Source organism: Syzygium oleosum, unplaced genomic scaffold, assembly GCF_021117445.2.
Source record: "Syzygium oleosum isolate NSW1041296 unplaced genomic scaffold, Sole_v2.1 Sole_v2.50, whole genome shotgun sequence".
NCBI classification, from domain to species: Eukaryota; Viridiplantae; Streptophyta; class Magnoliopsida; order Myrtales; family Myrtaceae; genus Syzygium; species Syzygium oleosum.
The window spans coordinates 574665-645744 of record NW_026607534.1 but is presented as its reverse complement, the minus strand read 5'-3'; the positions used below and the strand labels follow the sequence as shown (position 1 = coordinate 645744).

Genomic DNA, 71080 nt, shown 5'->3' with positions numbered 1-71080 from the left:
ATTACACTTTTTCGGACATGAAGGGTTGTGTCCGAATGGCGGTTTTCACATGCGAAGGGTTTTGTCCGAATTGCAATTTTTCGGATATGAATGGGTGTGTCCGTATTGGCAGTAGAAATCAGTATCGTCTGTTACTTTTTAGAGGTTGAATTATGTTCTTAATGAAGTATAATACATTAATGTATCACGTTCATTAGTAATAGAAACACGTGCTAGATACTTTATATATATGAGCTTAGAAGTTGTGCCGCTTCTTACGAAAGTTAGGATGCTTTCTAGAGAGCTGATGAAAAGGTACAAGCACAAAACCATAACAGTGCTAAGTAAATTATAAACTTCTCGTTAAAATAAGAGGTTAGTATATGTGCAGTAGGTCCAGTTCTATTACTAAAATTACCAAGTTGAAAGCCAACAGGTACTTATGACTTTGATAGAGCTTTGATATACTTGCACTAAATGAGGGTTTAACTAAAAAAAAACCTCCATGTATGTTGCACGTGGAGAGAAAGATGCGAGACAGTTTGAGAGAGTGAGTCCAATTACACATCCCTCGATGAGGAGGAAGGAGAAGAAGATGAAGATGAGTAAGTCAAAATCTAGCATGACAAAATTGGAATCCATTCACCTAGCGACACGTGTCACCCGGGCCCAAGCCAGCTAAATTTCAAATGATTTAAAAGCTAGACTCTCTCTCTCCACTTCCCCGATCTCTCTCTCTTCACTCTTCCTTCGCGCTCTCCTCTCTCGTCACTCTTCCCTCTCCCATTTCCTCTCCAAGTCTGAAGTTGTGTCCGATAACCAACCATACTCGGGGGTCATTATCAAGTTCCTCCTATGCTTCATTCGCTCCACTTTTGACATCTCGTTTTGGCCGCAGTGCTTCAACAACATGCCATCTCTTCGTTCTTCACCAATTTCTATATTGATCTCATTGAAATTTGGCTATATCTTATTTTAAATTTTTTTAAATTTATTTGTTTTACAAACAAAGTGGGGGATTGTTGGTGTTTGTTTGTAAACAAACAAATAAGGCATTTTTCTTGTCCCACATAGGAAAGAAAGGAAAGTTTTGGCCTCTTTATAAGTTAAAGTGTTATCTACTATTGTAAATGGAAAAAATGAGTGAATGGGCTAGACTCCATAATACTCCCATGCGGGTGCGCAATTTTGATGCGCACTTACCACTTTGCCCGCCGTGGACCAAAATAAGCCTTAATCAACAATTTATTTATTTATTTATTTATTTATTTATTTTACTTTTGACTGCTTGGGCGAAACTGTCCGTTTTTTGGACATGAAGGGTTGTGTCCGAATGGTGGTTTTCACAGACGAAGGGTTATGTATGAATTGCAATTTTTTGGACATGAAAAATTGTGTCCAAATGGCGGTTTTCACGCACGAAAGGTTATGTCCGAATTTGAGAAATCAGCATCGTCTCTTACGTTTTAGAGGTTGAATTATAGTCTTAATGAAGTATAGTACATTAATGTATTACGTTCATTAGTAATAGAAACACGTGCAAGATGCTTCGTATATATGAGCTTAGAAGTTGTACGGCTTCTTACGAAAGTTAGAATGCTTTCTAGAGAGCTGATGAAAAGCTAAGAGCACAATCCAGTTCTATTACTAAAATTACCAAGTTTAAAGTCAGCAGGTACTTATGACTTTGATAGAGCTTTGATATACTTGCACTAAATGAGGGTTTAACTCGAAAAAGACTTCATGTATGTTACACGTGGAGAGAAAGATGTGAGACAGATTGAGAGAACGAGTCCAGTGGCACGTCCCTCGATGAGGAGGAAGGAGAAGAAGATGAAGGTGAGTAAGTCAAAATCCAGCATAGCAAAATTGGAGTCCATTCACCGGGCGACACGTGTCACCCGGGCCCAAGCCAGCTAAATTTCAAATGTTTTAAAAGCTAGACTCTCTCTCTCTCTCCACTTCCCCGATCTCTCTCTCTTCACTCTTCCTTCGCGCTCTCCTCTCTCATCACTCTTCCTTCGTCCGTTTTCTCTCCAAGTCTGAAGTTGTGTCCGATAACCAGCCATACTCGGGGGTCATTATCGAGTTCCTGCGCTTCATTCCCTTCTCTTTTGACATCTCGTTTTGGCCGCAATGCTTCAACAACACGCCTTCTCTTCGTTCTTCACCAATTTCTATATTGAACTCATGGAAATGTGGTTATATCTTATTTTAAACTTTTTTAAAATTATTTGTTTTACAAACAAAGTGGGGGATTGTTGGTATTTGTTTGTAAACAAACAAATAAGGCATTTTCCTTATCACACATAGGAAAAAAATGAAAGTTTTGGTCACTTTATAAGTTAAAGTGTTATCTACTATTGTAAATGGAAAAAATGGGTGAATGGGCTAGACCCCACAATACCTCCATGCGGGTGCGTAATTTTGATGCGCACTTACCACTTTACCCGCCGCGGACCAAAATAAGCCTTAATCAATAATTTATTTATTTATTTATTTACTTTTGATTGCTCGGACGAAACTGTCTATTTTTCGGACATGATGGGTTGTGTCCGAATGGCGGTTTTCACAGACGAAGAGTTATGTATGAATTGCAATTTTTTGGACATGAAGGAATATGTCCAAATGGCGGTTTTCACGCACAAAGAGTTATGTCCGAATTTGAGAAATCAGTATTGTCTGTTACGTTTTAGAGGTTGAATTATATTCTTAATGAAGTATAATATATTAATGTATCACGTTCATTAGTAATAGAAACACGTGACAGATACTTTATATATATGAGCTTAGAAGTTTTGCCGCTTCTTACAAAAGTTAGGATGCTTTCTAGAGAGGTGATGAAAAGGTACAAGCACAAGAATATAACAGTGCTAAGTAAATTATTAGCCTCTCATTAAAACAAGAGGTTAGTATATGTGCAATACTTCCGGTTCTTTTACTAAAATTTCCAAGTTTAAAGCCAGCAGATACTTATGACTTTGATAGAGCTTTGATATACTTGCACTAAATGAGGATTTAACACGGAAAAAGACCTTCATGTATGTTCCATGTGGAGAGAAAGATACGAGACAGTTTGAGAGAGCGAGTCCAGCAACACGTCCCTCGACGAGGAGAAAGGAGAAGAAGATGAAGATGAGTAAGTCAAAACCCAGCATGGCAAAATTGGAGTCCATTCACCTGGCGACACGTGTCACCCAAGCTCAAGCCAGCTAAATTTCAGACGTTTTAAAAGCTAGACTCTCTCTCTCTCCACTTCCCCGATCTCTCTCTCTTCACTCTTCCTTCGCACTCTCCTCTATCATCACTCTTCCTTCGCCCGTTTCCTCTCCAAGTTTGAAGTTGTGTCCGATAACCAGCCATACTCGGGGGTCATTATTGAGTTCCTACGCTTCATTCCCTCCACTTTTGACAACTCGTTTTGGCCGCAGTGCTTCAACAACATGCCATCTCTTCGTTCTTCACCAATTTCTATATTGATCTCATGGAAATTTGGCTATATCTTATTTTAATTTTTTTTTAATTTATTTATTTTACAAACAAAGTGGGGGATAGTTGGTGTTTGTTTATAAACAAACAAATAAGGCATTTTCCTTGTCCCACATAGGAAAGAAAGGAAAGTTTTTGTCTCTTTAGAAGTTAAAGTGTTATCTACTATTGTAAATAGAAAAAAATGAGTGAATGGGCTAGACTCACAATACCTCCATGTGGGTGCACAATTTTGATGCGCACTTACCACTTTGCCCACCGTGGACCAAAATAATCCTTAATCAACAATTTATTTATTTATTTATTTTACTTTTGACTGCTCAGACAAAACTGTCCGTTTTTCGGACATGATGGGTTGTGTCCGAATGGCAATTTTCACAGACAAAGGGTTATGTATGAATTGCAATTTTTTGGACATGAAGAATTGTTTCCAAATGGCGGTTTTCACTCACGAAAGGTTATGTCTGAATTTGAGAAATCAGTATCGTCTGTGACGTTTTAGAGGTTGAATTATATTCTTAATGAAGTATAATACATTAATGTATCACGTTCATTAGTAATAGAAACACGTGCTAGATACTTTATATATATGAGCTTAGAAGTTGTGTCGCTTCTTACAAAAGTTAGGATGCTTTCTAGAGAGCTGATGAAAAGGTACAAGCACAAGGATATAACAGTGCTAAGTAAATTATTAGCTACTCATTAAAATAAGAGGTTAGTATATGTGCAGTACGTCCAGTTCTATTACTAAAATTACCAAGTTTAAAGCCAGGAGGTACTTGTGACTTTGATAGAGCTTTGATATACTTGCACTAAATGAGGGTTTAACACGAAAAAAGACCTTCATGTATGTTGCACGTGGAGAGAAAGATGCGAGACAATTTGAGAGAGCGAGTCCAGCGACACGTCCCTCGATGAGGAGGAAAGAGAAGAAGATGAAGATGAGTAAGTCAAAATCCAGCATGGCAAAATTGGAGTCTATTCACCTGGCGACACGTGTCACCCTGTCCCAAGCCAGCTAAATTTCAAACGTTTTAAAAGCTAGACTCTCTCTCTCTCCACTTCCCCGATCTCTCTCTCTTCACTCTTCCTTCACGCTATCCTCTCTCGTCACTCTTCCTTCGCCCATTTCCTCTCCAAGTCTGAAGTTATGTCCGATAACCAGGCATACTCGGGGGTCGTTATCGAGTTCCTACGCTTCATTCCCTTCACTTTAGACATCTTGTTTTGGCTGCAGTGCTTCGACAACATGCCATCTCTTCGTTCTTCACCAATTTCTATATTGATCTCATGGAAATTTGGCTATATCTTATTTTAAATTTTTTAAAAATTATTTGTTTTACAAACAAAGTTGAGGATTTTTGGTGTTTGTTTGTAAACAAACAAATAAGGCATTTTCCTTGTCCCACATAGGTAAGAAAGAAAAGTTTTGGTCTCTTTATAAGTTAAAGTGCTATCTACTATATTTCTAGCAAAAAAAAAAGTGTTATCTACTATTGTAAATGGAAAAAATGAGTGAATGGGCTAGACCCCACAATACTCCCATGTGGGTGCATAATTTTGGTGCGCACTTATCACTTTGCGCGTCGTGGACCAAAATAAGCCTTAATCAACAATTTATTTATTTTTTATTTTTTTTTACTTTTGACTGCTCGGACGAAACTGTCTGTTTTTCGGACATGATGGGTTGTGTCCGAATGGCGGTTTTCACAGACGAAGGATTATGTATAAATTGCAATTTTTTGGACATAAAAGATTGTGTCCAAATGGCGGTTTTCACGCACGAAGGGTTATGTCCGAATTTGAGAAATCAATATCGTCTATTACTTTTTAGAGGTTGAATTATGTTCTTAATGAAGTATAATACATTAATGTATCACGTTCATTAGCAATATAAACACGTGCTAGATACTTTATATATTTGAGCTTAGATGTTGTGCCACTTCTTACGAAAGTTAGGATGCTTTCTAGAGAGATGATGAAAAGGTACAAGCACAAGGCCATAACAGTGCTAAGTAAATTATAAACTTCTCATTAAAAATAGAAGTTAGTTTTTGTGCAGTATGTCCATTTCTATTACTAAAATTACCAAGTTGAAAGCCAGCAGGTACTTATGATTTTGATAGAGCTTTGATATACTTGCACTAAATAAGGGTTTAACTTGAAAAAAGACCTTCATGTATGTTGCACATGGAGAGAAAGATGCGAGACAGTTTGAGAGAGCGAGTCTAGCTACACGTCCCTCGATGAGGAGGAAGGAGAAGAAGATGAAGATGAGTAAGTCAAAATTCAGCATGGCAAAATTGGAGTCCATTCACCTGGCGACACGTGTCACCCGGGCCCAAGCCAGCTAAATTTCAAACGTTTTAAAAGCTAGACTCTCTCTCTCTCCACTTCCCCGATGTCTCTCTCTTCACTCTTCCTTCACGCTCTCCTCTCTTGTCACTCTTCCTTCGCCCGTTTTCTCTCCAAGTCTGAAGTTGTGTCCGATAACTAGCCATACTCGGGGGTCATTATCGAGTTCCTACGCTTCATTCTCTCCACTTTTGACATCTCGTTTTGGCCGCAATGCTTCAACAACATGCCATCTCTTCGTTCTTCACCAATTTCTATACTGATCTCATGGAAATTTGGCTATATCTTATTTTAATTTTTTTTAATTTATTTTTTTTACAAACAAAGTGGGAGATTGTTGGTGTTTGTTTGTAAACAAACAAATAAGGCATTTTCCTTGTCCCACGTAGGAAAGAAAGGAAAGTTTTGGCCGCTTTATAAGTTAAAGTGTTATCTACTATTGTAAATGAAAAAAATGAGTGAATGGGCTAGACTCCACAATACCCCCATGCGGTGCGCAATTTTGATGCGCACTTACCACTTTGCCCGCCACGGACCAAAACAAGCCTTAATCAATAATTTATTTATTTATTTATTTATTTTACTTTTGATTGCTCGGACGAAACTTTCCGTTTTTCGGACATGATGGGTTGTGTCCGAATGGTGGTTTTCACAGGCGAAGGGTTATGTAAGAATTGCAATTTTTTGGACATGAAGGATTGTGTTCAAATGACGGTTTTCACGCACGAAAGGTTATGTCCGAATTTGAGAAATCAGTATCGTCTATTACGTTTTAGAGGTTGAATTATATTCTTAATGAAGTATAATACATTAATGTATCACGTTCATTAGTAATAGAAACACGTGCAAGATACTTCATATATATGATCTTAGAAGTTGTACGGCTTCTTACGAAAGTTAGAATGCTTTCTAGAGAGTTGATGAAAAGCTATAAGCACGATCCAGTTCTATTACTAAAATTACCAAGTTTAAAGCCAGCAGGTACTTATGACTTTGATAGAGCTTTGATATACTTGCACTAAATGAGGGTTTAACTCGAAAAAGACCTTCATGTATGTTGCACGTAGAGAGAAAGATGCGAGACAGTTTGAAAGAGCGAGTCCACCGGCTCGTCCCTCAATGAGGAGGAAGGAGAAGAAGATGAAGATGAGTAATTCAAAATCTAGCATGGCAAAATTGGAGTCCATTCACCGGGTGACACGTGTCACCCGGGCCCAAACCAGCTAAATTTCAAACGTTTTAAAAGCTAGACTCTCTCTCTCTCTCCACTTTCCCGATCTCTCTCTCCTCTCTTCCTTCGCGCTCTCCTCTCTCGTCACTCTTCCTTCGCCCGTTTTCTCTCCAAATTCTGAAGTTGTGTCCGATAACCAGCCATACTCGGGGGTCATTATCGAGTTCCTACACTTCATTCCCTTCTCTTTTGACATCTCGTTTTGACCGCAGTGCTTCAACAACATGCCTTCTCTTCGTTCTTCACCAATTTCTATATTGAACTCATGGAAATTTGGTTATATCTTATTTTAAAATTTTTTAAAATTATTTGTTTTACAAACAAAATGGGGGATTGTTGGTGTTTGTTTGTAAACAAACAAATAAGGCATTTTCCTTGTCACGCATAGGAAAGAAATAAAAGTTTTGGTCTCTTTATAAGTAAAAGTGTTATCTATTATTGTAAATGGAAAAAATGGGTGAATGGGCTAGACCCCACGATACCCCCATGCGGGTGCGCAATTTTGATGCGCACTTACCACTTTGCCCGTCGCGGACCAAAATAAGTCTTAATCAATAATTTATTATTTTTTTTTTTTACTTTTGACTGCTCGGACGAAACTGTCCATTTTTCGGACATGATGGGTTGTGCCCGAATGGCGGTTTTCACAGATGAAGGTTATGTATGAATTGCAATTTTTTGGACATGAAGGATTATGTCCAATTGGTGGTTTTCACGCACGAAGGGTTATGTTCGAATTTGAGAAATCAGTATTGTCTGTTACGTTTTAGAGGTTGAATTATATTCTTAATGAAGTGTAGTACGTTAATGTATCACCTTCATTAGTAATAGAAACACGTACTAGGTACTTCGTATATATGAGCTTAGAAGTTGTGCCGCTTCTTACGAAAGTTAGGATGCTTTCTAGAGAGCTAATGAAAAGGTACAAGCACAAGGCCATAACAGTGCTAAGGAAATTATAAACTTCCCGTTAAAACAAGAGGTTAGTATATGTGCAGTATGTCCAGTTCTATTACTAAAATTACCAAGTTTAAAGCCAGGAGGTACTTGTGACTTTGATAGAGCTTTGATATACTTGTACTAAATGAGGGTTTAACTCGAAAGAAGACATTCATGTATGTTGCACGTAGAGAGAAAGATGCAAGACAGTTTGAGAGAGCAAGTCCAGCGGCACGTCTCTCGATAAGGAGGAAGGAGATGAAGATGAAGATGAGTAAGTCAAAATTGGAGTCCATTCACCGGGCGACACGTGTCACCCGGGCCCAAGCCAGCTAAATTTCAAACGTTTTAAAAGGTAGACTCTCTCCCTCTCTGCTTCCCCGATCTCTCTCTCTCTTCACTCTTCCTTCGCGCTCTCCTCTCTCGTTACTCTTCCTTCGCCCGGTTCCTCTCCAAGTCTGAAGTTGTGTCCGATAACCAACCATACTCGGGGGTCATTATCGAGTTCCTGCGCTTCATTCCCTCCTCTTTTAACATCTTGTTTTGGCCGTAGTGCTTCAACAACATGCCATTTCTTCGTTCTTCACCAATTTCTATATTGATCTCATGGAAATTTAGCTATATCTCATTTTAAATTTTTTAATAATTATTTGTTTTACAAACGAAGCGGGGAATTGTTGGTGTTTATTTGTAAACAAACAAATAAGGCATTTTCCTCATTAGATAAGTGGAGCCGAGAACTCTCTCAGTTATCATCGGAACACAATGTGTAGCTTCAATGGAAAATCGAAGCTCTGTGTAGAGATTTCTCTCCGAGACAGTTGCTTAAAAGATTTAGATTGGCCTGTGGAAGTTTAATTTGAAAGTGCCGATCTATTGTACGATGAGAGAATTATTGAGCACCAAGTTTTTCGAAAAGCAATTGAAAAACAATCCTCAATTTGTTTCTTTTAATGAAAATTTTAACAATCTACATATAATTGAAAGAAAGAGTTCTGTACTTATTTCCTTTATACAAAGAAATCTGAAAACATTTTACACTAGTACACAAACTATCGATATTGCACATGGAGTTTTCATGAGAGAGTCAAAAGAAATAGGTTTTATTAATATTTAAGTTACATGAGATCGATTTACCTTATATATATGAAAGATAAGTTAAATATAAGATAAGCATCAGATTAATAATATGGACTAGGATCTAGGCAAGCGCTATGTGTATGTGTAAAATTAAGTGATTAAGTATGACTGCAAAATAATATTAATAATAATAACAATAATAATAGAATGTATTTGTAAATGCATATGAATAGTTGACAACCACAGTAAAACCTCCCCACACTTAACGGTTGAGTCAATATAATTTCATTAGTCTAATAAACGAACCAACAAAAGAAAAAAGATAAGTTTGGCTCTTCCTCTCAAATGTGTGACTTTCCAAATTTCCAAACAAAAGATAGATGAAGGGATAAGAGAGCACAAAAACTTACTTCACGTCCAAACTTTCCCGGAAAATCTAACCCTTCATTTTCCATCGCCATATCTTATCTTTCACATATGACTTAAGAACTAAAAGTGATCATTCCATGAAAGTCAATTTCACACAAAACCTTATACACAGAGAGAACCGATCAACGAGTGCCTAACAAAACCCTAAACCCAGAAAAGCTCAAGAAGACACAAAGGAGGAGATCACGTCACGGAAGCCAGAGTGAGAGAAACCCTAAACTTCTAGGAATCCCTCTCATAAAGCGCGAGGATTAGATTCTCCACTTATTGGTTTTGTGTGAAATTGAATTTCATGGAACTATCGCTTTTTATGTCGTGAGTCATCTCGGCAAAGAACCAAACGAGTGAGGATGAATCTTCTTCTAAAATAAAATATGGCGATGGAAAATCAAGGGATACACTTTCTGGGAAAGTTTGGAGGTGGAGCTAGAGCTAGTCTTTGTGCTCTCTCATCCTTTCTATTATCTTTCATTTGAAATTTGGATCGTCACATATTTGAAAGGAAAAGCCAACTTAGTATTTTTTTTTTTTTGTAAGTGTAATGAAATTCAATTGACTCAAACGTTATATGAGGGAAGGTTTTACAGTTGTTGTTGTTATACATGTGCATATACACAAATACACAAAATAATATTATTAATATGGAAAAAGCCACTAAAAATCTTAAACTATTCCTACCGTGACACATTTACCCCAATTGAAATTTGGATCATCACATATTTAAAAGTTTGCTTTCTTGAGTAGTATAGATAGTATCGGTCTTCAATTCTTTCTTTGGAATAATTTGTTCTAACTCATGTATTTGAGATACAGTATATTTCATAACATTATTATAAAATGTATTTGGAATAATTTCCATAATTAGTACTACTAATTGGGATATTGGAAGAGTCAATTTATATTTTATAAAATGTATTAAGACCAAGTGTCATTATATTAAGTCAATTGAGAATAGAAAAGATTATTGGTTGCACACTATGTAAAATAAGTCGGTTACATCACATCATATTCTTATACAATATACATATATAATATTGGTCAAGGTTGGCAAAACTTATCCTAAAGTTGGTAAGAAAAGGGGGAGCATTAGGTCAAGATTGGTCAAGATTACAACTTAAATGGACATACGAACAAAAACAGTTCTTTACTTGTTTCCTTTTATCAAGAAAACCGAATACACTTTACACAAATTCATCCATAAAACTGTATATCTTGATGCCCTCAGAACTTTTGCGACATGTGGTGTGCCCCATAAGCAACAGTGAAACCCCCAGCCACCATCGTTCCCATACCAGGACTATGCCCTATAAACACGCAGGGAACCAGATCAAGAAACATAGATAGCCGTCATAGAGAAGCTGAATAACCAGAGTAACATCGTTTGCATGTCTATCTGATCTACGTTGATGGACTCATACATGAATGACACTAGCAAGAAGAAAGAAGGTTTTGTGAAACTGACATCACGAGGGTGAACAGGTCCTACCCAACGAAAACACCAGAGAGAGAAAACCAGAGACCGTCAGTGCCTCAGCGAAATCCCTTCAACCTCGGGAGTAAAAACCAATTACAGGAGTAAATTCAGCTTTGCGCAGTAAGATAAAGACGACAGTCACAATACACTTTTTAAGTTCAACAACATCAATAGCTCCCAACTCCAATAAAAAAAAGCGCGGGGCAAAACATGAAACATCAACTACAAGTTTCAGCTAAGATGTTCATAAGACAATTACTAGTCTGACAATCGCAGTTACGATCAATACCTGATTAATATGGACCTGGAGGACAGGGATAAGGACCTGGTGTATGTCCCCCAGGTGGTGGATAAGCTGCAGGTGAAGGAGGATAACCGGCAGGATGGTATACGCCCGGCGGAGGATACCCAGCTGGTAAATACCCCTGCGGAGGACATCCATGTGGAGGATATGACCCGCGTTGCATGCATTGCGCCGCAGTGTACCCAGCAAGGCTCCAGAATCCACCCAGCGGAGGATTCCCAGCTGGTGGATACCCCTGCGGAGGATATCCATGTGGAGGATATGACCAGCGTTGCATGCATTGCCCCGCAGTGTGCCCAACAAGGCTCGAGAATCCACCCCGCGGAGGATTCCCAGTTGGTGGATACCCCTGCGGGGGATATCCTTGTGGAGGATATGACCCGCGTTGCATGCATTGCTCCGCAGTGTACCCAACAAGGCTCGAGAATCCACCCGGCGGAGGATACCCAGCTGGTAGATACCCCTGCGGAGGATATCCATGTGGAGGATATGACCCGCGCTGCATGCATTGCTCCATAGTGTACCCAGCAAGGTTCGAGATTCCACCCGACGGAGGGTACCCAGCTGGTGGATAACCCTGCGGAGGATATCCCTGTGAAGTACATTCATGTGAAGCATATGACCCGTGGTGCATGTATTGCACCGGAGCGTTCCCAGCAACGCTCATGAAAACGCTTTTGTCAGCGGAGTCCACGTCATGTTGATCCATGTTTATTCAATGACAAATGATGCTATAGGATGCCGAGAGAGTGACAAGTACGCCTGCCCAACACAAGCAATATTGAGTCAAGAGTGACACCGCAGTCTGTCAAATAAGCTTGACATTAGACCTGTTTGCTTGACAAGGATTATCTAGTAACTTAGCAAAGGCTTGACCTCTTATTTCAACATAAGGACTACAAATACAAAATTATTTCTTGGGCAACAAAAAGCACAGACTAAATAATAGGGGTGAGCGGTTCCAAGTTCTAGATAAAACCTGTAATGAGTACAAATTTAATACAAGATATCCTTACAAGTTTCACCTGCAATCTATAATCTACCCATTCCCAAGTTCTAGGGTCGGTTCTAGCATCTACTAGGTTTCCTTTTTTATTTTGCTTTTCGGCCCAATGCATTGATGTTATTTCCTAATCGAAAAAAAAAATGTGGTTAGAACTTACGGACAAATACATTTGCATGTGTATATGTGAATAATGGGTATGAATTTAATTTATTCTTGTTTACATTCAATCATCTCATTTGGTAGGTGACTTGCTCTCCTTATGGTTTCTAATACATATTCCGAGTATGGTGATGAATATAATGTCTAATGGCTAATACACATCACCTTAGAAACAATGTCATTGTTGATGACATGATAAATAATGGGTCAAAAGTAAAGCTACATGATCTATATATTGACTCAATTTTCTTCGTAAGAAACACAAATATGTATAATTACTTGTTCTATTTTTGGTAGTAGTAATTCTATAATTTCTTATTTAGGTAACTGAACGACACACGTGTAAAGAAAACTCAAGTTAAATACCTAATATATAAATTTAATTGCTTTTTTCTAAATACTAAATATTTTTTTATTGGTTTATCAATCAAATTCACTTTCGGTTGAACAGAAAGAGGTGGGGAGTTCGAGAACCTTAAAATTAACTTGAGGATTGAGAAAAACAAATCACACAAAGATCATAGAACTATTTTCTTCTTCTTTTTTTAATATTTTTAAAATAAAATTCCCTAATTTTCCTTAGTACATATTCCTCTTCTAAATATAAAACATGGATTATTTTCACCCGACACAGCTGGTGGAGGAAAAATTCAAATACAAGCAACTTTGATCTTGGCACGAGTAACCTTATAAATAGTTATTAAGGATCAAGACTATTCACAGAAATTAATAAGAAAAAAATAAAGAACCACAAATATTTTTTTTTGGTCGAATGGAACCACAATTTAATTTTCAAATAATATGACAAAATTTAGTCAAGAAAAAATCTGATGATATAATACAAAAGAAAAAATAAAATTTTGACCAAAAAAAAAGAAATAAAAGGAAATCTTTCGGACAACATATTGTCGTTATAAAAAGAAATAACATCAAATGCATACCCTAATTTTTTCTCTGTCCAAATTTGTTTCCCGGCTCCGGTTCCTTAAAAAAATGAAACTAGAACCATACCGGAGCGTATTGAAACCTGGAATCGGACCGGCGGAAATCATTTTACAGTTCTCGGTTTTACCCTGCAATCATGCTTATCCTTACTGAATAGAGGAACTCGTTCCTCGTTTAAGATACCATGATATGAATATGCTAGACAAACGAACAAAGATCCTACAACTTACGTGGGAGAATGTCAAAAACTCCCATGGCAGGCAGGGTACTACGAAACGGCAACCTCGCAAATGACTCACATCATACCGATCGGTTGCCAATCAAGTTCTTGGGTGACATACCATCCAGAATGTTGCAAGCGAAGCGAAATCAAACGCGTCCCCATTACTCCCCACCGTCTCACCGCCGCGAAAATGCAACACCCATTTGTCAGAAGCGACATGCAATGGTCGAACCATTCAAATTCAGGACAAAAAGAGAAGGAAAAAACACGACAGAGGAAGACGCAAGTACAATATCAGAAGAGACGAACCATGTCGATATCAATGGCACAGAGAGACAGAGAGATCGTACGTAGTGGTCGGGGAGATGAGAATCGCGCGTTGCTGTTGCTGCTCTGATCGGATGAATAGATCGCGGGAGAAGAGGAGAGAAGAAAACACAAGCCAAGGCAAACACTGAAAAACTGAGATCACCAAAATGATATAAACATAAAATAATTGAAGAATCGATGCGATAGATGATGACTGGGACGTACATATCTGCTTTAAGCGTTAGTTGGACGCGTCCCCATTCCTCCTTTTCCCCGAATTAAATATGGGATTAACGTGTCCAAGGTCTAGAAAACTTTCATAGATATCTAACCATCTTTTTTCTATATATGAATATGAAAACTTGATTCGATATATTTCAAATTATCCCGTATTTATAACTCGTTAATAAAAAAATGATTGAAAAAAAGGCACGGCCCTATAATATATATATGTGCATCAGAAAATTGCTCCCACGGTTTTCATCGTGAGAGCTGACTAAGGTATGAAAAGGTTCATTTCAAAGCAATTTACAAAGTTTGAGGGGCATGTGCGTGGCATGGGCTCCTTCTTTGCTTTTGAGAGATTCTTTGGTACATCATTTTTGCAACAGCTTCAATTACGCAGAAATTCTCTCAAAATTTTAAAATTTTACTAGTACCTTCATGACGCGTAATAATTCACGGCTATTTCAAACGACTGCAACATTTCTGATCTTTTCTCTGAACTCATTGCTATTAACAATCATATTTTGTGAATCTGGCTCATTCCATTAGATCATAAAGAGAGAGAATTTTCCAACTCTCTACTCTATCTCTCATCCGATGGGACGAACCATAGATTCACAAAGCCTGGTCAAATTCTACCTAAGACACTTGGTATTAAGATTTAGCTTACTTACGGTGGTTTATCTTGTAGGTGCCCATCTGTTTTATGAAGAATCAATGCTTGAGGGCCAAGTGTTTTGAAAAGCAGTTACTAATAATAAACAAAATTGAAAAAATTAATATTCTACAATTTAAGTAAAAGAGTAGTTCTTTACTTATTTCCTTCATATCAAGTAGACCTCCTAAATGGGTAGGTCGGGTCGGGTCGGGTCGGGTCGGGTTATAAATGGTCCCGACCCGACCCAACTTGACCCATTTAACCCGTTTATGACCCAATTATCGCAAGGCAAAATCTTGACCCATACCCGACCCGATCCATTTAACTAAATCTAGGAAAGCTTATTTCTGATAATTATTTTGAAAAATTGTATTGCTAAAACATCTTCAAGCAATACAAATCTTTTAAAAAAAATTGAGACTTCGTTTGTTTCGCGGAAAATATAACATTTCTGGAAAATATTTTCAAAAAAATGACAATATTTTCCAATATTTGGCTGAAACCTGGAAATGAACTAGAAAATATTTTTCGACGTTTGGTATGAAAAATCGTATTTTCCTTCATGCATTCATTTTAATATTTTAATATGTTTTATTTTATTTTTAAAAAATCATATTTTCATTATTTTTCTTTTTCTTTTTCTTTTCTTTTTCTTTTTCTTTTTTTTATTTTCCATTTTCTTTTTTTCTTTTCCTTTTTCCTTTTCTATTTTTATTTTTTCTTCTTCCCCCACCAGTGGCCACCAGCGAGGGATGAGCTCGCCAATCTGGCAAGGACAAGGCCCCACTAGCCACTGGCGAGCCTTGAGCCTCGCCAATCTAACGAGGCCGGCGAGCTCAAGTCTCGCTGGATCGATGAGGCTCGAGGCTCGCCAGTGGCAGACGAGGCCTCGGCCTCGCCAGATCGACGAGCTTGAGTCTCGCCAAATCGGCGAGCCTGAGCTTCGCTAGCCTCTAGCGAGCTCGTCCCTCGTCTGTGGCCGGCCGCCGGCCGTCGCCGAGACCGGCCATCGGCAGGGAAAAAAGAAAAAAAGAAAAAGAATATAAAAATCAAAAAATTAAAAAACATTGAAATTTTCACTTAGGCTTATTGGGTAACCCATTTAATACCCATTAAGTTAATAAGTAACCCATTAATGACCCATTTAAGTATATTTTTAAAACTAAACCCAACCCACTTATAACCTACAATCATTAGATATGGACTAATATATGGGTTCTTGACCCGTATACCACCTCTAATATCAAGAGAACCGAAAGCATATTACTTTAGTACATAAACAAACGTTTTATTTGCATCAATGAAAAAGAAAACAAATATCTGTTGAAGAAAGAAAGTAGATAAGTTACATCTGATGTTCTCGTTTTCTTTTTTCACACAATTATGTCGAACTCGAATGTCGACAACCTTATTGTTCATAAGAGATTGCTCAACGGCCAAGTCAACAAGTCAAAAGTAAATATGCCGTCAAATCCTGAGCATCTGCAACGGATTTGAAGCAAAAATGGTGCAGCTGGTCAAGGAAGGAGGATGTGCGAGAGGTTGTGATGATATGGTGATCATCCACGGTGGGAAACCGCCTGTGTAGTGTCGGTGGTGGGTTTTACATTGACGGCAAAAGAGGAATTGCCAAATTTGGAGGGAACACTTGCATTATTATTATTATTATATATATTTACTACTAAATTAAAAAGATATCAATTTAATTTATTGAAAGTTGTATTATGGTCATTTTCTTAAACGTTCGCTTTGTAGGGTAGTATAGTACAATTGTTTCTTTAAAACAACTTATTCGAGATATAGTATATTTCATAATGAACCGCATTGACCAGTTCCATAATTAGTACAACTGATTGATACACAGGAATAGTTATTTTATTTCTTATAAGGGATAACTACACTGAAAGTCCTAAAACGTACAATCAAATGAAGGACTTGATTAGACCAATTTGACAAGTTTTAAAACTTAATTGTACTTTTTGAAAGTTTTAGAAATACATTGCACTTTCTTGATAAGTTTTAAGACTTAATTGTACTTTCGTGACAAATTTTAGGATTTACAATGTACTTATCCCTTTTTATAATATATATTAAGAGCACATGTTGTTTATATATTAGGTCTATTGAGAATGGAAAAGGTTATTGGTTGCACACTAATGCTAGAAAAGTAAGTTGCATCGAAGTATATATTAGTCAAGGATTAAGTCCAAAATTTATACCAGCGACAATTACGTAAGAAAAGGGGCACGTACATCAATTATTTAACTATTAAAAGGTAATAACATGGAACAAACTATACTAAAGCAAATACTCATTATTGCTTGAGGTTAATACGATAAAATCTTCCCTCACTTAATGGTTTTTTTTTTTTTGGACACCCCCTCACTTAATGTTTGAGTCGATAGAATCCTGCCAAACTAATAAAAAACCAAAAAATAAAGATATAAGATGAGTTGATCTTCCACTCAAAGATAAGAGAGCAGAAGAATTATCTCCACGTCCAAACGTTCCAGGAAAATCTACGACTATTATTATGGGAGGAACAACACTAGAAGTGTCAAAACTTGTGTACGGCGCTCATTTTAGTGCCAAAAGTTTCCGCCGGATCACTTAAGTGCCAAACTTTTTGAAAAACGATTATTTAAGTGCCAACTCCGGTCAATTTGACCGGAAATCCAACGTGGCATTTTTTTATTAAATTTTGAAGCCAATGTGGTTCGCCGGAGGTTTAGTCAGCATGTACAGTCAGTATGTACACTTCAAAACGACATAGTTTAGCAAGTACACTTCGATTTTTTAAATTTTTTTCTGATTTTTTTTTCTTTTCTTTATTCTTCTTCTACCTTTGACCGGTGACCGGACACCGGCCACCGACCATGGCCGGCCGCCTGGCCTCGCTCGAACGAGACCGCCGTCGCCCGCGACAGGCGAGGCTCGGCCGACCCTCGCCTAGGCGAGGGCGGGCGAGCCCCGGCAATGACTCCCCTCGCTAGATCCGGCGAGACCGGCCCTCGCCCAGGTCACGGCAGCCTTGCCGGGCGTCGCCTTCCCCCCACCGAAACAAACTCAAGTCAGTCAAATCAACATGGAGGATACGTTTTTGGCTTCCCTTTGGTTGGTATTTTTCACACGGATTGGCCTTCCGATGCTTAAATCAAAAATTGGAGAATGAGAGAAATTGTATGTAATTCATATCAGAGTCGAATGTTCCAAACCTGATTCTCAACTCTTAAACAGCTATTTATAGAGTTTTCTACTTTCAACTGGCGGGTTGGATCTGATAGATGGTCACTTCATTATGGTGGCTGACAAACCATTCGCACGACCGATGGGTTGACCCAAATTGACTCAGGCAACTGAATCGCTAGTTTTTTTCAGTCACCCCATCAAGTTGAAATACGATGACGCTTGTCAAATGCCCAGTAATTTTACAAAACCCGTCATCATCAGTAGGAATCTTAACATTCAGCTTGTTGAGATTGAGATGCATTTCCTGGTGGTACTTCAATTCTTCCAACAACAAAAAATCACTGTTATAGACACACGACTCCTTTAATTCTTGATTGTGAGACGCTGTCGGAACAATATGCTCGGCGGCAGATGAGACCCGCCTTAAAGGAAGCGATCCAAGTCAATGATCACCTGGGCAAAGAAAGGAAGGAGTCATCGGGATTTTGCTGTCAAAATCTGGCACCTGCCGCTTCCTAATATGCAGGCCATTTCGGATGCTGATTTGAGAACTTGATCGGTCAATCAAGGGTTGTAGACTACAGTTAGCTTTTACTTTTATTACAATTTTTTCTTACCCCAAAAAACGAAGTACTTACCTCGCTTTCCAAACATGTCAAACCGCTTGTCCGTGCACGCATGTTCGTGTTTTCAGCTTCAATTGGCAGACGTAGACATATCTCAAAGGATTTTTCGTTAAGTGGGTATCCGAGGATATTTGTTAAATACCTAAATAATGAAAGATTGACATTATTAATACGATGTCTCTTTATGTTATGTGTAACTAGTGTATTGAAAATGACAACCACTCTCTAATAGGTATGATCTCGGCACCACCAGCTAGGTTATATATAGTCGAACGAGTCTACTTTTCAACTCGATTGCATGTGTCACAGGCTGGCAGTTTCTTGGCCACGGAGTAGCTCGTGCGGCGCCTAGTAGGTCATTCACACCAAGCCAGCCCCCGTACTCTAGTTATTCCATAGAATAATACGGCGAATAGCTTCCTAATATTGGATCGCGCCACGCTCAGCTAAACTTGAGCGTCTAGTTCATCAAACGATTCATGCGAAATACTTTAGGCACCACAACTGGTTTCGTCCTGCCATGTCCTTATCTGGAGAGTAGCATTAGCTCCCGACTAGTTTATGCACAGGAAACCAACCCCACCTTCAAAGCTCCTCAGGGTATATTCATTCCATCCTTGAATTCCTAGCACCAACTGTCTTGACACCACTCCTACGACCCAGTTGTATTCATCCTTTTTGCATCACTTACTCTTCACCCGATAACCTCGAGCACCACTCACAAGGGTATCGGAGTACAAGAGAATCAAGATCCGTGACATTCTCCCCCGCTCAATCTCGCAATGCCCTCGTTGTAGCTGTTCTATCGCTTCCCTGCGTCGCTTCTTGACCATCAATGCCCCTTTTTTGGGACTTACATGAGTGGACGCTCACCCAACAAAACAACTTCTCTCCACTAATGGCTTTTTCCGATCAGAGCCGTTCAACACCCTCGGTCACTTGTGCTTCCCCCGACAAGTGCGGCATTTTTTGCCAACTGCACCATTTTGACAACACCATTTTTTGCCTACTTCCGGATTCTTATGAATTCAACAGACCAATAGAGGTTTTTCCCCTTGTTGATAACATGGCAGGAGACCTATCTTGAGATTCGCCAAATTGATCCAGAAACGTTTTCCCTATTCAGTGAGGAATCAGTTCTTTGTTGTGCCCCCATTGTCATCCTCGAAGCTAGTCAAGAGCCGCTTTTTGTCCGAATATCTTTTGGCCCTAGCGATTCATTCTCCGCCCTCATAAAACTCGGTAGACCATAGGTTTTCTTCAACTCACTCACCTACTGAAGGGATCTTGCTCTGATATCATCTATAACGGGCCAGCAGTTCCTTAGCCACAGAATAGCCCAATGCCTGGTGGGTCGTTCACACCAGGCCAGCTTTTGTTCACTAGTTGTTCCAAAGAACAATATGATGAATAGCTTCATCGTATTGGATCGCACCACGCCCAACTAAGCTCGGGCGTCTAGTCCATCGAGTGATACACGCAAAATACTTTAAGCACCATGACTGGTTTGGGCTTGTCATGACCTCATCAGGAGAGCAGTATCAGCTCACAATCAGTTTGTGCATGGGAGGCCAATTTCGCTTTAAGAGCTCCTAAAAGTATATTCATTCCATCTTAGAACTCCTAGCAACAAAGATCCTGACACCATTCCATGACCCAGTTGTATTCATCATTTCTGCATTACTCACTCTTCATCTGATAACCCCAAGCACCACTCACAAGGATATAGGAGCACGAGAAAATTACGGTCCGTGACACATGAATCTGAGAATATATAGCCATAATTTCCTTCTTTTTTCCGGTTTGAACAACTCTATCGAGCTAAAGGAACTATTAAGTATAACATCCTCTAAAATTAGAATTGTCACCACCCTAATGCTTGAATTAAAAGGCCAAAAAAGAAATCACTTGAATATTATGGTGCATTTATTTCGCGGAAATTAAATTATTTGAAAACTATTAACCTAAAATGATTAGACATACTTTTTTTGTTGACAATGAAAAAAAAATTATTAATTAATCGTTTCAAATGATACAAGTGATCACTTTTTAGGAAAATACTTCCCAAATTATTCGTTTTCTGAAAAATAATCGGAGCCTCAAACTCGTGAACATTCGGCCTCCAAGAGTTTCAGCAAGAATTGTATTCCTCATCAACAGATATAAATGGACTTCCCAAGACCTGGGAAAAGTCAAATGGTCTGAAGAAAGAAAAGGGGAGAACTAGAAAAGAAGTTCATCCAACACCAGGTCTTGAGCAAACGAGACAATTCAAGCAATTGAAAAGAACGACAATACTGTCATAATCATGCGTCCGCTACCTTTTCATTTTGATCAATGAAATCACGAAATTATAGTTAATCACCATGAGCAATTTCTCAGCTTCCATCAGACCTATTGACCTTTCATCCTCCTCTCAAGACTGCCAAAGTCCTTGGCTTTTTTAACAAACTAAATGCCAGCCACATTCAATCAGAACTAAAGATATTAGCAGGAACAGTTACCCAGAAATTCCACTCAAAGTCAGCCAAAGCATCTTCACTTGTTTTCAACATGCAGAGCAAAGCTCTTAAACTTCATCATAACAAAAGCTTATCAAACAGTGATTCAAACGAATCTCAAATTAGTAAGCAAATTGCCATTGTTAAAAGACTCAAGCCAATTTCTTAAAGAGAGCAACCAATCGTAGATATACAATGTCAGGTTTATTATTTATTATTTTATAGTGTTAGCAAGTTGAGCTCATTTATGTATTTGGCCCATGTAGTTATACAAGGCTTAACCTAAGCGGCTAAGCCTATAAATACTTTTTTTGATCTCAATAATAAAGTACTCTCTCTTTCACCAACACACAGGAAGCATTTTCAGCACTTATTGATTCCACCAATATAACACGAATCGCATAATAGAACCACACGGTCATACGAGAAACAGTCGAAAGCCAACAACAGTCCCCCAGCAGGACAGATGTCATGATTCACTTCCGTCTTTTGAAGAACTTGCCCTTGTACTTTCCAAACATGCCATGTTTCCAGCGCTTTCCAAACTTCCCGTGCTTAAACTATACAAAATGGCCGTAGACAGGCCCATATGCGAGATAATGAGCACCATAATACGTGTGGCTAGTAGTAGTGCAACTTCCAGCTACCATTGTTCTCGTACCAAGACCATGCCCTATAAACACGCAGGGAACCAGATCAAGAAACATAGACAGCCGTCATAGAGAAGCTAAATAACTAGAGTTGCGTAATTTGCATGTCCATCTGATCTACGTTGATGGACTCATGGACTCATACATGACGCCAGCAAGAAGCTCAGTGAGAAAAAACAAAACTCCAAAATAATCATCATCTTTGAACCCGAGTTCCCATTCCACTGCTTACAATTGTTTCACCTACTTCTATTTGTCACTGAGCAGAAAAGAAGAAAGAAGGTTTTGTGAAACTGACATCACAAGGGTGAACAGGTTTTACCCAACGAAAACACTAAAGAGAGAAAACTAGTGACTGTCAGTGCCTCAGCGAAATCCCTTCAACTTCGGAATTAAAAACCAATTACAGGAGTAAATTCAGCTTTACGCAGCAAAGAAAAGACGACAGTCACAATACACTTTTAAGTTCAACAACATCAATAGCTCCCGACTCCAATAGAAAAGGGTAAAAAAATGAAAGAACAGCTGCAAGTTACAGCTAAGATGTTCATAATACAATTACTACTCTGACAATCAAAGTTACGATCAATACCTGGATGATATGGAACTGAAGGACTAGGATAAGTAGCTGGTGGATATGTCACAGGTGGTGGATAAACTGCAGGCGGAGGAGGATACGCAGGAAGGTATCCACCCGGCGGAGGATATCCATGTGGAAGATATGACCCTTGGTGCACGTATTGCCCTACAGTTTGCCCAGCAAGGCACGATGATCCACCCTGCGGAGGATACGGAGCTGGTGGATAACTCTGCGGAGGATACCCCTGCGGTGGGTACCACTGAGGACTATATGACTCCTGGCGGACGTATTGCGCCGCAGCAGCGGAAGAGTGTACGACCATAGACATGTTTATTCAATGACAAATGATGCTGTAGGATGCCAAGAAAGTAACAAGTAGGCCAACTCAACACAAGCAATATCGAGTCAACAGCGACACCGCAGTCCGTCAAATAAGCTTTAGGCATTAGACCTCTTTGCTTGACGAAGATCATATAGTAACTTAGCAAAGGCTAGACCCATTGATTCGACAGAAGGACTACAGAAGAAAATTATTTCTTGGGGCAACAAACAGCAGAGACTGAACAGGGGGACTCGTTCGTGGTCCAAGATACCATGAGATGAATATGATGGACAAACGAGCAAAGATTCCACAACTTTCGTAGGAAAATGTCGAAAATGTTGGTTTTCTACGGAACATGCATAGTTAAAATTAAATATAAACGCAGCGGAAAGATATAACCATACATGTATCTCCAAAGGTGTTGTTCATGCGTTTCAATCAAAAATCGGAAGACCATAGGGGGTTAAACGGATTACCTTTCGTAGCGTGCCCAAAACGATTTCGGTTCGAATGTTCTTCAGTTCGAGCCCCACAACTGTCGGACCTCTAGTTCAGACACATCACCAATCGCACGACGAACGGAAGGGAGAACTTGCGGGTAATCACCAATAGAATTGTGCTAGCAATCTTGTGGCGACAATTCTCCGCACTCTCGATATTTCAGTCACGACGTCGGAAGAGAGAAAAATTATTTTTAACTCTCCTGCACACATATATCACTCTTACTCACACTGTTTCTTTTCTGTATTTCTCAGCAACTGTTGCTGATCACAATTTTATTTGTGCGATCAGCAACGGTTGCTGATCGCCAGGCACACTTCACACGATCAGCAACCGCTGCTGATCGTGTATTCACACGACCAGCAACAGTTGCTGACCGTGGGTGATGCACACGGTCAGCAGTTGACCGCGTGCATGCACACCATCATCATTCATTTTTTTTTTTTTAAATTTAAAACACACACGATCAGGTCAACATTTGTTGACCGTGTACACTTTTAATTAATTTAATTTTATAAAATTTAGAGTGCAAGATCATATGGCACATTAACATGTGTCCACTTTAGGTTTGCGTGTGCATCATATGCATGCACGCTCATGACTGAAATAAAATTAAATTAAATCACATTTAATTTAATCTCAATCTGACTAATCGATTGCTATAATTGCAAACATATTTGCAATATTACATCTTCCGTACAACGTCATCCTAAATTGGTTATGCTGTGTGACATTCCTAGATTCATCACTAAGCTGGTAGTAGGACTTGCACTAACACGTTAGTACTCCCAAGAGAATTGATTGTCCCGATCAACCTCTAGGTCCTACAAGCCATGATTGACATCTAGCAATATGTCATGGCTACCCAGACAGTGTGAATATTTTAATAACATAATGAACCCGTCAGCTTTGGCTACAGTGTAATTCAATCCCTCTGCCTTACTATGTCTCGATCGAACAAAGACCATGGAATATTCGTCAAGTCACCAATTCGATCATATGCAAAAAATCTAATTGACATACATTTTATATAAGACATGAACAGTTCATTATCGGTTACAACCCCGGCCGAGGATTTTTCATGCAATGTCAAGATTAGATTGCATAGGACATAATTATTGTACCTTGTGTATAACAAGGTAACAGATTTCATTTTGCGCACACATGTAACTTCGTATGTGAACGAACTATGGCCATCAAGTACAGAGATAGATCAACGAACCGGCAATATGCGCATCTGTGAACCATATCCACCCAACACACAAGTCAACACTGTGCCTCAGGTCTAAGGATTATTTACATAAGACCAAAGCATGAATGATTAGGCATTGACCACGCTAAAGCTTCCATGTTGCTAGTCGTTAAATGCGTGTCACGTTCAGTGAACTTGTCTGGTACAAGCACCTGTGTTCTAACTCGAGCATCACAATACCCAATGACTCGTGAATCGTCATTCCCTTAAATATCTAATACTTAACGGTGAAGCTAAGAACACACCGGTCTCAACAGGATTATTGATATCCACTCAATGATCCATCGACCGGGAACAATTTAAAAATTCAATCTAACTGTGAACCTGTCACATAAATTCTTAACGTCTCAAGAATAGGTTCAGTCACAACTGATCTTATGAAATCGTTCATATATTTAAATAATTGGACAAATGAATGAATACGTCATTGCCATTAAATAAATAATGTAATTGAAAGTACAACTTAAATCCCTAACATGTAACTGTTACATAGTAACTTTAGGGCATACATCTAACAGAAAACTCTCATGGGAGACAGGGTACTCCGAAACGGCAATCTTGCAAACGGCTCGCATCATACTGATCGGTTGTCAATCGAATTCTTGAGTGACAAAACAATCCAGAATGTCGCCATGCGAAGCGAAATCAACCGCAGCCCCATTACTCCCTACCGTTTCACCGCCACGAAAATGCAATACCGACATTAGAGTTGACGATCAAAAGCTTCGATTTGATGCCGTGACAAGCGGCTTCCATTTTACATCGAATTGATTGGTGATACCCAACTCACGCTTGATTCCAGGCGAGGTTGACCCGCCGGTCCCAAACATACTTGTCAACTATTGGTCCCGTGACGTGATTAGGATGTAGTTGCTCGTGTGTGGTCCATATACCCTCGTTTAAATTTAGATTTGAATGAGTTTATTTATTGCTATATTTTCTTTTTCGAGACGAGAACCTACTAAAAACTTGGAATATACGAAGAGAACCAATGTTTAAGCCCGAGATTTGTGACTTAGGCACCAAAGCAAATATGTTAATGACACCAATCAGAACACCAAATTTGAAGAAGTTTCCTTCAATTAAGGATGGAGAAAAATATGGTCCAACATTATATTACTCACGTAACTCATAGGAACCATCACAATGCATGTATCTAGAGCATAGACGTGTATACTTATGTACATATACGAATTGCAAACAGCTCATTATTGTTTTAATGTTCAAATACGATACGGATAAAAGTTTATATTACTCTCTAATAGTTAAGCCTTCGAAGAAGTGGCTGCACATACAATTTCAAAGTTGAGTGAGCACTGGTCTTCTTTAAGGCTCCGTTCGTTTCACGGAAAATAACTTTCATGAAAATATTTTCCGAATTTTCCGGTGTTCGTTTCATGGAAAATAAACTAGTCATTGGAAACATTTTCCACCAATGGAAAAAAAAAAACACATTCAAAAGTGAGGAAAAGCGGAAAACATTTTCCATATCTTCTTTCACCGCTTTCTTTCACAAAACACTTTTTATTTTTATTTGGGAAAAAATCACCAAAAACTCCAAACTTTGCCATATGTGACACATTTACCCCAAACTTTTTTTTGTGACACCAAAAACCTCGAACTTTTCTTTTTGTGACACATTTACCCCAATATATTTAATCCATGGGCATTTTTGTCTTTTTTGCATTTTCTTTTTTTTTTCTTTTTTTTTATCACCAACAGAATTGTGCTTGCAATCTTGTGGCGATAATTCTCCGCACTCTCGATATTTCAGTCACGACGTCGGAAGAGAGAAAAATTATTTTTAACTCTCCCGCACACATATATCACTCTTACTCACACTGTTTCTTTTCTGTATTTCTCAGCAACTGTTGCTGATCACAATTTTATTTGCGCAATCGGCAACGGTTGCTGATCGCCAGGCACACTTCACACGATCAGCAACCGCTGCTGATCGTGTATTCACGCGACCAGCAACGGTTGCTGGTCGTGGGTGATGTCCACGGTCAGCAACAGTTGCTGACCGTGGGTGATGCACACGGTCAGCAGTTGACCGTGTGCATGCACACCATCATCATTCATTTTTTTTATTTATTTAAAACACACACGATCAGCAAGGAGCTGATCGTGTGCTGCACATGGTCAACATTTGTTGACCGTGTATACTTTTAATTAATTTAATTTTATAAAATTTAGAGTGCAAGATCATTTGGCACATTAACATATGTCCACTTTAGGTTTGCATGTGCATCATATGCACGCACGCTCATGACTGAAAATAAAATGAAATTAAATCACATTTAATTTAATTACAATCTCACTAATCGATTGCTATAATTGCAAACATATTTGCAATATTACATCTTCCGTACAACGTCATTCTAAATTGGTTATGGTGTGTGACATTCCTAGGTTCATCACTAAGCTGGTAGTAGGACTTGCACTAACACGTTAGTACTCCCAAGAGAATTGATTGTCCCGATCAACCTCTAGGTCCTACAAGCCATGATTGACATCTAGCAATATGTCATGGCTACCCAGACAGTGTGAATATTTTAATAACATAATGAACCCGTCAGCTTTGGCTACAGTGTAATTCAATCCCTCTGCCTTACTATGTCCCGATCGAACAAAGACCATGGAATATTCGTCAAGTCACCAATTCGATCATATGCAAAAAATCTAATTGACATACATTTTATATAAGGCATGAACAGTTCATTCTCGGTTACAACCCCGGCCGAGGATTTCATTGCAGTGTCAAGATTAGATTGCGTAGGACATCATTATTGTACCTTGCATGTAACAAGGAGACAGATTCCATTTTGCGCACACGTGTAACTTCGTATGTGAATGAACTATGGCCATCAAGTACAGAGACGGATCAACGAGCTAGCAATATGCGCACCTGTGAACCATAGCCATCCAACATACAAGTCAACACTGTACCTCAGGTCTAAGGATTATTTACACAAGACCAGAGCACGAACAATTAGACATTGACCACGCTAAAAGCTTCCATGTTGCTAATCGTTCTATGCATGTCACGTTCAGTGAACTTGTCTGATACAAGCACCTGTGTTCTAACTCCGGTATCGCAATATCCAATGACTCGTGACTCATCATTCCCTTAAGTATCCAATACTTATTGGTGAAGTTACGAACACACCGGTATCAACAAGATTATTAATATCCACTCAATGATCCATCGACCGAGAACAATTTAAAAATTCAGTCTAACTGTGAACCTGTCACATATATTCTTAACGTCTCAAGAATAGGTTCAGTCACAACTAATCTTATGGAATCGTTCTTATATTTAAATAATTGGACAAATGAATGAATACGTCCTTGCCATTAAATAAATAATGTAATTGAAAGTACAACTTAAATCCCTAACATGTAACTGTTACATAGTAACTTTAGGGCATACATCTAACAGAAAACTCTCATGGGAGACAGGGTACTCTGAAACGGTAATCTTGCAAACGGCTCGCATCATACTGATCGGTTGTCAATTGAATTCTTGAGTGACAAAACAATCCAGAATGTCGCCATGCGAAGCGAAATCAACCGCATCCCCATTACTCCCTACCGTTTCACCACCACGAAAATGCAATACCGACATTAGAGTTGACGATCAAAAGCTTCGATTTGATGCCGTGACAAGCGGCTTCCATTTTACATCGAATTGATTGGCGATACCCAACTCACGCTTGATTCCAGGCGAGGTTGACCCGCTGGTCCCAAACATACTTGTCAACTATTGGTCCCGTGACGTGATTAGGATTTAGCTCTTGCTCGTGTGTGGTCCATATACCCTCGTTTAAATTTAGATTTGAATGAGTTTATTTATTGCTATATTTTCTTTTTCGAGACGAGAACCTACTAAAAACTTGGAATATACGAAGAGAACCAATGTTTAAGCCCGAGATTTGTGACTTAGGCACCAAAGCAAATATGTTAATGACACCAATCAGAACACCAAATTTGAAGAAGTTTCCTTCAATTAAGGATGGAGAAAAATATGGTCCAACATTATATTACTCACGTAACTCATAGGATCCATCACAATGCACCTATCTAGAGCATATACGTGTATACTTATGTACATATACGAATTGCAAACAGCTCATTATTGTTTTAATGTTCAAATACGTGACGGATAAAAGTTTATATTACTCTCTAATAGTTAAGCCTTCGAAGAAGTGGCTGCACATACAATTTCAAAGTTGAGTGAGCACTGGTCTTCTTTAAGGCTCCGTTCGTTTCACGGAAAACAACTTTCAGGAAAATGTTTTCCGAATTTTCCGGTGTTCGTTTCATGGAAAATAAACTAGTCATTTGAAACATTTTCCACCAATGGAAAAAAAAAACACATTCAAAAGTGAGGAAAAGCGGAAAACATTTTCCATATCTTCTTTCACCGCTTTCTTTCACAAAACACTTTTTATTTTTATTTTTATTTTTATTTTTATTTTTATTTTTATTTTTATTTGTTAAAAAATTCAATTTTTTAATTTTTTTAATCTTTTTCTTTTCTTTTTTTGCTCTTCTTTTTTTCTTTTCTTTCTTCCTCTGCCGACCACAGCGACGGCCGGTGATCGGCCAGAGGCGAGGCCATCCCTCATTTGCCCAAGGCCGGCAAGCTCTCGCCTCGCCTCGCCTCGCTCGAGGCCGGCAAGACTGAGAGTAGCCTTGCCTTGCCAAATCTGGCAAGGCCTCTCTCGAGGTCGGCAACGACTGGCAAAGGAAGAAATAAAGAATAAAAAAAGAAAAGAAGAGAAAAGAAATATAAGAAAATTAAAAATAATTAAAAAAATCTATTTTAAAAAAATAAAAAAATTATTAAAAATAGTGCAAGGAGGAAGATCAAATCAGATTATCCATGCCGAACAACGGAAAATATTTTTCAGTTCATTTTCAGATCTCGGCCGAACACCGAAAAATATTATCATTTTCCTGGAAAATGACATTCTGGAAAATATTTTCCATAAACGTCACGTTTTCCACGAAACGAACGGAGCCGAAGAACGGCACGTAAATATATTTTGTACTATGACATTAAATTACTTATATTTTACTAGCGTGTGGTAGGCAAAAATTAGTGGACTGATCCACGGAGAACAAAATCTTTCAAAGTAGTATTTGTGAGAGAGAGAGAGAGGGGTCATGGTTTGATCAAGCGTTTTTAGATAATTACCTGGTTGTACGAGTTCTTCTGATAGCCGAAACTTCCATTTCTCCCATGCAATAATTGCTAAGTATTGATAACAATATATGAGGAGATGAAGTTGATTGTTATCGACCGCTCCCATGCTTCTTTGTCGAAGCATTCTGTATTCTGATTCGTGCATACCTCATTTGCAATGCGTAATGAGTCTTCGTCAAATTCCACATTTGCATTGTGTGGAGGATCGATTGATCTCTTCTTGTGTGGAAAACGTGGGTTGCAAACCTCCTCCTGTTCTCAGTGCAAATGCTAGCGAAGGCACAAGCTGAAACAGTGAGATAACCGAGATAACATAAAATAAAATAATCGAAGAATCGATGCGATAGACGATGACTGGTGTCAAGCGTTTACTTGGACGCCTCTCTCTCTCTATCGGTCAAGGTGCGAACGCACGTTTTCTTTCCTTTCGTCGAATTAAATATAGGATTAAGATATTCCGAAGATTTAGGAAACTTCCGAAGATTTAGGAGACTTCCATCGATATCTAATTATCTTTTTCTATAAATAAATAGGGAAAAACCACCAAAACCCCAAACTTTCCCACTTGTGATACATTTACCGAACTTTTTTGTGACACCAAAAACCCCAAACTTTGTTATTTGTGACACATTTACCCGATATACATTGTCCATGGGCATTTTCATCTTTTTAGCTTTTTCTTTTTCTTTTTACTTTTTTTTCTTTCCGGCGGGGCCCTCGCCGTCCGGCGAGAGGGCCCTCGCCGGATCCGGCGTCGGGCGAGGCTCGCCCTCGCTCGCCCGGGCGATGGCGAGCCCGCCGAGCCGAGCCTCGCCCTCGCTGGGGCGAGCCTCGCCGGCATGGACGAGCCTCGCCCTCGCCCGGGCGAGCAGGGGCGGCTCGCCGGCGTCGGGCGAGCCTCGCCGGCGTCGGCGAGCCTCGCCCTCGCACAGAGGCGAGCGGGGCGAGGCTCGCCGGCGTCGGGGCGAGCCTCGCCTCGGCTGGGCGAGGAGGGCGAGGCTCGCCCGAGCCTCGCCTGGCGGGGGAGCCTCGCCTCGACGCCGGCGAGCGGGCGGGCGAGGCTCGCCCGACGCGGCGGCGAGGCTCGCCCTCCTCGCCCTCCTCGCCCTCGCGGGCGAGGAGGGCGAGGCTCGCCGGCGTCGGGCGAGCCTCGCCCTCGCCTAGGCGAGCGAGGCGAGGCTCGCCGCGTCAGGCGAGCCTCGCCCGGCTTTGGGCGAGGAGGCGAGGCTCGCCCGACGCCGGCGAGCCTCGCCACGGCTGGGCGGCGAGGCGAGGCTCGCGCCGGCGCCGGCGAGCCTCGCCCTCCTCGCCCGTGCGAGGCGAGGCTCGCCGCCGGCGCGGGCGAGCCTCGCCTCGCCCGCTGGCAAGGGAGGGCGAGGGAGGGCGAGCCTCGCCGGCGGCGTCGGGCGAGCCTCGCCGGCGTCGGGCGAGCCTCGCCCTCCTCGCCCGGCCGGGCGAGGCTCCCGCCGCCGGCGAGCCTCGCCCTCGCTCGCCCGGGCGAGGCGAGGCTCGCCCGGCGCCGGCGAGGCTCGCCCTCGCTCGCCCGGCGAGGGCGAGGCTCGCCGGCGTCGGCGGGCTCGCCCTCGCAGGCGGGCTCGCCCTCGCACAGGCGGCGAGGCGGCGAGCCTCGCCAGGCGCGGCGGGTGGCCCTCGCCGGAAAGAAAAAAAAAGTAAAAGAAAAAGCTAAAAGACGAAAATGTCCATGGACAATGTATATCGGGGTAAATGTGTCACAAATAACAAAGTTTGGGGTTTTGGTGTCACAAAAAAAGTTCGGTAAATGTGTCACAAGTGGGAAAGTTTAGGGTTTTTGGTGGTTTTTTCCAAATAAATATGAGAACATGATTCGATATATGTCAAATTCTCCACATCACAGCGAGGCCATGGCGAGGCTTGCCCTCGCTTATAAGTCTCGCTAGGGGCAAGCGAGGCTCACCCTCACCAGTCGACCTCATTGGCCAGAGGATGAAGGGAAGGAAAAAAAAGAGAAAAAAATAAATAAATCAAAAATATTATTAAAATTGTCCACGGTGGCACTAGCCGTGTCACGTCAGCACCGGGCGGCCAAAATTGACCGGATAGACTAAATTGGAACGAATGCAAAAGATTTAGGACTCAATTGGCACAAAAAAAAAAGATTTATGACTGAATTAGCATAATTGCAACAAGTTTAGGACTATTTTGGTAATTTTCCTAAATGTGTACACAGAGAGAACAAATGAAGAAATTACCTAACATTACCCTAAACCAAGAAAAGCAAAAGAAGAAACTAATCCGCGTAAATTACCAAAAAAGTCGTTAACATATTGTTCGAATGCCAATTCAGTAATAAACCTTTTAATTTTGTCAATTGAGTCATAAACCTTTTGACAATTTGTCAAAATAGTCATTCCGATCAATTTTGGTTGAAAATTGCTAACGTGGACACCGACCGTCCCATTTACAATTTTTTATTTTTTATAATTTTTTTTATATTTTGTTCTTTTCTTTTTTTTCCACCAAATCTTGCGATGGTCACCGACCACTTGGCAAGGGCTAGGCTGCTCGACCACAACCGACAAGGGCTATGGTTGGCAAGGGTCGGCCAATGGCCCTCGCTAGATTTGTTGGAAAAAAAAAAGAAAGAAAAATAAAAAAAACGATAAACTTCAAAAAATTTATAAAAAATTTAAAGCGCCAACTGTGCTACATAGGACAGCCGACGTTCGTGTTAGCAACTTTTCGGCCAAAATTGATCGGAAAAACTACATTGGCAAATCGTCAAAAAGTTTAGGATTCAATTGGCAAAATTTAATTATGTAAAACTAAATTAGCATTCGCACAATAGGTTTCAGATTTTTTTGATAATTATCCCCTCAGATCAGCCAAAAAAGAAAAGCCCCATCGAATCAAACTCAAGTCAACCAAATCAAAACGGAGGAGGGTCGGGTTTTGGCCGCCCTTCCATTGGCACTTTTCACACGGATTGGCCTTCCAATGCTTAAAATCAGAAATTGGAAGAATGACAGAAATTGTGTCATTTAGTCCTAGAGTCAAAAGTTTCGAACTTTTTTCTCATCTTCTAAACGGTTGGTGGTTATAAAGTTTTTCTACTTTCAACTGTCAAGTTAGATTTGGCAGATGGTCATCGAATTATGTTAAGGTGCCAGCTCTTTAAGACATACGAAAATACAACGTGACAAGTGTTAATATATATTATGGCAGGTGGGTGTGGCCATTGGGTCGACCCAACCTCGGCTCCAAACAACCGAATCGCTAGCTTTTCCGGGTCATCCCGTCGAGTTGGAATATGAGGACGAGTGTCCAATGCCCAGTGGTTTTACCAAAAAAACCGTCATCATCAGTAGGAACCTTAACGTTCGGCTTTGTTGAGATTGAGAATGCATGTCTCGGTGGTACTTCGATTCTTCCGACCAAAAACATTCGCTGGTATATATACACACACACACGACTCCTTCAATTCTCCATTGTCACTTTGTAAGACGCTGTCGGAACGCTACGCTCGGCGGCGGATGAGACCCGCCCTAGAGGAGGAAGCGACCCTCAAGTCAACGGTCACCTGGGCAAAGAAAGGAAGGAGCCATTGGGATTTCGCTGGCAAAATCTGGTACCTGCCGCTTCCTATGCGAGGCCATTTCGGATTGCCTGATACGAGACATTGATCGGTCAATCAAGGGTTGTAGACTATTGTTGGCTGTTACTTTTCAGCATTTAATACGACGAAAAATTTCAAATTTATATATTTATAATAAATTTACTCAAAATTAATTTTTTTTATCATAAAATATCTTAAACCGGTATATCTGTGATAAATTTACCCTAAATTAATTTTTTAACAACTAAAAATCTAAAACTGATATATTTGTGATAAATTTACCTCCGTTAAATTAAATTAATATCATGAAAAATCACAAAATGTTACAGCTGTGATAAACAGAGACTAAAACCCCAAACTGATGCACCCGTCAACTGTCACGTGTCATCCAACTTAAAAATTTAACAGTAAAATTTAATGAAAACTGAGAAAGGGTAAAATTGTCGTGATATATCAATTGAGTTTTTTTAAAAAATAATGAAAATTTCACTATGACCCCAATGCGCCAAATTCTCAAAAGAGGCCTAAAGCCGAATATGTATCGGGCGGCCCGGCCGCCCAATCAGCCCCGCAATAAGGGACCCGAAGTGCTCAAAGTCGGGGATCAGTATCAATTTGGAGTTTTTTGTGGTCAAAAAATAATTAAGAATAAATTTATCATAAATGTACTAATTCAATATTTTTCGTAGTATTAATCCTTACTTTTATTACAATTTTTTCTTACCCAAAAAAGGAAAAAAAAAAAGTACCTACCTCGCTTTCCAAACATGTCAGACCACTTGTCCGTGCATACAATCATGTTTTCAGCTACTTTTGCCAGACGTAGACGTATCTCGAAGGATTTTTTTGTTAAGTGGGCATCCGAGGATATTTGTTAAATACCTAAATAATAGAAGATTGACATTACTAATACGATGATGTCTCTTTATGTTATGTATAACCAGTGTATTGAAAATGACAACCACTCTCTATTAAGTAGGGTCCTGGCACCGCCCACTAGGTTATACTAATTGTCGAACGAGTCTGCTTTTTAACTCAGTTGTACGAGTCTAAGAGTACATAGCCATGATGTCCTTCTTCTTCTTTTCCGGCTTGAATAACTTTATCAAGCTACGAGAATTAATAAGATTATGAATGATAACTATTCTATTTCTGAAATAGATTTTTGACCAGAAATAGATTTTTTTTATTTATGTTTCCTTGTCGAGTTACTGAATAGAGATACGTATTTAATAATGACACAAAATTTCTCTTCCCAAAATAAAAATTCGTTTGATAGACCGTCTTAAATATCTCCCTCTTTTGCTCTTTTCCATTCATCGAGCGGCGACAGGAGGTAGCGGCCGGTGGGGGGCAGCAACGGGAGGAGGCGGGCGAACAATGATAAAAGTTTTTATTTCTCTTTTTGTCCCAGAAATAGGAAAGTATAAAATTTTTACTTCTCATTTTTGTTCTAAACATATTTCTAAACTAAAAAATTATTTCAAAAATAAAAAATGAAATTACGTTACCAAACGAATTTACTAAATGATTACATATAAATTATTATCGATAATAAAAATAATTTTTATTGACTATTCATTTTAAGGGATACAAACAATTATTTTTTAAGAAAATATTTCCCAGATCATTTATTTTTTGCAAAACAAACGGATCCTCGTACTCGTGAGCATTCACCCCCAAAGAGTTTCTGCCAGAATTATATTCCTCATCAACAGACATATATGGACTTCCCAAGACCTGGGAAAAGTCAAATAGTACAAAGAAAGAAAAGGGGAACTAGAAAAGTTCATCCAACGCTAGGTCTTAAGCATACTAGACAATTCAAGCAATTGAAAAGAACGACAACATTGTCCTAATCATGTGTTTGCTATCTTTTCATTTTGATCAATGAAATCACGATATTACAGTTAATCACCATGAGCAATTTCTAGCCTCCATCAGACCTGTTGACCCTTCATCCTCCTCTCAAGACTGCCAAATTCCTTGGCTTTTTGAACAAACCAAATGCCAGCCACATTCAACCAGAACTCAGTTGATCTAACCCAGAAATTCCTAATCCAAGTCAGCCAAAGCATCTTCCATTGTTTTCAATATGCAGAGCAAAGCTCTTGAACTTCATCATACAAAGAGCTGAGCAAACAGTGATTCAAAAGAATCTTAAATCAGTAAGCAAATTGACATTGTTAGAAGACTCGACCCAATTTCTTAAAGAGAGCAACCAATCATAGATACATAGCACAGGAAGCATTTTCAGTACTTAAACGTAGGTCCACCTATTAACACAATCAATCTTAGTAGTACCACTCGGTCATACAAGGAACAGTCGAAAGCCAACAACAGTCCCCCAGCAGGACAGATGTGATGATTCACTTCCATCTTTTGAAAAACTTGCCCTTGTGCTTTCCAAACATGCCATGTTTCCAGCGCTTTCCAAACTTCCCGTGCTTGAACTTTCCATGCTTAAACTTTCCATGACCATGGCCGTAGAAAGCCCCATGTCCGAGATGATGAGAACCATGAACCATGTGGTGTGCCCCGTAACCAGCGGCCGCAGCAGCAAGGCCCCCAGCTACCATTGCTCCCATACCAGGACCAGGACCATGCCCTATAAACATACAGGGAACTGGATCAGGAAACATAAATAGCCAACATACAAAACACTAGCAAGAAGTTCACTGAGAACAGGTCCCACCCAACAAAAACACCAAATAGAAAAAACCAGAAACCATCAGTGCCTTAGTCAAAACCGTTCAACTTTGGAATTAAAAACCATCTACGAGAGTAAATTCAGCTTTACACAGAGAAATACAGACAACAGTCACGATACACTTTTAAGTTCAGAAAATCAATGTCTCCTAAGTCCTAGAAAAAAGCGCACAAAAATGAAAGACCAGCTACAAGTAACAGCTTACATGTTCCTAATACAATGACTAGTCTGATAATCGCAGTTATGATCAATACCTGAATGATATGGAACTGGAGGAGCTGAAGGACCGGGATAAGCAGCTGGTGGATATCCCCCAGGTGGTGGATAAGCTGGTGGATAACCTGCAGGCGGAGGAGGATAACCGGCAGGCGGAGGAGGATAACCGGCGGGCGGATATCCACCCGGTGGAGGATACCCAGCTGGTGGATACCCCTGAAGGGGATACCCCTGCGGAGGATACCCCTGCGGAGGATACCCCTGCGGAGGATATCCCTGAGGAGGATATCCATGCTGAGGATATGACCCGTGGTGCATGTATTGCCCCGCGGCGTACCCAGCAAGGCCCGAGAAAAGACCTTTGTCAGCGGACTCGTTACCGCGCCCGTCTTTTCCATCCATGTTTACTCAACGATAAATAATGCTGTAGGATGCCGAGAAAGTAACGAGTAGGCCGGCCCAACACAAGCAATATCGAGTCAAGAGCCACCACACCGCAGTCTGTCAAATAAGTTTGAGGCATTAGACCCGTTTGCTTGACAAATATCATCTAGTAACTTAGCAAAGGCCAGACCCCTTAATTCAACAGAAGGACTACAGACAGAAAATTATTTCTTGGGGCAACAGAAAGCAGAGTCTGAACAGGGGGACTCGTTCCTGGTCCAAGATTCCATGACATGAATACGACAGACAAGCGAACAAAGATTCCACAACTTTCGAAGGAAAATGTCCAAAACTCCTCATGGCAGGCAAGGTACTCCGAAACGGCCATCTCGCAAACGACCCGCATCATACCGATAGGTTGCCAATCGAGCTCTTGAGCGACAAAACGAATCCAGAACGTCGCGAGCGAAAGGCGAGACCAACCGCCACCCCGTTACTCCCCACCGTTTCGCCGCCGCGAAAACGCAATACCCATTTGTCAGAAGCGACATTCAATGGTCGTACCATTCAAAACTCGGGACAACAAAAGAAAAAACAGACAAAACACGACAAGGGGAAGACGCGAGTACAAAATCAGAAGACACGAACCATGTCGGTCTCAATTGCGCACACACAGAGAGACCGAGAGAGAGAGAAAGAGAGAGAGGGAGGGAGATCGTACGTAGTGGTCGGGGAGATGAGTGGCGTCGCGCGTTGCTGCTCCGATCGGACGAACGAGAGCGCCAGAGGAGGAGGAGGAGGAGAGAAGGAAGCGCAAGCCAAGGCCAAGAAAAGATAACCAAATATAAAATAAATAATAAAATAAATTGAGGACTCGATGCGACGGACGATGACTGGGACGTACATATCCGCGGCACGCGTTACTTGGGCGCGTCTCTCTCTCTCTCTCTCTCTCTCTCTCTCCGCGTCACGTGCGAGCGCACGTGCGTCCGCCTTTCCTCCTCTCCTCGGATTTAAATATAGGATTTAACATAATTCCGTAGATTATAGGAAACTTTATATCTAACTATCTTTTTCTATTGATAGGTGACAAGATATAAACGCCACTAGTACATTAATATGAAAACTTGATTCGATAGATTTCAAATCATCCCATATTTTTTTAACTCATTAATCAGAAAAATGATCAGATTAAGGGAACGGCCCTAAAATATATATATGTGTGTGTGCACCCGAAAATTGCTGCCCCCGATATCCATCGTGAGGATTGAATAAGGTATGGAAAGGGTTCTTTCAAAGCAATTTATGAAATTCGAAGGGCATGGGTGTGGCATGAGCTCTCTCTTTGCTTTTCTGAGATTCTTCGATACAGCAGTTTCGCAGCAACTTCAATCATGCAAAGGGGTGCTATGGCTTTTATAAAATATTTAACAAATACCCCCTAGGGTTGCAGTACCTCTACAACTACGATGGCTTTCAGGAAACCGCTCCACACAGATTCAAGGAGCCGCAATTTTAAAATTATACGTGGGTCTCTTGTCGATAAGCATACTTGATTTTGGTAGCATTGGTACGTATTACGAGAACAGTCGGTGTATTGAAAATTGCAATACTTGCTTATTTAGTTCCTCAAGAAATTTTAACAAAACCCACCTATGTTACGAAGTTATCGCATTTTGCATCACAACACATCTACAATTCAGCCACGACTAGATGAAACAAGCTATCTTATCTCTATATCTATCATCTCCCATGATTTTCTAGAAATATATCGACATGATGCTACAAAGATCCCATTTTTTTTTGGGAAATGCTAGGGTACATCTGTTATCCATTTCAATTATATACCTTGAATAGTGAGTTATTCTCAGTGTTAGCTGCTTCCCAATTTATTCTTAGATAGAATTTTCCTTACCCATGGAATAAATGACAAAAAAGTAAAATTGCACTTTCTAAATTATTGTCGATAATGAAAACTTTTTTTTATTAAATACTTATTTTAAGCGATACAAGCTATTATTTTTAAGAAAACGTTTTTTAAATCTTCGTTTTTCGCAAAACTAATGGAGTCTTAGATCATACATATATTATGCAATGGGATAATGTCATAGGATGAACATGAACCTTTTTTCATTTCTAAAATGTGGTCCTTGGACCATTTTTTTTTTTTTGTGCATTCAAATCCTTAAGCTATATGTTTGTTTGTTCAATGTGATCCTTTGATTAAAAATTCCTAATAGAATTGAGATGTGAAATGGCTGTTGAATGCCACGCTGGCACTTACGTAGCAACAACGTGGCGCTTACGGGGCTATAGAGAGAGTTTGTGTGTGAGTCAACCACAGGGTTCGATGGTGGCAATGGTCAACAGGTTTCGAATTACAAAGGATCTTCGTACAAAGGAACAATGACTTGGCCACACTGACTACGCGACACAGTCTAAAGACGCAAATTAGAAAATTTAAAAGGGATATTAGAAAAAATTACCAAAAATTTCTTTACCGTGTTTGTGCCAATTTATTCTTAAATTTTTTAATTTGACCAATTTAATTCCAAACATTTTGACAATTTGTCAATTGAGTCATTCTGGCCAACTTTGGCAAAAAAATTGCTGACGTTTAACGCCGACTATCCTATGTAGCACGATCAACATTGACATGGGACAATTTTTGCCATTTATTATTTATTATTGATTTTTCTTTCCTTTCTGTCTCTTTGCTTCTTTTTTTCATTGTGGCCGATGAGGGTTACCGACTAGGCAACTAGTGAGGCTATGAAGGCCTCCCCCATGACTGGACAAGGCCATCACGGCCCTCGCTCAAATTTGGCGAGGGACTTTGCACCCTCACCCACAGCCAGCCAGGTCGCAATGGCCATGGGGTTTCCCTCCCAAGTATGGGCAAGGCCTTCACGGCCGATAGGGGTCGCTAGTGTTCCTCGCAAGCCAATATGAGAACCAAAACAAAGAAAAAAAAAAGAAAAGAAAAATTCAGATTTTCTTTTAAAAATTACAAAAATTATCTACGCCAGCACCAATTGTCCGCTGTCATGCCACGTAAGATGGCCGGCATCCATGTCAATGAGGCCAAAATTGGACAAAAGTACTCAATTGGCAAATTATCAAAAGATGCTGGATTAAATTGGTCAAATTAAAATATTTAGGACAATTGCCACAAGTGCAACAAGTTTATAATTCTTTAGCAATTTCCCCGGGACATTAAGTGATAATCGGGAAAAATGCAAGGGACTTTTGGAATTTTTCCTAGAGGCTTACATGAGTTGTGATAGACAAAATGTCATGGAAAAATCTGAGAAGTGGGTAAACATTGAGACTTTTCTTAATTCAAGATAAAAACAAAAGAAACTAATGAAAAAAAGCCATGATTTTCGGTGAAAGCAACATGCATGACCTGTGGCTGTAAATTGCTGAGCAGAGGATGATGGAGAAGTTGGTAGGAAGGAGAGAGGTAGTGGAGTTGTTCAAGAGTAGGTGGCAATATGGCTCTTATCCTAACCTAGAGGGTAAAGAAATAGAAAGAACAAGAATCTTTCCAGCATAAGCAAATACAAAACAACCTATGACCTTTCCTCCTCAACGCAACCTATCCTTGGGCAACGCCACCCTGAAATTACACCAGCTTCTTCTGGTACAATCTTCTGTACATCTTCGCGCCTTCGAATTCTGCATGGATTTCTCTCTCTGTTCGTATCCCCATTGGGTTTTTCAGTAACCATCCATCCACATCGCACAAAATTGTCGTATCGATCGAATCGACGTGTTGAAGCAAATCGCACCTCTCGTCGAATAGATTTCTCATGTCCATGGCCACTTCGAGCACATCAGACTGTATAAATACCTGCAATGACCACTGCTACTGTTAACAACATGAGGCGTCAAACATTAGATAGAACAAAATAAAATGATGATTATGAAACTGGAGCACAACAAAATCAAATAACAAATCCAAAAAAGAACGTGTAGATTAACTCGGTGAAATTGACCTCTGAGAATCATCCTGACTTTGTCAAGATCCTAGAATGAAGGGTCAAGAAAAGAGTGAAGTTCACATAATTGCTGTCCAGGTATCAATGGAAAGATGTGTATCGTACCAAATGCTAAGACCACACCACATGCTTTAACCATGAGATTGCTACCAATAACATAAGCTAAAGATAAAGATACACAGAAATACTGCTATTGGTTGCAAAACCAATCACTGTGGTATCAAGATAGAAGCAGTTTTGGCAGAAATGTCAGAGGCCGCACTAAGAATGGACAAATTGATTAAAGAAGACTCCACATCTGGGCATGGTGGATAACAGAGTGGTCAGCTATTTTAGTAATACCAAGATTGCAAGCTTATTCAATTCTTTAGCCATGAGAACGAGGTTTGGCTATGTAACCTCCAGACCAAATTTGATAGATATATGATCTATATTCTGAATAAATTGTGGATCCCAAAGCCCAGGACACCTGAGTATGATTTCCCGAAATCTGTCATGCAGCAGATCATCTCCCTCCCAGAAATACTGCTATTGGTTGCAAAACCAATCACTGTGGTATCAAGATAGAAGCAGTTTTGGCAGAAATGTCAGAGGCCGCACTAAGAATGGACAAATTGATTAAAGAAGACTCCACATCTGGGCATGGTGGATAACAGAGTGGTCAGCTATTTTAGTAATACCAAGATTGCAAGCTTATTCAATTCTTTAGCCATGAGAACGAGGTTTGGATATGTAACCTCCAGACCAAATTTGATAGATATATGATCTATATTCTGAATAAATTGTGGATCCCAAAGCCCAGGACACCTGAGTATGATTTCCCGAAATCGGTCATGCAGCAGATCATCTCCCTCCCTCCCTCCCTCCCTCCCTCCCTCCCTCCCTAATGGATGGGAGTGACTGTACTTTAAGCAGATTAAGTTTGGTGCAATAGATGGGAGTGACTATACTTTCCAAAGTCAAAAGCTTAACCACGACTGGGAGAGTGATTTCAACAAAGCACCAGAGGATGTGAAGTAGTGATTTCTAGCTCTGGTCACAAAATTGCCTTCTCCTTAACCCAAATGCTGTTTTCCGTTTGAGCACAAATCTTTATGCCCATAATTCTATAATCATTAAGAGATGGCATCAAACTAAAGTTTGGGCTATAAAAAGAGGAAAAAAAATGAACAAACAATATGCACAATTTATATAATAAGCCATAACAGAATGACATGCCTGTTGATAGTTTAGGGTTAGATTTTGTCTGTCAAATTTTAATAGTCTCTCTCTCTCTCTCTCTCTCTCTCTCTCTCTCTCTCTCTCTCTCTCTCACACACACACACACACACACACCGGAATGGCATGCAGATTGATTAGGGTCAGATTTTGACTGTTGAATGCCAATAAAAAAATTTCAAGATACTAGATGTTGCCAACTCCAAAGTAATGAACTGGCGAGCAGGCCAAAGAGTCTACTCAATGGAATAGACTGAGTTTCTTATCCCCCACTTCAGTAACATCAGATGCAAGTGCAACTTTAAATTATCCATTCATCTTTCCATATGAGCTTATACTTCCTGGATACTACCAGCAATCAGCTTGGGACAGATCTCATAAGAAAACTAATGCTTATCCTAGACTGCACAATTAATTCAAGAGGAAACATGCTTGAATTACCTACACTGTAATAAGGCCTATTTAGGTTGTTGGGAGTAACAAAAGAGGAATGGGAATTCATCCCTCATTCCTATGCGTAGGAATGCTGAGAGGGAATAAAACTCGGGAGCTATAACTACTACTCAGGTTTCATTACAGAGGGAGGAATATGAATTATGAATCATTATCATTATGATTACTACAATTAAAGAGTGTCAAAAGTTAGTTTTCTCCATATTTTTATCATCTGGCTGATCTCCCAAAGAGACTTGGAAGATGCCCATCACATTATCTTTCATGTGTTTTTACTTAAAGATTCACCCTTCACATTTCAAAAGTGCCTGTATTATTCCCTCCCAAAACAGCAGGACCAATAGTTACTCCCCCATCTTTGGCCATCACGAGTGTTGGTTGGGGTTTGGTTTGGGTAATTGCAGGTTTCACCAGTTTCCCCAGTGGCATTAATAAGCCCTGTCATTTTAATTCGTTATAATATCACTTCATACTATTTTTCATGCTTGTTGCCTTTTTACAATACATTTGCTTAATGTCAATGAGATATATTTGATCGTAACAAGGGATTAAGAACCAATGTACACAAACAGCTATCATGTCGAACTAACAAATTTTTGCTCTTACAGCAAGCCCCCGTAAGTAAACCCCACGATCCTCAAGCATTAAACATTCTTTCCATCTGCTATAACCAGCAGCAGAATTTTCTACTGAAGTATCACCCATTTTTTTGTTTGAGCTGTAACTGCTAATAAAGGAAAAGAGTTAGAATATCATGGTGGTATCTTAGCGTGAAAGGATGATCAGCTCAATGTGGACTGAATAGAATAAGCAAGATTTCTGTAGGCTAAGCAGTCATGCTGCTAGCACTATTGATGGAATTGCAAAGTGGATTAAATCAATCCAATACAGGTCCTCACACGTGTGCATTTGAAGCTCATCGTTGAACTCGTATTATCACAACAGAACATGAGAAAGTATAAATGTAGCTAACAAGCACAAAAGAACAACACTTGTTGGAAAGAACCCACCAGTAATCATTCTACCGACAATGGAATACTGAAATGCAGCACACATACCTTTCCCCCAGGCGCTAGACTATCCAAAATAGAATCTACCAAAGGCTTCTGCACAACCCTTCTCTTGTGATACTTTTTCTTGAAATGAGGATCTGGACACTGCATCAAAATATGGAACAAGAGCACTAAGTTCATTCCTCCAGCATACAAATTAGTTAAAACAATTTGGGAGGTAAAGAGATATGAGTTCCCAAGAAGTTTTAAAGACGAGACACTTACAAGGATTGAAACTAACATCAAAGGACCTGGGTAAGTGGACATTATATTTTTGAAAGAAACTGTGGCATTTGCAAACAGAAAATGTCTGCAATGTAGTCAAGAAAGCTATAAGAAAAACAATGATATGCAGATTTATCAATAGATGGTAAATTGCAAAGCCTACATGTTCTTTAGAGCCAGCTCCTTTACCCAGCATTCTGCACGCTTAGCAAGCTGCAAATAGTACATTTCAAGAATATGAACTAAATCTCCATGCTCTTCCATCAAATGAGAATAAACCAAGATTGTAGTACACTAACACAATCAGAGTCATTGCTGAGTGTGCTAGAAGTAACCCAAGGTGTTCATGCCATACTTTCTGCCGGATTTCCAGTCCCAGATAGTTTCCCGAGGGATTTGCTTTTGCGAGCCACATGAGAAGTCTGCCACTGCCTGGGAATTTCACGTACCATCAGTTGAAGAAAGATGTCCCATGCATGCAAGCAACAAGACGCCCGTTTACTGAAATGAGGTTGAAGTGATAATCATAATGACTAATTCAGCAAGACAAATTAAACAAAATAAAGAAGCGGAAGAAGATTTGAGTAAGTCAAATGTCACTTCCCAAACTCTAAGGTCTGAAATTTTTAATTCTGGCTCCAGGTAGTTTCACCTCAGTCACACCGTACAAACCAGTTATCAAATCTCATTATTCCAATAAACTTGGACAGACACACACAAAGGAATAAGATACACATCATGCTCATCATCCAGTGAATATGGAGAGACACGTACAAAGGAATTAGATATGAATTGCGCTTGTCATCTGCCAATGAAAAGATAACAAGTGGTTAACATGCTCTAAAAGAAGAGAAGGGAAGATTTTGTAACGCCATGTGACTTCATGAGAACCTAAATGACACAGTAGTCTATAACACAAACAAGTTAAATTTAGTACTTCCACAGCATTATGGGTACAAAATCTCACTCATACGTACTCTATCAAGTGTTCACCAAGAACTTTTCAAAGTCATAGAATGATTACATCGAGAATCTGGAGAAGTCAAAATCCAAATACAGCAATTGATTCTTCTAACAATAGATATAGGTTCCAAGTTTCTACAATTAGGAACCAAGATTTTCTCCTTGCAAAGAAGTTACGCAGTCACATGAGAAATAGATATAAAAATTGGATCCTTAACAGCATGATCCAAGTAGAGCAACTCCATTAAGAGAAAGAGAAAGGAAATTGAATTGAGTAGGCAGCACACCACGAGCATAAAGGAGAGAAGATGACAAAGCACCAATAATTGTCCTGAAAGCTATGGCTTATATGATATAAGATCATTTCAAAGAAAGGAAACTCAATTCCAAGTCTGCTAATCTTCAGATCCCTATAACTGTGCTGGCTTCGCACATCAGTGTGATATGATGGTGGTTGATTGGACCACAATGCCAATGCAAAGTCAATCAGAAAAACTTGAAGGCCTATGGTCTATTTGCCTTTTTCTATAACCGTTTTTATTATCTACAACTCTCTCCTATTACACGGCCAAGCCCCTTTAATTGCAGCCTCTTTGTTAATTCACGCAGACACAACGGACGAACACGCGCAAGAGAATGACTTCTTTGTTAATTAGATTCATCTAATACAATGACCTCAGTCGAGCGAATTATCAAGACGTGTGGTGTGTGACCTCAAAGTAAAATGCTTCTACGAGCCGCGACAACAGAAGCGCATACCTCGGGTTCCTACCACGACAGAAATTCACAAATGTCCGGAGGGTCATTCAGCTGAGAATTCAGAAACAGTCGATATCCAGAAACACAGAGGACTATCCAACCAACAATCACAATGAATGCAAATACAAGTTACAGGATGGCGAAGACTTTCGAATACCAAGGTGGCCTCACCGCACCCAATGTCCACCATCAAAGGCAAGGTCGGGTCCTCCAAAACCTCGTCCCAGTTCGGCGCTTGGGCAGGCATCTGTCATCACCGAACCAAGAATCATCAGACAAAGCGCTAAACGCAGGACCCGAATGGAAAGAGGAAAGAATTTTAACGCTTACCGAGAAGGAAGAACTGAGGGGATTGACATGTTGCCTGATCCTGACATGACCCAATTCCTGCAAAAATGAGAAACCGACAGAACTCGCTTGTCACGCGACACTCGAATCATCGGCAATCGACAACCCACTTCTCCGTCCGACGTTGTTACCTCGGAGAGCTTGTGGGGGAGGTTGAGGTCCGCGTACTCTAAGGCCACGAGGTCGGGGCTCCGCAGCTGATTCCTCCCTTCTTGCTGCCGTTGCTGCGGTTGCGGCTGGACTGCGGCGGTGCTGCTGCTGCTGCTGCTACCGCCGTAACACCGGAGACGATGAGCGCAGGTCGCCGCGGCGAGCTTGGCGATGCGGAGGAATGGAGGTGAAGAAGCGAGAGGAGCGCGCAAGGAAGCGGAGAACGGGGTGGTGACGATAGCCATTGATGCCGGCTCGAGCTTCGACTTTCAGGCATTCATGGAAGCTCCTGCATCAGAAGAAAAGCGGAACCCATTTGGGAGTGGGGTTTTATAGTTCTTTGAAATTTTACATTAGTGTGCGACCAATAAAACTTTAGGTTTTTTTTTTTTTTTTGGATAGGATATCGGTAGCGTAATTTGCAGTTCGATATAAAACTTTAGGTTAATACCACCAAAAATCTAAATTGATACGTCCATAATAAATTTACCCCAAATTAACTCTAAACTAATACATTTATTATAATTTTACCCTCCGTTAGTTTTCGTTAAATTTTATCGTCAAATTTCGGAGTTGGATGACAAGTCACGGTTAACGGGTATACTAGTATGGGGTTTTACCATCCGTTTAATATAAGTGTACCCATTTATGATTTTTTGAGGTATTAATCCAATTTAACATAGGATAAATTTTTCACAAATGTACTAATTTGAGACTTTTTGTGGTAAAAAAAATAATTTGGGATAAATTTATCACAGGTGTACCGATTTTGGGTTTTTCATGATATTAATCCATAATCTTTTCCATTCTTAACAAACCTAATATAAATACGACGCATGTTGCATCTTTGCAACAACTCCACTGCAAATGCTCTAAGATTTGAGGGTATTTTTACGGATATGTTCACTAGAAACCTTAAAACTTATCACGAAAGTACATTTGAATCTTAAAATTTGCAAAAAAAGTACAAGCAAATCTTAAAATTTATCAAATTGATTTAATCGAATCCTACAGTTACCACCATTTAATTTACTAACGGAAAATGCTGACGTAGCTTATTTCAATATTTTCTCTCTCCTGGCTAAATTATGAAACATAAAACTAAAACGACGCCATTTTGACTCAAATTTGATTTTTAATACTAAGTTTATTTAAAAAAAATTTAAAAATAATCTAAATATTTTTAAAAAATAAAAAAAAAGAGAAGGAGGATAGGCGGTGGGGGTCGCTAGGCCCCAGTCGTCCCCCACCCTCACAGGCCCCTCCTAGCGATGGTGGGACGGGGGCGGCGGCGGCAACGGCGAGGGCTTGCAACCCTCCCTACCTATCCTCCTCCTTCTCCTCTTCTTTTTTATTTTTTTTTAAATTTAATTTGAATAAAATTAGTGTTAAAATGAAAAAGGCCACGTCATCGTCACATTGGATAGAAAAATAAAAATAAAAAGCTACATCAATATTTTTCGTTAGCCAAATAAAGCGGTATTAACTTTAGGACTCGATTTAACTAATTTGATAAATTTTAGAACTTGATTGTACTTTTGTAATAAGTTTTCAAAATTTCTAATGAACATACCTTGTTTTTTTACTTTTGACTTGACTTTGTCCTACGCGCAATCCACTCCTACATCTCGTGCTCCAATTTATGAATAGGCATAATCGATAAGGAGAACTATGAGGCTCAAGCAATTATATGTTATACATTTCTTTATTTTGGTACCTCCTTATGATTCTTGCAACTCTTCTTTTAATTAAGAATCTTTCTCCACCCGTTCAAAATTATCAACTCGGCCATTGAGCAATCTCTTATGGACATCGAGGTTGTCATCGACATTCGAGTTCAACATAATTGGGTGAAGAAATAAAGATGTCGTAATATAATACTGGATCTTGCAAATTAAATCAACGCGAAATCACAAATCATAAGAGAAATAAGCGAAGAATAATAAAGGATACCAGAGATTTACGTGGTTGGTTTGAATGTCAATACCTACTCTACGGGAGAATCAACAACAAACTCAATTGGATCTAAATTCACAGCACAAAATTCACTGTGTTCAAGACTCTTCCATGCGATCAAAGAGAGTGTCACTGTACGACCCCTTTGTTTCTTCGCCGTTCGTCTTTTTGGAGTTCTCGATACGGCTTGAAGGAATTCTTCTATGCAACCAAGAAAGGTACAAGGATGCGTTCGTGAAAAATGAGTGATTTAGAAAATATTTTTCGAAAAATAATTGCTTATTTTCGACGGAAAATATTTCATCATCGATAACAATTTATGCCTAATTATTTTCGCGGGCGATGAAAAAATTTTCTATTTATTTATTTTGCTAAATGATATAAGCGATTATTTTTCGGAAAATATTTTCCAAATTACTCGTTTTCCGCCAAATGAACACACCCATTAATTGTTTTGTTTTTGGAGGTTTGCTCACCGATTATTCAAGTTCCTTTTCTCGTGTGATTTTTAGACGTTCACTGTACGCTTTCTTAAAGATATTAAATAGAGCTAATCAACAAGAACAACAAACTTGCCGTCAAAGGAAATATACTATGTTGATGCTCCAACAAAACCACCCAACAAAATCCAAACTTGAATCGGGATTAATGGGCGCACCGAATTTGAACAAATCAAAATCCTCCAAACGGTTCGGATTTCAAACACGGGCTAAAACTCTAGACATAATTTAACGGAAGAAGAGAACATTCGATGTAACTTATACACTTTCTGTTTTTCAACGGATACTCGTTTTTCTTTTCCATTGATGCAAAGAAAACGTTCGTTTATGTACTAAAGTGATATGCTTTTGGTTTTCTTGATACGAAGGAAATAAGTAAAGAACTGCTCTTTTACTAAATGGAGAATATTGATTTTTTTTCCAATTTTGTTTTTAAAAAGAAACGAATTAGTAACTGCTTTTCATAAAAAAACTTGCCCCTCAAATATTGACTCTTCATAAAAGAGATAGGGCGCTTACAAGATAAACCTCAACAAACCAGCTAAATCTTAATGCCAAGTGTCTTAGGGAGAAATCGAGAAGGCTTTGTGAACTTGTGTCTCGTTCCTTCAGATGAGAGAGAGTTGGAAAATTCTCTCACTCTCTCTGATCTAATGGAACGAGCCGAATTCAAGAATGTGACAACCGTACGAAACAGTCATGAATTGTTACGTGTCAAGAAGATACTAGTCAAATCTTAAAAAAGATTTCAAGAGAATTTCTTAGTCAATTTGACACAACTAGGTGAAAAGAGAGAAAATTAGATGTGACTTTCGCGTGACTTTCTTGGACAGAGAATAGACAGTGACATTTTCACACTTAGATAACTTTGCCATAAGTTTAAAGGGGATGGCCATTACTTACTTACCGGGGCCTAATCGTGGAACGAAATATGAAAGGAGGAGGTCATCACGGTGGCCAGAGTAAGAGAAAAACTAATAAACTTCTTAGCAATGGGTGCAGTATTTTCATGGAATCCATCTCGCAAGGCATGAGGATTATAATTTTTCTTGAGCTTTTCTTGGTTTAGGGTTTTGTCAGGCAATTCATTGATTGGTTCTCTCTGTGTACAAGATTTCGTGTGACTTTGTCTTTCGTGGGGATTATCACCTGTCGTTCGTGAGTCATATCTTGGCAAGAAGCAAACGAGTGCGGAAGAATTTTCTAGTGAAAATAAGATTTGGCTAGGGGTGAGCGGTTCTTGATCCAGTTCGGTCCCACCCAAGAACCAGGAACCGGACCGGGAGGATCGGTTCCTAGTTTCTAGGACCGAGGACCGGACCGGCTAGTCCTAGGACCGTGGACCGGACCGGACCGATGGTCCGGTCCGGTTCCAATGGAACCAATCGCTTATTCATTTATTAACCTAGGATATGAAATAATAACCTTCTGCAATATGACAAAAGCATTAAGCAGAAAAATCCAAGCTTGTTTCTTAATAAAATGTCTTAGGCAGAGCCTCAAAGGTGAGGGCGAGAGCGAATCGGGGAGAGCCTCAGTGATTAGGGTTTCTATTTTTTAAACTCAGAGCATTGGACTGTCTTTTCTTTATGAGAAACAATAGGGACATTTGTCGCAGAGGAAAATTGGTAAAATGCTTTCTTTTTTTTCATAAATTTTAAAAAGTAAATAAATATATATTTTTTGAGCAAAATAAATAAATAAATATATTTATCGGTCCGGTCCGGTCCCGTTCCCACCCTAGAACCGGGAACCGGACCGCCCGGAAACCGGTTCCATTTTTACGAACCGGGAACCGGACCGATACTCTCAAGAACCGGACCAAACCAGCCAATCCGGTCCGGTCCCGATTCGGGCGGTCCATCATGCTCACCCCTAGATTTGGCGATGGAAAATCAAAGGTAAGATTTTTCAAAGTTTGGACGTGGAGTTGGATTTTTTGCTCTCTTATTCTTTTTTATTTAAGGTTAATACCACGAAAAATCTCAAACTGATATATTTATAATAAATTTAACTCAAACTTATTTTTTTACCACCAGAAATCCTAAATCAATACACCTCAAATTTACTCATAAACTAATTTTTTGACCATAAAAAACCTTTTGAACTGGTACATTTGTGATAAATTTACATTATGTTAAATTGGATTAATATCTCGAAAAATCACAAACCGGTACATATATGACAAACAAAAAGTAAAACCCCAAACTGGTACACCCATCAATTGTCACATCTTAAACTAACAAGGGTAAAACTGTCATAAGTATACCAGTTTGGGCTTTTTGGTGGTCAAAAAATTAGTTTGTGATAAATTTATCACAAGTATACTAGTTTTGGGTTTTTCGTGGTATTAACCCTTTTATTTAAACTCGCCGTATACAATGTTATGCAGTAAAATTTTACAAGGAACATTTTAATTTTGAAAACTACAGTGTATTTGTAGGGATGTGGACTTAATTGTAATTTCATGAATTATATGGCAATTCTATACGTGTATTCATAGAAAGGGATGAAGTTTTTGGAGAAAATCTTCCAATTAACAAAGAAGACATGCATATGTCGATGCATGGCTAAACCTTGAGTTGGTTTTTTTTAAGATACTTTGGCTAATTTCAGGAATAAAGTGAAATAATGTCCACTTAATTGTCTTCATTTGTATCCCTGAGCTATGTCCACTTGTCCTACTGACAAACATGCATGCCGACATTCGACTGACAATCTCAATCTGTGCTTGCTTTGCGTGATGGTGATGGCACTATCTCCTTGTGCAATCACCCAGATTTGGATAATCACGCACTTTCAATATTATTAATTTAAAAAGCTTGTTATTTGAGAAAATAATTTTTATATTATCGATATTAAAAATCATATTCACATTTATCTCATATTCTAATGGGATAATTTTATCTAAGTTATATCTATTTTATATCTAACTTTATCATGTCTTAGATAGGAATCAAACACATGACAAGATAAATTTTATCTTATCCGGAATTTTATCCTGACTACCAAATGTATAAAGTGGGATGGGTAGGGAGAAAGTGTTTTACGAAAGTAAAATTTTACCTTTTTTGTCATTTATTTCATGAGTGAGAGAAATTCTATCTAAGAATAAAATGGGAAGAGACCTAAAAGCGAGAATAACTCCCTACTCAAGGAATATAATAAAAATAGATAACAGATGTGCCGTAGCATTTCCCAAAAAAATGGGATTTTAGCATCATGTTGATTTTTTTTCTAGCAAAAAAGATGATAGATATGGAGATAAGATAGCCAGTACCATCTTGTCGCGGATGAATTGTAGATGCATTGCGCTATAGAATGCGGTAACTTGCGTATTTCATAACATATGGTGGATTTTTGTTTGAAAATATCATGAGGACACTTATGAGGCATCTAAATAAGCAAGTACCGCAATTTTCAATATACTTGACTGCTCTCGTGATATGTACCAATGCTACTAAAATCGAATATTTCCCATATTTAGGTGCTCGTTAACGAGACCAAACGTACTATTTTAAAGTCGCGGCTCCTTGAAACAGTGTGAAGCTATTTCCTCAAAGAGTTGTATTAAAGAATCTTTAAAAAGCAAAGAGGGAAGGATCTCGCGCCACGCCCGTGCCCTCAAACTTTGTAAATTGCTTTGAAATGAACTTTTCATACCTTACTAAGCACTCACGATAAAATATCGTGGGCCGCAATTTTCGAGTGCACACATATATTTTAGGGCCGTGCCTTTTTCCAATCATTTTTTTTATTAATGAGTTATAAATATGGAATGATTTGAAATATATCGAATCAAGTTTTCATATTTATATAGGGTTAATATCATGAAAAATCCTAAACTAGTACGTCTGTGATAAATTTACCCAAAATTAATTTTTTTACCACGAAAAACCTCTAAATCGGTACACCTATGATAAATTTATCCAAAAATAATTTTTTAACCATTAAAAACCCCAAGCCGATACTTTTGTGATAAATTTACCCCTCGTTAAATTGGATTGATACTACGAAAAATTACAAACTGATATACAGATGATGACAAATGGAGGGTAAAACCCCAACCTGGTATACTAGTCAACTGTTACATGTCATCCAACTCAGAAATTTGACGGTAATATTTACGAAAAGTAATAAAGGGCAAATTTATCATAAGTGTATCGATTTGTAATTTTTCGCGGTTATTAACTCATTTATATATTAGTGACGCGTGTATCTTGTCACCTATCAATAGAAAAACATGGCTAGATGTGGAAGGAAGTTTCCTAAATATTCGGATTATGTTAATCCTATATTTAAATTCGAGGAAAAGGAGGAAAGTTGAATACACGTGCGTTCGGACGTGACGCGGAGAAGACGCGTCCAAGTAACGCTCGCCGCATGTAAGTACGTCCGAGTCATCTATTGCATTGTACCTTCAATTATTTTACTTTGGTTGTCTCAGTTTTTCAGTTTTTTGCTCAGTTTTTTGCCTTGGCTTGCCTTTCCTTCTCTCCTCCTCCTCTCTCGCGCTCTGTTCATCCGATCAGAGCAGCAACGCGCGACGCCATTCTCATCTCCCCGACCACTACGTATGGTCTCTCTCTCTCTCTCTCTCTCTCTCTCTCTGTGCAATGGAGAACGACATGGTTCGAGTCTTCTGATTTGTGTAACTTGCGTCTTCCTCTATCGTGTTTTTTTCCTTCTTTTTTGTTCTGAGTTCGAATGGTTCGACATTGAATGTCGCTTCTGACAAATGGGTATTGCGTTTTCGCGGCGGTGAAACGGTGGGGAGTAATGGGGTGGCGGTTGATTTCGCCTTCGCTTGCAACGTTCTGGATTGTTTGTCGCTCAAGAACTCGATTGGCAACCGATCGGTATGATGCGAGTCGTTTGCGAGATTGACGTTACGGGGTGCCCTGCCTGCCATAAGAGTTTTTGGCATTTTCCTTCGAATGTTGTGGAATCTTAGTTCGTTTGTCTATCATAATATTCATCTCACGGCATCTTTGACCAGGAACGAGTCCGCAGATTGCATCCTTTTGTCGTTTTTTGGGGCATATCTTGGATGTTGGCTGTTCAGTCTCTGCCTTTTGTTGCCCAAGAAATAATTTTTTCGTTTGTAGTTCTTCTGTTGGATCAAGGGGTCTACCCTTTGCTAAGTTACTGGATGATCTTCGTCACGCAAACGGGTCTAATGCCTAAAAACTTGTTTGACAGACTGCGGTGTCGCTTTCGACTCAATATCGCTTGTGTTGGGCTGGCCTACTTGTTACTTTCTCGGCATCCTACAGCATCACTTTTTGTTGACTAAACATGGATGGAAAAGACGGGAGCAATAACGAGCCTGCTGACAAAGGGCTTTTCTCGGGCCTTGCTGGGTACGCTGCGGGGCAATACATGCACCACGGGTCATATCCTCCGCAGGGGTATCCTCCTCAGGGGTATCCTCCTCAGGGGTATCCACCAGCTGCGTATCCTCCGCCAGGTGGATATCCTCCTGCCGGTTATCCTCCTCCGCCTGCAGGTTATCCGCCAGCTTATCCACCACCTGGGGGATATCCACCAGCTGCTTATCCGGGTCCTTCAGCTCCTCCAGCTCCATATCATTCAGGTATTGATCATAACTGCGATTGTCAGACTAGTGATTGTATTATGAAGATGTAAGCTGTAACTTGTAGCTTCTTTTCTAGGAGTAGGAGACATTGATTTTCTGAACTTAAAAGTGTATCGTGACTGTTGTCTGTATTTCTCTGTGTAAAGCTGAATTTACTCTTGTACTTGGTTTTCAATTCCGAATTTACAGGGATTTCACTGAGGTACTGATGGTTTCTAGTTTTTTCTATTTGGTGTTTTCGTCGGGTAGGACCTGTTTCTCACTGAACTTCTTGCTAGTGTTTTGTATGATAGCTATTTATGTTTCCTGATCTGGTTCCCTGTGTGTTTATAGGGCATGGTCCTGGTCCTGGTATGGGAGCAATGGTAGCTGGGGGCCTCGCTGTTGCAGCCGCTGCTTACGGGGCACACCAAATGCCTCATGGTGCTCATCATCTCGGACACGGGGCTTTCTATGGCCATGGTCATGGAAAGTTTAAGCACGGAAAGTTCAAGCAGGAGCTTCCATGATGAATGCCTGAAGTCGAAGCTCGAGTCGGCATCAATGGATGGCTATCATCATCATCGTCCCCTTCTCTGCTTCCTTGCGCACTCCTCTCGCTTCTTCACACCTCCTCCATTTCTCCGCATCGCCAAGCTCGCTGGATCAACCTGCGAGTCATCGTGTCTTCGGTGTTACAGCAGCAGCGGCACCGCAGTCCAGCCGCAACAGCAGCAAGGGCAAGGGCAACAAGAAGCACGGAATCAGCTACGAAGCGCCGACCTCACCTCGTCGCCTTAGAGTCCGAGGTAACAACGTTGAACGAAGAAGTTGTTGTCGATTGCCGACGATTCGAGAGTCCGGTGAAAGCGAGTTTTGTCGGTTTCTCATTTTTTTTTGCAGGAATCGGGTCATGTCAGCGTTAAAATTCTTCCTTTTTCATTCGAGTCCTTGGTTAGCGCTTTGTCTGATTCTGGTTCCATGATGGTAGATGCCTGCCCAAGCGCCGAACTGGGACGTGGTTTTGGCGGACCCGACCTTGCCTTTGATGGTGATGGACATTGGGAGCGGTGAGGCCACCTTGGTATTGTTCTCAAAAGTCTTTGCCATCCTGTCTGTAACTTCTGTTTGCATTCATTGCAATTATATGTTGGATAGTTAGTTCTCTGCGTTTCCTGAGTATCAACTTTTCCTGAATTCCCAGCTGCATCACGCTCGAACGTTTGTGAATTTCAGTCAGGGTAGAAGCCTGAGTTATGTGTAGAAGCATTTTGCTTTGAGGTCTCACCCACGGCACGTCTTGATAATTCGCTCGACTGAGCTTGCTGTATTAGATGAATGTCATTAATATAAAGAGGTCATTCTCCTGTGCGTGTTGGTCCGTTGTGCCTGCATGGATTAACAAAGGCGCTGCAACTGAAGGGCTAGGCCGTGTAATTGGAGAGAGTTGTAGAGAAATAAAAACGGTTAAAGAGAAGGTCAGATAGACCATAGGCCTCTTAAGTTTCTCTGATTGACTTTGCGTTGGCATTGTGGTCCGATCAACCGCCCTCATATCATACTGATATGCGAAGCCAGCGCGGTTATATAAGGATCTGCAGATTAGCAGACTTGGAATTGAGTTTCCTTTATTCGAAATGATCTTATATTTCAGAAGCCATAGCTTTCGGGACAATCATCGGTGCTTTGTCATCTTCTCTCCTTCATGCTCGTGGCGTGCTGCCTACTCAATTCAATTTCCTTTGTCTTTCTCTTAATGGAGTTGCTCTACTTGGATCGTGCTGTTAAGGATCCGATTTTTATACCTCTTTATCACGTGACCGCGTAACTTCTTTGCAAGGAGAAAATCTTGGTTCATAATTGTAGAAACTTGGAACCCCTATCTATTGTTAGAAGAATCGATTGCTGTATTTGGATTTTGACTTCTCCAGATTCTCGATCTAATCTTCCTATGACTTTGAAAAGTTATTGGTGAACACTTGAATAGAGTACGATTGTTCAAAAGGTACTTGATCTGAGGGTCCATCAATAATCTAGTGACTCGATATATCAATTCCCTTCTTTAGTTCAAATGAATTGGTTTAGGACGAGCCCGTAAAGCTGTGGAAGTACTCGATTTAGCTTGTTTGTGTTTTAGACTGCAGGGTCATTTAGGCTCTCATGAAGTGACATGGCATTACAAAATCTTCCCTTCTCTTCTTTTAGAACGTGTCAACCACCTGTTATCTTTTCATTGGTAGATGACAAGCGCAATTCAGATCTAATTCCCCTGTATGCGGCTGTCCATGTTCACTGGATGATGAGCACGATGTATATCTTATTCCTTTGTGTGTGTCTGTCCAAGTTTATGGTAATGATGAGATTCGATGACCGGTTAATATGGTGTGACTGAGGTGAAACTACCTGGAGCCAGAATAACAATTTCAGACCGTAGAGTTTGGGAAGTGACATTTGAGTTACTAAAATCTTCTTCTGCTTCTTTATTTTGTTTAATTTGTCTTGCTGACTCTGTCATTGTGATTATCGCTTCAACCTCATTCCAGTAAACGGGCGTCTTGTTGCTTGCCTGCATGGGACATCTTTCTTCAACTGAGAGTACATGAAATTCCCAGGCAGTGGCAGATTTCTTGCGTGGCTCGCAAAACCAAATCCCTCGGGAAACTATCTGGGACTGGAAATCCGGTAGAAAGTATGGCATGAACACCTTGGGTTGCTTCTAGCACACTCAGCAATTACTCTGATGCGTCAGTGTACTACAATCTTGGTTTATTCTCATTTGATGGAAGAGCGTGGAGATTTAGTTCGTATTCTTGAAATGTACTATTTGTAGCTTGCTAAGCGTGCGGAATGCCGGGTAAAGGATCTGGCTCTAAAGAACATGTAGGCTTTGTAATTTACCATCCATTGATCAATCTGCATATCATTGTTTTTCTTATAGCTTTCTTGACTTCATTGCAGACATTTTCTGTTTGCAAATGCCACAGTTTCTTTCAAACATATAATGTCCACTTACCCAGGTCCTTTGATGTTAGTTTCGATCCTTGTAAGTGTCTTGTCTTTAAAACTTCTTAGGAACTCACATCTCTTTACCTCCCAAATTGTTTTAACTAGTTTGCATGCTGGAGGAATGAACTTAGTGCTCTCGTTCCATATTTTGATGCAGTGTCCAGATCCTCATGTCAAGAAAAAGCATCACAAGAGAAGGGTTGTGCAGAAGCCTTTGGTAGATTCTATTTTGGATAGTCTAGCGCCTGGGGGGAAGGTATGTGAGCTGCATTTCGGTATTCCATTGCCGGTAGAATGATTACGGATGGGTTCTTTCCATCAAATGTTGTTCTTTTTTGCTTGTTAGCTGCATTTATACTTTCTCATGTTTTGTTGTGAAAATACGTGTTCAACGATGAGCTTCAAATGCACATGTGTGACGATCTTTATTGGATCGATATAATCTGCTTTGCAATTCCATCAATAGTGCTAGCAGAATCACTGCTTAGCCGACGGAAATCTTGCTTATTCTATTCAGTCCACATTGAGCTGATCATCTTTTCATACTAAGATACCACCGTGATATTCTAACTCTTTTCCTTTATTAGCAGTTACAGCTCAAACCAAAAATTGGGTGATACTTCGGTAGAAAATTCAGCTGCTGGATCTAGGCTTATAGCAAATGGAAAGAATGTTTAGCGGTTGAGGATCATGGGGTGTACTTACGGGGGCTTGCTGTAAGAGCAGAAATTTGTTAGTTTGACATGATAGCTATTTATTTACATCAGTTCTTGATCCCTTGTTACGATCAAATATGTCTCATTGACATTGAGCAAATGTATTGTAAAAATGCAACAAGCATGAAAAGTAGTATGAAGTGATATTATAACGAATGAAAATGAGGTGGCTTATTAATTCCATGGGGGAAACTGGTGAAACCTGCAATTACCCAAACCAAACCCTACCCAACACTCGTGATGGCCAAAGATGGGGGAGTAATTATTGGTCTGCTGTTTTGGGAGGGAATGATACGGGTGCTTTTCAAATGCGAAAGGGTGCATGTTTAAGTGAAAACACATGAAAGATAGTGTGATGGGCATGTTCCAAGTTTTTTATGGGAGATCAATCAGATAATAAGAAAGTGGAGAAAACTAACTTTTGACACTCTTTAATTGTAGCGATCATACTAAAAATGATTTAGAATTCATATTCCTCCCTCAGTAATGAAACCTGAGCAGTAGTTATAGCTCTTGAGTCCTATTCCCACTCAGCATTCCTACTCGTTGGAATGAGGGTTGAATTCCCGTTCCTCTTATGTTACTCCCAACAACCAAACTAGGTCTTATTACAGTGTAGGTAATTCGAGCGTGTTTCCTCTTGAATTAATTGTGCAGTCTAGGGTGAGCATTAGTTTTCTTATGGAATCTGTCCCAAGCTGATTGCAGGTAGTATCCAGGAGTCATAAGCTCATAGGGAACGATGAATTGATAATTCGAAGTTGCACTTGCATCTGATGTTACTGAAATAGGGGATATGAAACTTAGTCTATTCCATTGAGGAGACTCTTTGGCTTGCTCACCAGTTCATTACTTAGGAGTTAGCCACATGCAGGATCTTGAAATTTTTTTTATTGGCTTTTGACAGTCACAAAATCTGACCCTAATCAATCCGCATGCCATTCTGGTGTGTGTGTGTCTGTGACTGTGTAACTATTGGAATTCGATAGACAAAATCTAACCCTAAACCATCAACAGGCCTGTCATTCTGTTATGGCTTATTATATAAATTGTGCATATTGATTGTTCATTCATTTCCTCTTGCTATAGCCCAAACTTTAGTTTGATGCCATCTCTCGATGATTATAGAACTATGGGCATAAAGATTTGTGCTCCGATCCTAACACTTTTTGCACTTCAAGATTCTACTGTCAAATGATCTGTTCAGACGGAAAACAGCATTTGGGTTAAGGAGAAGGCAATTTTGTGGCTGGAGCTAGAAATCGCTACTTCACATCCTCTGGTGCTTTGTTGAAATCACTCTCCCAGTCGTGGTTAAGCTTTTGACTTTGGTAAGTACAGTCACTCCCATATTTGTCACCAAACTTAATCTGTCTGTCCCATCTATTAGCCACAAATTGTAGATTGCACTTCCACATGGCAAATGCAAGAGGATGGGGAGTGGGAGTGGGGAACTAAAGCTTTCAATATAATTCTTAGGAGCCAAAAGTTTTGATCTTCCAGAAGGTTGAAGTACATATGGGAACAGTGTCAACTGGTCAAAGTACAAATGTGATACGATGTCCGGTTCCCATGGTTTCCCAGAGAGAACTTGATGTGCATGCGTGCGTGAGAGAGAGAGAGAGAGAGAGAGAGAGAGAGAGAGAGAGAGTAGTGCAGTAACTACGAAGGAATGAGGTCGAGAGACCTACATGTTTCTTGTTTTACTTGGAGAGATATGGTCTGCTGCATGAGAGATTTATGGAAATCATGCTCGGGTGTCCTGGGCCTTAGGATCCACGATTTATTCAGAATATAGATCATATATCTATCGCACATGATCCGGAGGTTACATATCCAAACCTCTCTCACATGGCTAAAGAATTGAATAAGCTTGCAATCTTGGTATCACTAAAAATTGCAGGCCATTCTGTTATCCACCATGCCCCTGATGTGGAGTCTTCTTTAATCAATTTGTCCATTCTTGGTGCGGCCTCCGATGTTTCCGCCAAAACAGCTTCTATCTTGTTGCCACAGTGATTGGTTCTGCAATCGATAGCAATAGTTCTGTGTATCTTTATCTTTAGCTTATGTCACTGGTAGCAATCTGATGGCCAAAGCATGTGGTGTGGTCTTAGTATTTGGTACAATACGCGTCTTTCCGTTGATAGCTAGGCAGCCATTATGTGAACTTCACTCTTTTCTCGGCCCTTCGCTCGAGGATCTTGACAAAGTCGGGATTCTCGTAGGTCAATTTCACCGAGTTAATAATTTACACATTCTTTTTTGGATTGGTTATTTGATTGTGTTGTGCCCTAGTTTCATACTCATTATTTTATTTTGTTCCACAATAAGTATCTAATTTTGACGCCTCATGCTATTAACCGTAGCGGTGATCATTGTAGGTATTCATACGATCCGATGTGCTCGAAGTGGCTGTTGACATGAGAAATCTATTCGATGAGAGGCGCGATTTGCTTCAACATGTCGATTCGATCGATATGACAATTTCGTGCTGTGTGGGCGGATGGCCATCGAAAAACCCAATGGAGATACGAACAGAGAGAGAAATCGATGCAGAATTCAAAGGCGCTAAGATATACAGAAGATGGTACCAGAAGAAGCTAGTGTAAAAATTTCAAGGGTTTCCCAAGTATGTCGTGATGAGGAGGAAAAAGTATTAAGTAAATTTGTATTTGCTTATGCCGGAAGGATTCTCGTTCTCTGCGGTTCTTTACTCTTTGGCTGCATTTGGTCGACCGTATAAAAGCCAGGATAGGATATGTTTTATCCTATCCTGTGTTTGGTGGTGGTCCAGGATAGGATAAGGTCGGATATAGACCGGATATAACCCGGATAAAAAAATCCGGGGGGAGGGGGTAGGATAGACCCGGATAGGATTTCTAATGCCTATTTTTCCAGAAACTCTACGCTCCACTCGCTGTCATCTTCATCCCCACACCTTGTGCGCTTTCATCAAAAAAATTTCTCGGCTTTTTTTTCTTCACTGACTTCTCCGGACCCGTGAATAGCAAAAAAAAAAAAAATTTATCCTATCCGACTTTAAATCCGTAGTTCACCAAACAGTGGATAGGATATGAAGAAATCCCAGGATTTCTTATCCTATCCTATCCAGTCCTATCCTGTTTAGAAATCCGGACGACCAAACGCAGCCTTTAGGTTTGGATAAGAGCCATCCGTATTGCCCACCTACTATTGAACAACTCAACTACCTCTCTTATTTTCATTTCAAATCAGAAATTTATGGCCCGACTTTACATTCGTCATCGATATCCCAACCGCTAAAACAACTGCTTCCTAGTGAACTTTTGCAAATCGATGATGTACATTTTCTCGAAAAGCAATGCAACAACGACAGTGCAAAATCTGAAACCATATGAAGACGACAAAGAGTAGTGTACACTGTACAAGAATGAGAAGCTACTTAAAAGGCTTAAAACATTTTGGTTGGAGACACTGGCACATTCCTGCGAAGCTGACGAGAGCAGAATAAGATGCGAAAGATAAGAGGAGCAGGCAAAGAGGAACATGGGTAAGACCCGAAAAGCCCTCATTTTCCGGTCAAGATCCACCGACCCAGTCGTCGTCAGGACGGCATATCCCACCGCAACAATCTGGAAGAGCCATCGTCACTCGGTCAGTGTGTTATGGGTAGGTGTGTGATCTAATTATCATCGTGGGTGCAGGAGTAGCAAATGCACACAGCACATATCTACTACTTACATATATACCTTGAAAAGGAAGGAGGAGAGAATGAGATGGCGAACAACAACCCATCATCTTATTCTGAATGACACGGCACACAGCTCATCCGGACCCTTCTTGTCCATCTCTCTCTCTCTCTCTCTCTCTCTCTCTCACACACACACACACACTCATCCGCGAACAACAACCCATCATCGAAAACTCATTCAGAACTCAGCCGAATAGGAACGCAACAAACGAGAACGAATTGCACATCCGTACCGATCAAAATTCCCAGCGAGTACAATCCGATCTGCTTGTTCGGCCCCTTCTTCTCTAGAGATGTTCAACTTTTTGCTTTATCCGAGAAGGGGGTGGGTGGGGGCGTGTCTTCCCACCGTCGAATCTCTTTCTTCTTCCTCTGCTTTTTCGAATTCTCGAGAATCCCCAGGATAAACACGCCAAGGAGGACGACCGAACGGGATTACAGTATACTACTAGCACTAGCGTGGATGGAAATAGAGAGAGATTTGTCAATGGAACGAAGAAGAGGGTTCCATTTGCGTTGCGCACATGCTCTGCTTAACCCCCACCGACCATCATTAAAAAAGAGAGTAGTAATGCTTTGGTTAGCCAAACAAACGCTTCGCTTGTTTTAAGTTACCAATTTATATTCTAGATAACAGGGTGGTGTCTCGGAAATCTTATTTCAATGATCCCATTTTATCAGTAGTTACTTATAAATTTAGAGAATTTTTTATTCGTGATATTAGAGAATATGAGAAAAAATTAAAATTACATATCATCACAGCGGAGACTCTCAATCCAATCCCTGGGAAATCGCACAGACTAGATTTTTATTTAATAAACGATATATAGAGGGAAATTGACACAAATAGTGCCTGAGCTTTGGTTCAATGTTCAATTTCGTCCATGAACTTTTAATTTGTCCAAAATAGTCCTTGAACTATGGATAAATGTTCAGTCTAGTCCTTCCGTTTGCTCAAACCGTTAACTGATGACGTGAACCGTTAACTGATGATATGGAGCTGAGTTGGATTTTCTAAATACTAAATAATGATCCAGCAAGTATTTTACAAAAGAAAAACAAATTAGGGCTTCACATAACCCTCTTCTTCCTCCTCCACGATTCTTCAACGATTCTTCTTCCTCTCAACATCAGACTTCTCAAAATGCTTGGGGATCGATACTGAAACGAGGAAGGTTGGGTTGAGGTCGATCTCGGCGACGATTTGAATCTTGGGGTCTTGGAGGACGCGCCACTGCCTGTGCGTGATCCGCTCAATCAGAAATCAAAACGAGGGAAGGAAGTGAGAACCGTGTGAGCATCGAAGAATTGAAATATCGGAAGAGCTCGTGTTCTTTATAGCTTGAACGCAAGTTTGTGTTTGGTATGCTTTTTTGGTTCTGGAATTTTGCTTCTTCTTTTTTGTGGGTCGAAGGACTTGCTTCTTTTTTTTTTTTTGGGTCGATGGACTTGCTTCTTCTTCTTTTTTGTGGGTTGAAGGACTTGCTTCTTAGAAGCAAAAAAATTGACTGACCAAAATTTCAGAAACAAAAACGCAAGAAGGCGTACAACAGTCGAAGAAAGAAAAAGAACAAAAAGTGGAGATGAAGACTCAATTTGACACCTGAAGCTAAAACCCATATCTTGTCACACGGAAGACGTTACTCTGTGCCCGGTATGTTGTCTCGTGCGTAATGCTTCCAATGAAGACTCGGGTCTGTACACGTGGGAGTTTTACAAGGACGACGTGTCCTACAGGCTCCTCCATGGCTTTTATTTAGGGTTATTTAGGGCTTTCTTGAAAATGGGTTAACAAAGGCTTTCTCGAAGATGATAATGCACGGTTTATCCGACTCGATCGAAGCATTGTCATGATGTAAAATGGGAATAGTTTATTTGTGCATGTTGTGCTTTGCAATGCCCTATGAGAGTATTAAAACAATATCGAGTGCACAGTAAGTTTTGTTATAATGTGGTCCCAACTTGCCGTAGTTTTAGGTTGTAGCTTTTTCCTGGCTTTTCAGACGCGGCCCTCATTTGTGTTTGTTTTCTTGTCTTTAGATTATACTTTTGGTGTTTATTTGTTTATATTGTATAAACAATAGAAATAGATTGGCTGGTGTCCTTTATCTTTTTTAGTCTAGCTGATTTTTATGTTTATCTTTTTGCAAATTTACATGGCTGATGAAACATTCCGATTTACTCTATGGGTTGGAGGTAGGTTTGTTCGTGATAGAATAGTAGAGTATGTTGATGGTCATAGTAGTGAGTGGCTCTATGATCCAGACAAGCTGAGCTACTTTGAGATTTTACACTTGGTACAAGATATGGGTTACTCTAATATTGAGAAATTCCACTATTTAATGCCGGGTAAGAATTTTGAGAATAGTCTAAGATTAATTGAAGATGACACTTCAGTACAGGAAATGATGCGACTTTGGGCAAATATTGACGGTACATGTGAGATATTTATTGAACATGGTGAAGACGTGAGTGTTGGCATTGGTGATGGGTTAGTGGGGGGATTGATGAACGTCGAAGAAGATGAAGGAGTTTTAATGCCTATTGATGGGCAAAATCATGAAATCGATTGAGGTCCCATGGTTATCTGACAATGAAGAAGAAGAACTTCAAGCGGCTAGGGGAAAAATTAGAACTTTTAAGGGAGAAAATGCATATAGAGTTGCTAGGTTGCTAGAGATACCTAGTGAAATAGATGTTGAAGTAAGACGAAGATGGGGGAGGAAAGAGGCTATAACAACCCATTGTGAAGATAATGTTGAGCTTGAGACTGAATGCTTTGACTCAAGTGATTCTAATTGGAGCTTTGTCACGAGTGATGAAGATGAACTAGAGACAGAGGAGGCCGTTAGAAGGAAAAGCACACATGCACAGTTTGATGAAACCACAGAGATACCTCACTTTGCACTAAATATGGTATTTGATGGCCCTAAGCAGTTTAAGGAAGCTATCAACAAATATGCAGCTACCAGAAGAGTTAATATTGATTTTATCAAGAATGACAAGGTGAGAGTTAGGGCCAAATGTAAAGCTAAAAATTGTAACTGGTTAATTTATGCAGCTAGAGATAATAAGACAAGCTTGTTTACAGTGAAAACTTTCAAAGATGAGCACACGTGCTCTTGGTCTTTTCAAGTGAGGAGGTTTACATCTACGTACATGGCGAAGCATTATCAAAGTTTGTGGAGGGTAGCTCCTTCAATGAAGTTGCAGGAGTTCAAGAAAATTGTGCGAGAGCAAATGAGCTTAGATGTCACCATAAGCCAGTGTAGAAGGACTATGCGAAGGGTAATCGAAAAACTAAACGGGATGTACTCCTATGAGTTCAATAGGTTGTGGAATTATTATGAAGAAATTATTCATAGAAATCCTCGAAATACTGTGAAGGTAAAGTTTATAAGAGAATCACCAAATTCAAGACTCATCTTCCAACGATTTTATGTTTGCTTTGATGCCGTGAGAAAGGGATTCCTTGAAGGTTGCAGACCTTTGATAGGGTTAGATGGATGTTTCTTAAAAGGAATGTTGAAGGGTGAGTTATTGACTGCTGTGGGGAGGGATGCAAATAATCAAATGTACCCTATCGCATGGGCCGTTGTTGAGGTCGAGAATAAGGATTCATGGGGCTGGTTTGTAGAGGCCTTAAAGAACGATCTTGGCACAAAGGATGGTGTAGGATATACAGTGATCTCAAATCAACAGAAGGTAATGTGATTAATCTTCCTTCATTTTGTATTTTCCATGTGTGCCATATTGTTACCTCATTATATATATGATGATATCATGTATTTTGCTATAGGGGCTTGTGCAGGTACTGGAGGAGGAGATGTCATCGGCTGAGCACCAACGATGTGCAAGACATATCTATGCAAATTGGTGCAAGAAGAATGGGAGAAATGATTGTCGCACGCAATTTTGGATGTGTGCAAAGTCAACTACAATCCCGCAATTTGAAAAACACCTCAAGGAATTGGATAAGATGAGCAAGACAGGAAAGACTGATTTGATGAGGATTGCTCCAAAATATTGGTGCAAGGCTCACTTTAAAACTCTATGCAAGTCATATATTGTGGACAATAACTTGTCAAAAGCATTTAATGGATCGATACTGGAAGCTAGACACATGTGTATCATATCTATGCTTGAGGCAATTAGAGAGAAGATAGTGACAAGAATGCGTGAAAAAAGAGATGCATGTCAAAGATGGAAAAGGGAAATTGCGCCAAGGATATTAGAGAAGATAGAAGGCAATAAAAAAGAAAGTGCCTTTTGTCATGTGATTTGGAATGGAGAAGATGGATTTGAAGTGCGCCATAGGAACGATAAATTTGTAGTGGACATAAGAAACAACTCTTATTCTTGCAGGGCATGGGACTTGAGTGGGATTCCATGCCTTCATGCAATCTGTGTCATACTATTCAAAGGGGAGGAGATAGAAACTTTTGTTGCCCACTGGTATAAGAAGGATATCTATTTAAAGACATACAGTCACTACTTGGAAGCAATGAATGGCGATAACCTGTGGCCTTCTAGTGATAGAGAACCTTTGATGGCACCAATGCCTCGGGTTATGCCCGGTAGGCCTAAACAGAAAAGGATAAGAGAGGAAGGAGAATCTAAAAATGGATTCAAAGTGTCAAGACAAGGTATAAAAATCACATGCCATTTGTGCTTCAAGCGAGGCCACAACTCAAGAAGTTGTCCATTGAAACAAAAAGAGAAGGTAAGGTTTACTCATTCTATGTCTCTAGTATTTGTTTGTGTCAATATTTTTAACTTAATTTTCTTAATGAACAGGATGGACAGATAGTCGAACAGAGAGAAGCCAACCCACTTGTCGTGAAGATGCATCATAATAGTGCCGCCACACAAAAGGTACTCTTAACCTTACTTTTAAGTAAGTGATCATGTTCTTGAATAATTATAAGTGCCATTTTAACTAGAGTATTGTTGTTCTTAATAGCCTGGACTGGAAGGTAGTCGAGCCATTTCACTATTAAGAAATACCAACCATGATGTGGATGATGCTAAGAAGGTGGAGAGCGCATCTCGCAAAGTTATCACTACAACGGGATTACAGGTGTAGCTTTATGGTAGTAAACTTGTTATGTAAACATTTGACATTTGATTGATTGATGCTTTTCTTTTGTCTAGCGGCAAAAGGCGGACATTATGAAAAAGAAACAAGAAGAACGGAAACAAGCCGTGGAGCATTTGAACGATAGTGGAAGTGTTGGATCAACAATATCTCCAAGAAAGAGGAAAATTTACCAGAAGTAGATGTTTGAAGAGTTGGAAGTAGGATTAGCACTTGTACTTTTTGTTGATATGATACTCTTGAATTTAAGATCAAGAGATAGAGATTGTTTTTTTTTTTTTTGTAGTTTTGGAAGTGTTTAAGATGTGGCAATGATGCTTGATAGAGCACAAGCATTCTAGGCAAGAAATTTTTACTTTAAGTAGTATATTCAATATTTGAAAAGTGCAGTTGGCCTTATTTTCGTCTACTTTGTTGATGTTAAAGAGTACATTCAATACTCTTGAATAGTTGGCTTGCAGGGCTTGTTTGTTTGTAAAAATTTTGTTACATTTGATCACTGCCACTTCAGTAAAATGGGTCTCAATTACCAAAAAGAGGTCTAAATGAAGGCAATTTCGGTCTTTATCTCTCAAATGGTTTGATAGCTATATGCATGTCAGTTGCATATAAGCAATTCTGTCTTTCAACTTTTACAGATGTAAGATCATATTGATAAGGCTTTGTCAACAATAACAAGCCAAGCTTGTTCAGAGGTAGATATGAATTTTCTTTCCTCACAACATCGACAAATTTTCGTTCTAAGAACACCAATTTTCATTGCAAACACGCACAGTGAATGAGTTTAACATTTTCATTCCTAAAAAACATTTTTCTATTGCAACAAATCAAGACCACCAAATGCTAATGTCTCCTCCTCGCTATATGTTTGTTGTTAATATATGTGACTGTGTGAGCTCGATCGATGTCAGATTGGAAAGAGATTGTGATAGACCAGATCACAGAGGATAAGTTGATGGAGGAAAGAATTGTGAATTGAATTCAGAAATCATCTCCTTTTGCTCATTTGCACTGATATGGTCAAAGCATCCTTTTTTTCCTTCTCCTCTAGTGATACTACTGCTCGGCCCCAAATCACCACAGAGGGTTTCAGCTTCAGATGTCAAATTGAGTCTTCATCTCCACTTTTTGTTCTTTTTCTTTCTTCGACTTTGTACGCCTTCTTGCGTTTTTGTTTCTGTGATTTTGGTCAGTCAATTTTTTTGCTTCTAAGAAGCGAGTCCTTCAACCCACAAAAAAGAAGAAGAAGCAAGTCCATTGACCCAAAAAAAAAAAAGCGAGTCCTTCAACCCACAAAAAAGAAGAAGAAGCAAGTCCATCGACCCAAAAAAAAAAGAAGCAAGTCCTTCAACCGACAAAAAAGAAGAAGCAAAATTCCAGAACCAAAAAAGCATACCAAACACAAACTCGCGTTCAAGCTATAAAGAACACGAGCTCTTTCGAGATTTCAATTCCTTGATGCTCACACGGTTCTCACTTCCTTCCCTCGTTTAGATTTCTGATTGAGCGGATCACGCACAGGCAGTGGCGTGTCCTCCAAGACCCCAAGATTCGAATCGTCGTCGGGATCGACCTCAACCCAACCCTCTTCGTTTCAGTATCAATCCCCAAGCATTTTGAGAAGTCTGATGTTGAAAGGAAGGAGAATCGTTGAAGAATCGTGGAGGAGGAAGAAGAGGGTCATTTGAAGCCCTAATTTGTTTTTCTTTTGTAAAATACTTGCTGGATCATTATTTAGTATTAGAAAATCCAACTCAGCTCCATATCATCAGTTAACGGTCCACGTCATCATTTAACAGTTTGAACAAACGGAAGGACTAGATTGAACATTTACCCATAGTTCAGGGACCATTTTGGACAAATTGAAAATTTAGGAATGAGATTTAATATTGAATCAAAGTTCAAGAACTATTTGTGTCAATTTCCCGTACATAAACAGCGTGACGAGTGAAGTCCCCGCTTCACCACTAGTACGTACATCACTTTCCACTGAAAAAAGAAGAAGAAAAAACAGAGAGCAAAAAATGCTCTAAAATAACACCGCACCGCACCACACCACACACCACACCAGACGTCCTTCTGTCTTTCTGTCTGTGCTTCCTCCACCCAAGCGTCAAGCGGGGTAAATGCAGGTTCCCCAAGCTTATTCAAGGTGAAGAAAAGATTACGTAAGTAAAAATCAAAATAAAACAAGATTTGAGCGAGAGAGAGAGGGAGCGAGGAAGGAGCCACTTACACGGATCCTCGGAGATGAGGAGTCCGCTGTTGGCGAAAAAGCAGTCGCTGGGGGAGTGTTGGGGCACTGATTGATAGTACAGGTTCATCGCGTATGACGCGTCGGAGACCCTGTTCTGCGCGAATGCACAGGAATCTGAAGATCCATCTAAGTGGCTCTTTTTTTTGCTCAATCTGTTTGTGCTTCCATCCGAGCGTCAAGTGGACTGTTTCTAGGAGGCTCGGTAAATGCACACTAGCGGCACGCCGGGTGCACGTCGGCTGCACTTTGGGGGAAATTATGGTATCGGATATGGTTTGTTTGAATTTGGATCACAACTTGCTTCGATCTTGCGTTTGAGCTAAAGTGTGATTTGGTTTCGTTAGCATTTCACTTTTTGAGTGTAAATGTAGGGATTGGTTTGATTGTTGAAGCTAAAAGAGAGAGATAAAGAAGCCACTTCCATGGATCTTTGGAGATGACTAGTCCCCGGTTGTCGAAATAGCAATCCGTGGGCGAGCGGTGGATCAAATACTTTGTAATGATAGAGCCACTAGCCTGTTTAGACCGGAGAACTTTTTAGAACATAAATATAATACTTTGTAATGACACGAATTGTCAAGATCCCATAATTCGAATTTGACACATGAACATAAATTGCTAGCGCTACTTAAATTTATGTTCTCGAATAAATAAATTCTAATCTTTGCACTTGAATTCTTTCATCTGTATTCAGTTGAACGGTTGGATGCTTTATTTCTTTCTTTCTTTTTTTTGCCAATGTTATAGAAAGAGGAGCTTTCTTAAGGACATTTGTCGTTGCCGATGTCCAATAAATGTCAATTGACATTAGACATGTCTACACATGTACCAGGATAAACAGTTTAGGAATCAAAATAGACTTTTCTTGAATTGAGCTATGGTGCATCGTACTCTCGGTTTCACGGGATGGGCAATACGATAACGTGATGTTTGGTAGGCCGGAATAGAATAAAGCGAGGATGAAATAGTCGTTCCATGAGAGTGATAGAACGAGAGAACGTGGATGGGACTAGAGTAACTGTTCTCTAATTGGATAATTACACAAATGGTCTCATGAAGTTTAACCCAATGTGCAGTGTTGTCCCTAAACTTTTAATTTATTCGATATGGTTCCTGAACTTTTGGTAAATATTCAATTTAGTTCCCAAACCATATGAGAATATCCAATGTAATCTTTCTATTAATTCAAATTAAGGGCGCGCATGGAATCCATTCTGGAGCAGAAATTCTGCTCCATAATGCATTCCGGAATAGAAATGCGTTTGTTAAAAAATTTCCGGAATGCATTCTGAAGCAATTTTTGCATTCTGGAATAAAGATGCGTTTGTTAAAAATACTTGATTCCAGAATGCATTCTTGATTCCAGAATACATTTTTTATTCCAGAATGAGTTTTTGGTAAGAAAAAGAGAAGCTACTTTTTGTAGCTTCTCTCTTCCAGAATGCATTCTCTCTCTTTTCTCTTTTTTTCGTGGCCTTTACAATACATTTTGAGATCTCACTAATTTTTTTTTTAGAAAATGCATAAAAATTGAAAAATTCCAGAAAAATTCATAAAAATTTCCAGAAAATAAAAAAAGTCAAATTTCGGTAAAATAGGAAATTTGGTGAATTTTTTTCAAAAAATATAAAAAAATAAAAAAATTTCGAAATTTCACAGAATGGCTTAGAAGCCACCCTTGAGTGAAATTTAAATTTTTTTAAGTGTCCAAAAAAATCAAAAAATCAAAAATTTCAAAACTTCACAGAATGACTTAAAATACCTGTGGCCACTCATTTTGAGTGAAATTTAAATTTTTTGAGGTGCCAAAAAAAATCAAAAATTTCAAAACTTCATAGAATAGCTTAAGAATACATGTGGCTACCCATTTTGAGTGAAATTTAATTTTTTTGAGGTGCCCAAAAAAATAAAAAAATTTCAAAACTTCACAAAATGGCTTAGAATATCTTTGACCACCCACTTTGAGTGAAATTTAAATTTTTTGAGGTGCCCAAAAATATTAAAACTTCACAAAATGGCTTAGAATACCTGTGGCCACCCGCTTTGAGTGAAATTTAAATTTTTTTAGGTGCAAAAAAAATCAACAAATCAAAATAGATTTTTGTTCCAGAAATCAATTTCTAGAGCAGAATTAGTCATATTTTATCAAATAGATTTCTCCTTCAAAAATCAATTTCTGGCAAAAATTTGATTTCTGGAGCAGAATGGTTACCATTCGCGCCCTAACGGAATTTGCTGATTTGACTTCCAATTCGGTAAGTTTGAATGGTGAACAAAAAAGTAACGTTACACATATCCAGTTATTCAACTCAAATAAAAATATAGTAATCATTTTAATTTTTTAATTTTGTTCAATTTGAAAAAAAATGATTATTTATGTTAAAATTTGATGACGTGGATTATCATATTCTGATTTAAGTTGAATATACGTGGAATAATCCACATGTAACGTTTTTTTTTTTCCACCGTTCAAACTAACCAGATTGGAAGCTAAATCAGCAAATTCCGTTGATTTGAATTA

General features: G+C 39.6%; 5 protein-coding genes and 1 long non-coding RNA gene across 15 annotated transcripts; 2 read left to right on the top strand and 4 right to left on the bottom strand.

Annotated features, from left to right (window-relative positions):
• Positions 1-10487: 10487 nt before the first annotated feature.
• On the bottom strand, positions 10488-14087 carry LOC130136805 (uncharacterized). 3 transcript variants are annotated; one of them, XM_056307148.1, is made up of 3 exons: positions 13964-14087; positions 11266-12042; positions 10488-10806 (listed from the first exon to the last, which is right to left on the bottom strand). In XM_056307148.1, the coding sequence occupies exons 2-3, from the start codon at positions 11896-11898 to the stop codon at positions 10684-10686; spliced, it is 756 nt and encodes a 251-aa protein (XP_056163123.1). In that variant the 5' UTR covers positions 11899-12042; positions 13964-14087; the 3' UTR covers positions 10488-10683. The 3 variants fall into 3 exon arrangements, with proteins under 3 accessions (XP_056163123.1, XP_056163122.1, XP_056163124.1); XM_056307147.1 differs by lacking the exon at positions 13964-14087 and having other exon boundaries at positions 11266-12159; XM_056307149.1 differs by lacking the exons at positions 10488-10806; positions 13964-14087 and adding an exon at positions 10821-11044 and having other exon boundaries at positions 11266-12159.
• A 21211-nt stretch (positions 14088-35298) lies between these two features.
• Positions 35299-37403, bottom strand: LOC115692372 (glycine-rich protein A3). The gene is made up of 3 exons (XM_030619205.2): positions 37265-37403; positions 36198-36660; positions 35299-35841 (listed from the first exon to the last, which is right to left on the bottom strand). The coding sequence occupies exons 2-3, from the start codon at positions 36559-36561 to the stop codon at positions 35603-35605; spliced, it is 603 nt and encodes a 200-aa protein (XP_030475065.2). The 5' UTR covers positions 36562-36660; positions 37265-37403; the 3' UTR covers positions 35299-35602.
• Positions 37404-39858: 2455 nt separating this feature from the next.
• Positions 39859-46049, bottom strand: LOC115692360 (uncharacterized). 3 transcript variants are annotated; one of them, XM_056307167.1, is made up of 8 exons: positions 45697-46049; positions 45548-45604; positions 45389-45464; positions 43797-43927; positions 43659-43708; positions 43496-43580; positions 43277-43375; positions 39859-40399 (listed from the first exon to the last, which is right to left on the bottom strand). In XM_056307167.1, the coding sequence occupies exons 1-8, from the start codon at positions 45958-45960 to the stop codon at positions 40172-40174; spliced, it is 990 nt and encodes a 329-aa protein (XP_056163142.1). In that variant the 5' UTR covers positions 45961-46049; the 3' UTR covers positions 39859-40171. The 3 variants fall into 3 exon arrangements, with proteins under 3 accessions (XP_056163142.1, XP_030475048.1, XP_056163141.1); XM_030619188.2 differs by having other exon boundaries at positions 43851-43927; positions 45697-46046; XM_056307166.1 differs by lacking the exons at positions 43496-43580; positions 43659-43708 and having other exon boundaries at positions 43851-43927; positions 45697-46045.
• Positions 46050-54279: 8230 nt separating this feature from the next.
• Positions 54280-56686, top strand: LOC130134575 (uncharacterized). Of its 6 annotated transcripts, none has more exons than XR_008815533.1 (4): positions 54280-54558; positions 54653-54819; positions 56293-56499; positions 56580-56686. XR_008815533.1 is itself a non-coding variant. In XM_056307153.1 (4 exons), the coding sequence occupies exons 1-4, from the start codon at positions 54318-54320 to the stop codon at positions 56447-56449; spliced, it is 531 nt and encodes a 176-aa protein (XP_056163128.1). In that variant the 5' UTR covers positions 54280-54317; the 3' UTR covers positions 56450-56686. The 6 variants fall into 6 exon arrangements, 5 of the variants coding, with proteins under 5 accessions (XP_056163128.1, XP_056163127.1, XP_056163126.1 ...); XM_056307153.1 differs by having other exon boundaries at positions 54280-54457; positions 54492-54558; positions 56293-56686; XM_056307152.1 differs by adding an exon at positions 55990-56059 and having other exon boundaries at positions 54741-54819; positions 56293-56686.
• On the top strand, positions 56490-60175 carry LOC130136778 (uncharacterized). Its single transcript, XM_056307111.1, has 5 exons — positions 56490-56513; positions 56580-56629; positions 56708-56792; positions 56913-57011; positions 59856-60175. Exons 1-5 carry the CDS (start codon positions 56490-56492, stop codon positions 60081-60083), a joined length of 486 nt encoding a protein of 161 aa, XP_056163086.1. The 3' UTR covers positions 60084-60175.
• Positions 60176-60666: 491 nt separating this feature from the next.
• On the bottom strand, positions 60667-61235 carry LOC130136807 (uncharacterized). The gene is made up of 2 exons (XR_008815535.1): positions 61203-61235; positions 60667-61085 (listed from the first exon to the last, which is right to left on the bottom strand). It is a non-coding gene; the product is annotated as an uncharacterized LOC130136807 (long non-coding RNA).
• Between the last annotated feature and the right edge of the window lie 9845 nt (positions 61236-71080).

Bases quoted from the DNA above. Each gene is read 5' to 3' on its own strand.
- LOC130136805 (XM_056307148.1), bottom strand. From the start codon at position 11,898: ATGCTTCACATGAATGTACTTCACAGGGATATCCTCCGCAGGGTTATC. The intron at 10,807-11,265 runs GTATTGATCGTA...GCGTGTTTATAG, and splicing joins TCCAGGTCCATATTAATCAG to GGCATAGTCCTGGTATGGGA.
- LOC115692372 (XM_030619205.2), bottom strand. From the start codon at position 36,561: ATGGATGGAAAAGACGGGCGCGGTAACGAGTCCGCTGACAAAGGTCTT. The intron at 35,842-36,197 runs GTATTGATCATA...GTATGTTTATAG, and splicing joins TCCAGTTCCATATCATTCAG to GGCATGGTCCTGGTCCTGGT.
- LOC115692360 (XM_056307167.1), bottom strand. From the start codon at position 45,960: ATGGCTATCGTCACCACCCCGTTCTCCGCTTCCTTGCGCGCTCCTCTC. The intron at 43,928-45,388 runs GTGAGGCCACCT...TGAAATTCCCAG, and splicing joins GATGGTGGACATTGGGTGCG to GCAGTGGCAGACTTCTCATG. The intron at 43,376-43,495 runs GTAAGTGTCTCG...ATTTTGATGCAG, and splicing joins TGATGTTAGTTTCAATCCTT to TGTCCAGATCCTCATTTCAA.
- LOC130134575 (XM_056307151.1), top strand. From the start codon at position 54,283: ATGCCTGAAGTCGAAGCTCGAGTCGGCATCAATGGATGGCTATCATCA. The intron at 54,559-54,652 runs GTAACAACGTTG...TTTTTTTTGCAG, and splicing joins TCGTCGCCTTAGAGTCCGAG to GAATCGGGTCATGTCAGCGT. The intron at 54,820-56,292 runs GTGAGGCCACCT...ACCTCATTCCAG, and splicing joins GGTGATGGACATTGGGAGCG to TAAACGGGCGTCTTGTTGCT.
- LOC130136778 (XM_056307111.1), top strand. From the start codon at position 56,490: ATGCGTCAGTGTACTACAATCTTG. The intron at 56,630-56,707 runs GTAGGCTTTGTA...ACTTCATTGCAG, and splicing joins GATCTGGCTCTAAAGAACAT to ACATTTTCTGTTTGCAAATG. The intron at 57,012-59,855 runs GTATGTGAGCTG...TGATCATTGTAG, and splicing joins GTCTAGCGCCTGGGGGGAAG to GTATTCATACGATCCGATGT.